At 41.2% G+C, this 72,089-nt stretch overlaps 2 protein-coding genes across 3 annotated transcripts; one reads left to right on the forward strand and one right to left on the reverse strand.

The window, feature by feature from the left end:
- The first annotated feature begins 1,019 nt into the window (after nt 1-1,019).
- Nucleotides 1,020-24,452, forward strand: LOC133460475 (trafficking kinesin-binding protein 1-like). 2 transcript variants are annotated; one of them, XM_061741044.1, is made up of 18 exons: nt 1,020-1,173; nt 2,103-2,294; nt 8,633-8,709; nt 8,858-8,974; nt 10,406-10,506; nt 10,646-10,745; nt 10,823-10,901; nt 12,724-12,854; nt 12,961-13,035; nt 13,131-13,268; nt 13,348-13,424; nt 13,529-13,762; nt 15,097-15,371; nt 16,992-17,110; nt 17,609-17,816; nt 20,359-20,464; nt 20,835-20,960; nt 22,249-24,452. In XM_061741044.1, exons 3-18 carry the CDS (start codon nt 8,659-8,661, stop codon nt 22,829-22,831), a joined length of 2,520 nt encoding a protein of 839 aa, XP_061597028.1. In that variant the 5' UTR covers nt 1,020-1,173; nt 2,103-2,294; nt 8,633-8,658; the 3' UTR covers nt 22,832-24,452. The 2 variants fall into 2 exon arrangements, with proteins under 2 accessions (XP_061597028.1, XP_061597027.1); XM_061741043.1 differs by lacking the exons at nt 1,020-1,173; nt 2,103-2,294 and adding an exon at nt 6,230-6,369.
- Nucleotides 24,453-33,889: 9,437 nt separating this feature from the next.
- On the reverse strand, nt 33,890-37,036 carry LOC133461154 (cholecystokinin-like). Its single transcript, XM_061741941.1, has 4 exons — nt 36,995-37,036; nt 36,310-36,430; nt 36,025-36,180; nt 33,890-34,306 (listed from the first exon to the last, which is right to left on the reverse strand). The coding sequence occupies exons 2-4, from the start codon at nt 36,428-36,430 to the stop codon at nt 34,170-34,172; spliced, it is 414 nt and encodes a 137-aa protein (XP_061597925.1). The 5' UTR covers nt 36,995-37,036; the 3' UTR covers nt 33,890-34,169.
- Nucleotides 37,037-72,089: the final 35,053 nt, after the last annotated feature.

The raw sequence follows: 72,089 nt of genomic DNA on the forward strand, positions 1-72,089 counted from the left end.
CAGATAAAATTGCAAAGTATAAAAATAGATGTATACTTTGTGGCACATGCATTCCTCCTTTGCTCATGCAACCACTGACCGTCCATACAACCAGCTGCAGCGGCAGATTTAGGATTTTTCTGTGTCGAGGGGCCGCATCTCTAACAAAGTTGCCAAGTATTTGTTATAAAACAGCAAAGCTCTTTACTAGTTTTACTTTTTTTCCACTGCTTTCAAGCAGACTGCACAGCATAAGAAACACATAAATTAGCATTAGATTGATTAGCAACAGCTGGATGGAAAGATATGAAGAAGGTGTATGTTACTGAAATTGATAGTAAGCCCCAGCTGCTGCTTCTTCATTTAATGATTGCCAGGTTCAGGAAATCTTCTTTCACACATTAATGACTACCAACATGGTGATAAACTCCTCAAAACCTGGACACTTGCATTAATGGGTCTTCAGTGTTTGTCAAATGTTGGCTAGCCTCCAGGTCTCCTTTTGCCTTCCTCTGTAAGTTTCATTGATAGTGGACATTCCTGTTGGCCCTGTTTGTTCTGGGAATCGCATCCACCTAAAACTGATCGTTGCTCGTTACAAAGGACAGAGGACAGACAGGACAGGGGCACTTCAGGGGGCCAATCACATTTCAGATTGGCCCCCCACCTTTGTTCTGCCTCTGCCCTTGAAGCTGCTGCACTTGCAGTTTGATGAGGCACACCGGCAGCTGTCAATGATCCCCCACTCACACACACCAAAACAACACTTCCTACGTCGTGCCACGATCTCGCCCTGTTCGTAGCTGCAAGCCATCTACATGAGATCACAGCAGAGTGACTATGGAGTCAGCAGAAGAGTGAAATATTGATTGGTATGGATCTGGAGTCACTGATACCCCTTGTGTTAAAGTCTCTGCTCCTCTTCGGCCCAGGCGTTCTTCAGTCTCCTCGTCCGTGGGTTGGACCTGCTCGTTCGGAGGAGCTCCAGCTCCAGCGGCTCATGGCCCTTGCTTCTCTCCGGCAGTGAGAGGTGAGCCAAGCTGGCCTCCCCAGCCCTAGACCTGGATCCCGACCCGGACCCTGAGCCTAATCAGGATCCCTCTCACGAAGAGCATTATGTGAGCGAGGGGGAGTGCAGCCAGCTTGACTCACACCTGGCACCGCCCTTCCGCAGGGACGCCGAAACCATCACAGGTACAGCCAACACGGCTTTAGGAAACACAGATTGTGTTATGGGTTTGAAATTAATATTAAACGTGAGAAAAGTGGAACTCTGGAGCAGCGTTCAGCTCTAGAAAAACAGTTGTTGAAGCCCAACAGGCTGGAAAAGATTGTAAAATGCACCTTAGAAAGTTCACAGGCCAAGTTACTACTTTCAACAAGAGTCTTTTGCAAGCCAACTTTTGAGGATGACAAGCTGTTGTTCACTTTGGCCAATGTTAACATCAGGAAACATTTAATAATAAGTACATTCAGACCTCCAAGGAGAACATTGCTGCTCTCTGAGACTGCTGTTCATCTGCAGTTTCCAAATCATCACATGGATGAGCTATAATGCATTTGTAAACCTGTTTGATGCTGTTGGGGAGCTTTTTGGCTTAAGTGAGAATTTATAAATGCAAAACATGCCTTCAGGCTTCAAAACTTGATTACATCTGTGATCCACGGTGGTGGTACTATCATGGTTTGAGTCTGGTTTCTGTTTTCTACCCTTGCTTTATTGCAGATATCGCTGCAAAAGTGGGTCAAACCACAGGCTGCAGGCAAACGCTCAGAGATGCGTGATATAATATTTTGTCCCTCCATAAAGATATATTTATTTTTTAAACAAGTATTTATTTAGAAGTCAAGAAAACTCAAAAGAGTTCACAAAATGTTCAAGTATCCCTGTAAAAGGATTGCCATGGTATGCAGTTATTGAGCTTTCAGTGTAAATAATTAACACTTCAAAGCTCAACTCTGATATAGGATATAGGAGGATTTTACTGTTAACTGTAGTAAAAATACTATTAGATCACATTCTTCAAGTGAATCATATTTTGTATGACTCATATCATAGGAAGTTATCAAGAACTGATTATTTGTCTCCTCTGCACCTTTGTTCTCCGGCCGGTGGTGCTCAGATGTGTGCAACAGTACCGACCTGCCCGAGTTTGAGATCATCAGCCTTCTGGAGGAGCAGCTGCCGGTGTACCGGCTCCGGGCTGACACCGTCTACGGCTACGACAGCGATGACTGGCTCCACACTCCTCTGGTCACGGACGCCAGGCTCGACCTGACCACGGAGCAGATCGAAGAGACGCTCAAATACTTCTGTAAGTCACCAGGCGATGGCTGCGTAGGGGGTTGGTTTTTTTTGTATTCGGTTGTACAGGAAAAGGGGAGGCTGCAGATCCGGTGACAGGATTTTATCTTTACTTTACTGTAGGCTTTATTAAAACACAGGATGATTCTGTAGTAAACCAGTGTCGTGCTACAGTATGCACTAAAATCAGGAAAGCACAAGCTTGCACGAGTACATGCAAGCATCACTACTCAGCAGCACAGTAAGTAGCCATGGATCATTCATAATTTACTTTTAGAGCCTATAGCTGTTTTAAAAGTCATCACATCATTTTCTTATTGCTCTTGAAACCTGTTGAGTTACATAAACTGCTGGTTTGGAAAATGTACAGCAAACATCTCAACTTGGCTAATAATTAATTTACATTGAGAGAAATGTCATCAAACTTGAAACAGTGAATGCAGCACGTATCAATCATTTCTGTGTTCCACGGATTTATTTTTCTTTTAATTTGACTCCATCATCTCTTTAAGATACTTTGTATCGTGGGATTGAATCATTTTAATCTGTGTTGGCCATTAAAACAGATAGCAATTGTGCTTCTCTAGCTTGAAGCATCAGTACGTCTTCTCCTTCTTCTTTAACTGAGAGTTTTGCTCTTCCTGTATAACATCAACCCTCCACCCGATACGTTTGGCTTTTCTCAGATGTGTGTATTTGTAATGAAGCAGTTTTCATTCTTTCCACTGTGGCATTAGAAAGATTTGGATTAGTTTGGTCTAGAAGGCAGTTGAGTGATTGGGATGCAGAGGCGGTGGGAGGACGTGGAGAGTCCACTAGACAGGCCTTCACGTCAAGTATCCCAAGCAACTTCTGAATGGTTCAGCATGCTATTTGACTTGTCAATAAAAATGGAACATTGTGATTTGTGTTAACAGACGTAAAAGCCGTATGGACAGAAACAATGTTTGCTTCGTGATGCTTCTCTTTTATCAACAATCTGCACGTACACCATGTGTGCCGTCACTGCTGCCGGCTTTGAAGTGCTGGCTGCTAACGAGCAGGATGGTTCCTCTCCGCTTTGGGCTGCAGGACATAGTCATGATTTTATAAAAGAAAGAAATACAAAGAAAATCATTTTGGTTTGTATAATTTGAGCTTGAACTCATTATTGCTTTTTGACCTGGTCCTCTCATGTGCAAAGATTTCTCCTGACAGATTCTCCAAAAATGGTTAAGATTTTAAGCACTGGTGAAAAAAGATACATCTTTTTTTTCTGTTGTTTTACTTTGAGAAAGTCTTTAACTGGTGAACTATAGCAGAAAAACCATAGCTGTGTGTTATAGTTTTACATATTCTCAGTTCAGTGATTTTGTTTTCTGAACCAGATTGGTTCTCACTTTTGATCTAAACTTGTGTAAAGTTTGTTATTATGGTTCAGTTTGTGTTTAAACACTCAGTGTTAAGGATTTGCAGTGTGGGAGAAGGAACTAGAGCATTTGTTTCCAGTCTGTAAAGTTAGAGGGGAAGCCCAATCTGGCTCTGTTTGCTGCTCAGTCATAGTTAAAGAGTCAGTGTGTCCGTCGGGGTTTTTGTTTTTGGATGATGGTTGCTATGGCAACAGCTGGGCACAGCAGATCTATGTTTAGGAGTTGTGTGCAACATGGAAAAGAGAGAAAGTGAGGAGGAGAAGAATGTGAAAAAGAAGTCGTGGAATTTTGTAAAAACTGAAAAACGGAACGGTCTACGCTAAAACATGTAGAGGAGTTTTTAATCTTTTTTTTTAAATCTTGAAAAACAACTTTACCACAAAAGTATGTGTCCAATGAGAACTGATTATCTTGGGTGTTCAGCGTCAAAGTTAATAAAAGTCTCTAAATAACACAAAAGTGCTTTGAATCCATTAAGTAAAATATGATTATTTAATTTCATGCAATTTTGAAATAGATTATCTGTAAAGGGAGCAGATTGAATAAATTAAAGGCCCTTTTCCACAATAGGCCCCAGGGGCTGAAAGCAAGAATGAAAAAAGGTCCTTAAATATAGACATAGCCTTATGAAAAACACATTTTCTCATTCTTTAACATATATAAAGTTACGTAACGACGGAGCGATTTACATAGGTTGGCCTCCGATGCGTGAAACCACGCCCACAACTAACCCACAATTAACTCTGGCCGGAACAACAACAACAACAACTCCGCCGGACGGAGCTTCTGCCATTTTCTATGCGTCATTCAGGCAACCAATCAGCACAGTGCCTCATTATCATAGCCCCACCCACTCAGAATCCCCCATAGATAATGAGGTTAGAGAATGGGAAGATAAAGACATCAGAGGATTAATTTCTAATTTATTTAGCAAAAAAAATCAAAAGCTTGTTTTGAAGACATTCGTTTAAAATAGGTATTAGATGCCATAATAGGTCTCCTTTAAGATTTAGGAATCAGCTTCAAGGCTTCGTGGTGGATTATAAAGTACCTTCTTTTTGTAGGACTGCAAGGATGCATATCAGTAACATCCCCGTGATCCAGCACAGACATTAACGTGGCTGCTACGAGCCTTTATTTGTCTTTGACTGAAAGACATGATACTGAAATAAAAACTTAATTTAAACTGAAGTTTTGGTACTAGTGACCTGATATGATTTGATAACAGAGCCTTTAAAACGTGCTATGAGATTGATATATATATATATATATATATATATATATATATATATATATATATATATATATATATATATATATATATATGTATATATATATATTTATTTTTTTTCCATTGTAATAAATCTGTTTTTGTTTTGTGAGCATTTGAAACACGTCATGTTTCTGAAATCGCATTGAAGAACACTGAATGCAGCTTGTAGTCCATTGAAGGTCTGATCAGTGTATCACAGTGTCATCTGCATTAAAGTAAATTTTTCATAAAAAAAATCTTGTCCTCAAGACCACTGATACACACTGATTGAGCTTTACATTGTAAACACACCCACCTAATATTGAGTAGTTTCCCCTTTTGGTGCCAAAAACGCCTTAATTAGTCAGGTAATGAGCAACGTGTGAGGGCATCATAAACCGCTACCAGGAGGTAAAACGTAGATCCTTTGGGCCCTTGGACTTGTGCCGTGGAGTTTGATTGGTATCGGGAGAGTTTGGAGGCGAGAGGAACACCTCCGAGTATTTGGTTGTGGAAAACTTCACCAGTTGAAGGAATCCAACAAAGAACCAGATGCACTGAAATGCCTTTTAAAACACCAAAGCTTTTCAAATTTTCAAATATTTTAATGAACCTTTGACAACGTATTGGACGAGTAAGATGTGTTTTTTTGTTTGTTTTACCAGCACTTTTCCCGATGTATATTCTTTGTTTCTTTAATCATGTAAACAATTTGGGTTTATAGTCAGCTAATCATGCAAAGATTTCTGATTCAAGTTGTTTTTATGGGCCAGTTCACAGTGAAAGTCATCTTGAGGCTCTTTATAGAAAACACGTTCAGAACAGTCCAATTAAAAGTGAAATGATTTATATTCCGATTTAGTCCAAGTCATTGCTTTTCAGTAGATCCGGTTCTTTCCAGTAGACTCCAGACTTACCAGACTAGTCTAACGAGGGAATCCAACAGACTACTGAAGCTTCAAGGCGACAGCGCAGGAATAGCAGCGTATTCTGACTAGTCCAGTCTGAGTACAGGTTTAGTTCCCAATCCTTTGCTGAGGCTAAATTACATTAATTTCTTCATTCAATTCCACATTCTCCAAAGATGGCTTGTTAGTCAACCACGGTACTTAAAACGTTGTTAAAAAAAACATACAAATACACAAAATAAAGAGGTGTGAGCTCCCTGTCATCTCTGTCACATTCACGCAGAAGCGTCCTCGTGGGTGGAGGGTAATTCAATCTCTGAGCCTGCCGTGCAGCAGCAGTGCAGCTGAGCAGCAGAGCTGGTTTAGAAAGTGAGTGGATCAGTACTCGGACCCGTAGTTGTCTCTGCACTCTGATCGCGGTGAAGCTGCTGCAAAATATGGACAATGAGAGCAGAATGGGGGGACAAGTGAGCGATGAGTTTGAACTGAAGGACTGGTACTGTGATGAAGACAAAGGTAAATTACACAAGAAAAAAGTAGATAACAGGGTTGTTTTTTCCTTAAAAAACTGAAAGTGATATGTACATTTGATATGTTTTTATCAGTCTTTCTAATCTTATGTGTCCTCTTTTACAACTTTTATAAAAGCAGCCTTCCAAGCATCTTTAACAGTTTCCATGGGGATAAATGTTCATGTTTTGTGTCTGTCATTTCATGTTTCTAAGTAATGCAGTGCTTACTGTACATCAGAAAGGTTTTCATGCTTTTTGCGGGAGGCGGTTTGTGCTTTTTTTCTCATTACAGTTTTTCTCAGTCGCTTTGGTACATTTCTCAGATCATCCTCGACTCGATTTGCAAAACAGTAAGTGCATTTCTCAAAACAGTTCGTACAAATAGCAAAACACCATGGATTACCTGCAAAAACCAGTCTCTTGCTCAAAATCCTTAGTTCATCTCTCAAAATTTAATATCTGTGTCAATGAACGTGTCAGTGCATCAGAATCACAAGTGCTTGTGTCATTGTGTACGGATAAGACAGTCAAATTGCTTAGTCATGTTTGCAAAGATGTTCATACATGTTTTACCTGTACATACTGGTAGCACAGCTCCTTCACTCTTTCACCATTTCTTTCAAAAGGAACAGTGTACAGCTGCTTCATATTCATTTGATGTCTTTTCAGCACCCTGTCAATAGTTGAGATGCTTACTGTTTGGATGTTTGCAAAGATGTTGTTGTCCTCTATAATGGCAATCTATCTCCCTTAGTCTTATGGCATTGTTTTGTACAACCATGGTGCAAATAGCCTCCTCCTGTTCAGGTGTGAAAAGGGGCCCTCTGCCACCCCTGTGAAGTTGTCTTGCAGTCCTATGTGGAAAAAATATAGTAATGCAAAACACAAAATTGAGTAAGATAAAATGTCACTGTATATAGTATACTTACTGTATATTGTAAAATGAAAGTAGAATACTTTCATATTGTATGAAGCATTACAGAAAGTATACAGTATTACAGTACAGTGCCTATTGTTAGATTACATACCTGTTCTGTCGACGAAAAGTCTGAACGATTGAGGACACAGTTGTTCTCCCAACATTTGGCTGCACCCTTCGACCAGCCTCGGCCATTGTAAGCCCATGATTGAGAACATGGTCTACAAGTGTAGCTCTTATCTCATCAGGAACGCGCATATGTCCTCGGCCTCTTCTGCCTCTTCCTCTGTTTTGCCTCCCAACTCCTCCGCCACGCAGCCTCACTCCTCTTCCTCTTCTTCTTCTCTCTGGCTGTTGACCCCGTCCAATTCCTTGTCCTTCCATTGTCAGACATTGTAACATTGTGTTGTGCTCCGGCTATATGTATACTTGCCAGCTGATAGTTCATGAGATGCACCTTTGAGCTATTTCAGAAAACTGGTTGATCATTGGTTGATCTAATGCTTGACATATTTCCCTTCATTACAGAAAGTCAAGATTCACCTGGGATCAATTTACCAATTCAGGCCAGATTTAGAAACAAAGTCTAATGGAAATGTATAGAAATATGCTGACATATTATGACAACTTGTTCAACCATTTTGCATGTAAAGACTTATGCGATGAACTAATGCCTAAATGTTGTGGGGGGTGAGACTATTCAACAGAGACCCATTATAATACATTTTGATCAACATGACATAAACAACTGATAATGTAGGAAACAGCAGAAAATTGTAAAATATCATTTGCATGGATGACAAATGCATTTGCAACTTGTTCAAAGAAATGAGAAACTGCCTTTTTGATGTGCACAAGTGACACAATGATGTGAAGATTGAACAAGTAGTTTTGAGAATTTCAATTCTGATCTGAGAAATGTACCAAAGCGACTGAGAAAAACTGTAAGAGAGACTAATATTTGAATCAGCTGTGTTGTGACTCATCACCCCAGATCGGTGCTGGCTCACACACACCTGCCCCTTGGAAAGCCTTATCAAATGATTTTCTGCTTGTTTTAGTGCTGACAGCATTACATAAGCTTACCATAACACAGTCAATAACTTTGTACAGCATGGTATCGATGAGAGCTCTGAGGTCACTAACAGCCGCCGCCCCGGGGCAAACAGAACCAGCTGAAGTGCGCCATGGAAAACAACATCTCCCCCTCTCTGCACGTTGATGTGCAACCATCACATCAGTGCTGGTGGACGTGTACGCGACCTGTCCACCGCAACCTGTGTTACAGAGTTGTGTGACAAGGATGTTTCAGTTTCACGCCGGTTTCACGTGTTTTTCGTTTCCACAGTGCTATGTGCGGACAGAGTGGGCCAGATGACGAAGACCTACAATGACATTGACGCTGTCACACGGTTGTTGGAGGAGGTGAGATGCTCTATTTCTGTCTCTTCTGCCATCATTATTCATGATCGTTTGTTTTTCACATTAAATGAAATCAGAACCTGAGATTGTACCAGAAAGGATGTGGCTCTGTTACTGAAGGCAGTTTGGTTTTCTTCCCTTTGACCAATAGAAAGAGAGAGATCTGGAGTTGGCTGCAAAGATCGGCCAGTCACTTCTCAAGAAGAACCGAACTCTCACTGAACAAAATGACTATCTGGAGGAGCAAGTGGGGCAGATCGCAGAGGAGGTGTGTGTGCAGACTAAAGTTGCTTTCGTCAACGAACATTACGACTAAATATCATCTACAACAAACCTTTATCACCTGAGGAAAACGAAACGAGATGCAATGAAAATGCTGGTCATGTGACGATAACGATAATTAAATATATAATGCAATATCGTAGACGAATAAAAACGAGACTAAAATGTAGATTACAAAATAAAAACTCTGCTAAAATGTGTCTTCATTTTCGTTGACCAAAACGAGACGAAATGTTTTAACAAAGATCCTTAATATACATTTTTAAATTGTTTCCTCTGGTTTAGTCTTTAAACTAGTTTAGTCATTAGATCGTTGGATACACTCTTGCTACATATGGCGCTTTTACATTAGTACCTACTCAGCGCGCCTCGACTCGTCACTTGGTCGGGGGGCGGGGCCGTCAGACGTCTGAGTCAGGAGGCGGAAATCAACGCAAGAGCGACTCGCGGCTTCTTCATTTTATCCGACAGGCAATGGCAGCGCAAAAGTCTGTTTGGTGATCCAACTCTGAGGTGCAGATGTTCATAAACCTGGTGCTGAGAAGAGAATTAAAAAGGGATCTAGATGGGCGATAAGGAACGACCAGATCTACCAGGCACTCGGTCACTTCATAGCTGCTCGCGGCTCCAGCTGACTTTTGAACAGCGCCGAGACAATCAAAAAAAAAAAAGCGGCGCCGCTTGATTCTTCTTTCACTCTCATTTTTTAACTTGATATCGAACACAAGTCACAGACCCAGCAGCACATATATCATCTCCTCCATGTTCTACATCTTTAATGTTGTTGTCTTCTCCGTTTTAATCAAACAAATACGTCACAGCAGCTTCGCTCCAATCCACCCACTTCTCATCTGGGTGTCTAAAAACAAACGAGGACAAGGCGAGTGGAGGCGAGTCGAGTCGCGCTGAGTAGGTACTAGTATAAAAGCGCCAATAGACGTGCAAAAAAAAAACGAATGTGTCGTCGAAAAAGAAAAAGATGGGGAGAAATGCGGAAAAATAAATATGTTGTAAACTCAAATTAAAGTGTCTTCTGTATCTGGAATGAATGTATTCTTGAGTCTATAAGGTAACAATAATAATAAGATAACCTTGTTTGAATTGTAAAATGGGTTTGACTAAGTACAATCTTTGACTAAAACGAGACTAAAATGGTCCTGCACAATTCTGACTAAAATAAGACTAACATGCTCAGACTTTTAGTCGACTGAAACTTGACACGACTAAAAGGAGAATGAACATGACAAACTAATAAAAACTAAAATGATAGCTTGACCCAAAGACTAGACTAAAACTGAAATTGAAACAGGCTGCCAGAAACAACACTAGTGCACACACACATCCAGATGCTTCATCTTGTATTGACCTGTGACACTTGTGTGACACTTGTGTTGACCGGAGGGTTTTCTTCGTCCAGGTGGCCCAGCTTCACCATGAGCTGAACCTGAAGGATGAGCTGCTGCAGTTTTACACCAACGCAACTGAGGAGAGTGAGGATGAGTCCACCGGCTCCCCGACGTCAGCTTCCTCTCTTTGCTTTTTTAAAATGAATTTGACATTTTTAGAGGTGTATAAATGTAGAAAAAAAAGTCTCATGACTCAGTGGGTGCAGAGAATGGCTCTGTTTCATGCTGGCCTTGTGCTCGTATTTCATTAGAGGTAAGAAGTGTAAAGAAGCTTCGGGAGGCTTTGTGGGCAACACGCTGCAGAGGAAACTCAAAGAGCTCGAAGAGGAGAACCTGTCGCTCCGTTCAGAGGTATAATCACGCAATAGCGGCATACCACACGCATGCGTGAAGTGTGAGAAATAGTTTGATCTTGGCTCTCTGTGCAGGCTAACCATCTGAAGTCAGAGACTGAAACGTATGAAGAAAAAGAGCAGCAGCTGGTCAATGACTGTGTGAAAGAGCTTCGTAAGTTTTCTGTTTCTCCTTTTTTCTCTTTTATCAGTTTTTCTTGATTTAACTTTCACCCAAAAAAACCCACCCAAAATAAATCTGGGCTCCCGTCCTGGTCGACTCTTGGACATCACAACAGAGGTTACTAGAGACTAAAGACAGTAATTATAGAGGAGAAAGTGAAAGACTGACCTTGAGGTCCTTGAGCTTGAGGAGGAAGACACAGGACCTGGTGTTGCTTTTATTGGCAAATTTGCATAAGAATTGGCAAAGTAAGGTGTAGTTTATGATCAACAAGGGAGCAGGCAGCTGACTTTACAACAACACAGATAGAAGAAGAAAAGAAAAGTTCTCCACATGAATGCCGGTAGTTCAGGAATGAAACATACAGAAATAACCTGCTAAGCTGATACATATATAGACTAGATTGCAGGAATCAGTTTATATGCATGAAAAGAAGTGACTACAGAGTTGATTGTTGAGTTTCTGTTTTCATGCATCAGCTTTGGACTGCAGATGTTCTGGTTACAAGCTGGAAAGAAGTCTGCTGATCTTTTTTTCTGTTTTTAGATTAGAAATCTCCAGACTAATGGGAATGAAATGAAACTGTAATAAGCTAAACATAGTCTAAGCTTACTAAATAGTCCACTATTCAGAGGTGGGTGAATATTTAAAAATTTTGAACACAATGTTGAATTGTCAGCGTCAAAACATTTGTCAGTATCATTGTTAGAGTGCTAGAAATGTGTGTAACCGAGTTGTATGTTGATTGAATGTGTCTCTACATTGTAATTAGGAGCTGCAAGGCTCCTCGTAAAACAACGTTATTTAATTCTTTTGTTTTAAATTCTCCACATATTCTTGACTGGGAACGGTTCAGGCCGGTGCAGTACCCGTATCCTGTTGTTCATCTGACGTTTCTTTGTAATGTGTGCAGAATTAGGTCTGCAGATGAAGATGACGTGTTGAAGGCATCATATGTTGCTCTAAAATATTGTTTTCTTCAGTAATGCTGCTACCGTTGAGGCGTAAATTATTTCTGGGAAGGAAACTGATACGACCCCGGCCTGTATCATCACTGAGCACGGTTTATAGAGTTGGACAGCTGGGACGGTCCTCTTTGATTTCCGGAGTATTACATGTTTCCACTGTGTGATGGTCCATTTCTGATGCCTCTGGGCTCAAAGACAATCACAGAACATCTGGACAACATTAATGTTAGTCTTAGTTTTTGCAAAGTAAAGTTTTAAATTGCATTTTTGAATATACAATCACACTGAGTTGCTTGATAAATGTTTCCCAACATAATCTATAGTTCACAAGGTTACAGTATATCAGCGGGACAGCGGCAGATGAATGACAGCTTTTGATGGAGTGGAGAGCAGAGGTTCTGCTTTTTTACCAGATCATCGCTACAATAGTTTGTTGACGTCACCACTTCGAAATATCATCATCATTTTAGTCATTTTGCCTCCTGAATTATCTTTTAATTTAATCATTATACAAAAACAATAAGTTAAAGTACTTTGAGCATTTTCCATAACATCAACTTCTGCTGATGTAACTGTGATAAAGCAAACAAAATCGAGGTTTCGATGACCGAAACGTTGGCCCAATAAAACACTAGCCTGGAGAGAAGAAGGTGTGCGGGAGTTTTCTTTTTTAAATTGGCTGCAGCTTTCCTCCTCCGAAGCACCTTTCTGCATATCCGGTGTGCAAAAAGTTTTCTACTTTGGACAAAAACTGGTTTTGTGTTTTGCTCGTCTGGGCCACCGTAACCTCTCATGTTTCTCCCTTTTTCCTCAAAACTTAACGTTCTCTTCGCCCACCCGTCCAGGCTTGTCGAGTCTCCAGATCTCTGCCATAGCGGAGGAGCTGGCCCGTAAGACGGAGGATGCCGCCCGGCAGCAGGAGGAGATCACACACCTCCTCTCTCAGATAGTGGACCTGCAGAAGAAGGCCAAATCGGTGGGTACACACATGCAAACACCTCCCAGCTTGAGACCTTATTTGTTTAAATTTGATATTTTACTGTTGCTAACTTGCATTGTCACATCTGTAAATATGTGTCCAGTATGCAGTAGAAAATGAGGAGCTCTCTCAACATCTGATAGCAGCTAAAGATGCCCAAAGGCAGCTTACAACAGAGGTACGTTTCCATGTTTATCAAGGTTGTTCCCTAATTCTAGTTAATTCACTTTAAACACCATTTCTAACATGTCACTGATATTTGAAAACCCACAGCTGCAGGAGCTGGAGGAGAAGTACCTGGAGTGTATAGAGATGCTGCATGAAGCTCAGGAGGAGCTGAAGAACCTGAGGAACAGAAATTACTCTGGCGGACCGCCCCGGCGCTATCATCCCCTGGGACTGTACCCAATGGTGCGGGAGTGTGTTCATGCATGTCAGGGTGTGTGTGCATCATCATCCTGCCTTCCTTGAAGAGTTTCTGGTGTTGCAGGATTCCCTGGCCGCTGAGATCGAGGGAACGATGAGGAAGGAGATGAGTTTGGACGACCCCGAGTGTGAGGAACAGAAGTATGTGTGATTTCAGTGCTCCGTGCGGCACCTCAAAGTGACACCATGTGTATCAGAGCATTGAACCGTGGTTGTAGCGCAGGCTAAAGGTGTTCTGTTCGCAGGATCCATCAGAAGCGCGTGTTTGAAACAGTGAAGAACATTAACCAGACCGTCCGACAGCGCTCACTGACGCCAACTAGCGCCAACATCCCAGGCTCCAACCAGTCACTGTCTGCTCGGACGTCCCCCCAGTCCAGCGGCCTCTCCACGCCCCACTCCACTCTGTACGGAGACAATGTTGCCCTGGACAACCGGGCACAGAGCATCCTTATGGAGACAGCATCCAATCAGGACAGGTGAGGGGATGCAGACTGAAATTCACAAGAGAGGAAGTTGTGAGAGAAAGTTGCTTTTGTCAAAGAAAATTATGACTTAATATCGTCGTCAACAAACCTTTATCACCTGAGGAAAACGAGACGCAGCGAAAATGCTGGTCATGTGATAACGATAATTAGATATATAATGCAATATCGTAGACGAATAAAAACCAGACTAAAATGTAGATTACAAAATAAAAACTCTGCTAAAATGTGTCTTCATTTCCGTTAACCAAAACGAGACAAGACGAAATGTTCTAACAAAGATCCTTAATATACATTTTTCAGTAGTTTCTCTGGTTTAGTTCTGCTGCTGGGTGACGTCACGTCCTCAATCCAGTCACGGCCCGCGGGGAATCAGATCCAGAAGATGCAGCTGCAGGTTAGAGGCTGATGCCGTTAACGCAGAGCTCTATCCAATCCAATCCAATCCACTTTATTTATATAGCACATTTTAAAAAACAACAAGGTTACCAAAGTGCTGCACAATGAGTAAAACAAGACATAATAAAATAGTAAAAAACTAAAAACAAAGTAAAATAGATAAGAGCACATAAAAGCACGAAATAAAAACCAAACAGACAACAACCAGTGATTCAGAAACATAAAAGACAGGACAGAGACCACACAACTCTCATGCTGGATTAAAAACCAAAGAATAAAAATATGTTTTAAGACGAGATTTAAACATTTCGAGTGTGAGGGCCATTTTGATGTGGGGAGGAAGCTCGTTCCAAAGTTTAGGGGCTATTGCTGAAAAGGCTCTAGGTTCACGTCATCTAAAAACAAAGTTACATAGAGAAACGCGGGGATCTTCTCTGGGGCTGGAGAAGAAGAAGAGACCATCTTTGGATACACTTTCCTACATAGACGTGGAAAAGAAAACCCAATGTGTTGTTGAAAAAGAAAAAGATGGGGAGAAATACAGAAAAATAAATATGTTGTAAACTCATATTAGAGTCTTCTTTATCTGGAATGAATATATTATTGAGTCTATAAGGTAACAATAATATAATAATAAGATAACCTTGTTTGAAATGTGAAATGGGTTTGGCTAAATACAATCTTTGACTGAAACGAGACTAAAATGGTCCTGGACTAAAATAAGACTAAAAATGCTCAGACTTTTAGTCGACTGAAAATGGACACGACTAAAAGGAGAATGAACGTGACTAAAACTAATAAAAACTAAAATGATAGCTGGACCTAAATACTAGACTAAAACTAAAATTGAAACAGGCTGACAGAAACAACACTATGAGAGAGCAGCTGTTTTCATATTCGTCCTTCCATCTCTCCATCTCTGTCTACAGTACTGAATGTCACAAGAAGGCGGGTGGGGCCGAGGACCTGCGGCTGGCCCTACGCCGTCTCTCTCTGCGTCGGCAGAACAACCTCAGCGAGAGGCGTTACTTTGAAGAGGAGAGGGAGCGGCGGCGGGGAGGACACGCTGGGCTGGACGACGGCCTCGGCCACGAGGGCCTCCTGACCCCGTCCGACAGCATCATGTCCCTCGGGAACCTCCACCTGTGGGCCTCACGTGGGCCCTACCTCCCCGATAAGCTCCAGATCGTCAAGCCGCTTGAAGGTGAGGGAGAACGGGAGCGTGGGGCCGGCTGCAAGACGGGGAGGAGCTGGGAAAGTGAGCGGCACCGAGGGGTTGGGACGAAGAAAGTGGCCAAGCGGGGACGGGGGACTGAGGGGGAGAGGAGGCTGGAGGGGCGGCCGGGGGGGCGGGAGAGGGACTGGGCCAGGAGAACAGGAGCCGGGATAGAGAGGGAGAGAGGGAGGAGGTGGGCCAGGGACAGAGCTGGCACCAGGAAGAGGAGGAGTGCAAGAGAGAGGCAGGAGAGGCCGCTGTCCCTCATGCTCTTCAACTCCCTCTGGTCGCTGATGCATCATCACAAGTCAGGCAGCTACTACAGGGACACACAGCCCAGAGAGTGGCTGTAGACACACACACACACACGCACACACACACACACACACACACACACACACGCACGCACGCACGCACGCACACACACACACACACACACACACACACACACACACACACAAGATGAAACAGAGCTGATGACACACTCTTTATGCAATAACTCCAGACAACTCACTTTCTGCTGCTCATTACCTAATTTTGATCTGTAGAGAAACTGACTACAGAGGAATCTGCATGATTTACTTTAATGGTTCTGTGGCTAATTATAAAATATGTGTCGCTACTCTTCTGGTGTTTTTACTTTGACAACTCATTCTGGGAAGTTTAACCTACAAAACTCGTGGCAGTATTTTCTCCTTGTGATTCAGTGATGAGTTTACCTTCAGTCCAATGCTGCCCCCTGATGGTTGTCTCTCATATTACACACATTTAAAATAAACGATAGATAGATAGATAGATAGATAGATAGATAGATAGATAGATAGATAGATAGATAGATAGATAGATAGATAGATAGATAGATAGATAGATAGATAGATAGATAGATAGATAGATAGATAGATAGATAGATAGATAGATAGATAGATAGATAGATAGATAGATAGATAGATAGATAGATAGATACTTTTGAACAGTCGTTCCTTATATTTTTGTGTTTTGTTTCCTTCTAGTCACTTGTCATCTATACCCTGTATAAATGTATTTTAAGATCAATTCCTTTCCATGTGTCATTATTCTGTCACTTTTTTCTGTTTGTTTATTTTCTCTCAATAACACATGGCTGACTAATAAAATCATTTCTTCATCCTAGTTTATTCCTCCTTTTCATTTCATTTTCATTTGGTCTTCTTTCCATCACTGCTTAGTGTGTCTTTGTTCATTTCAGTTTTGCATCACACTCGCTCAGACTGACGCTGTCTTCTTCCTCTTCATTTTTTGTCTTTTTTCCCATCAATGCAGATCTTTGACCGTACGTTATTGCCATTAAAAACATTCATTTATTGGGTGTTTTCGATGGTCCCATCACCTGCGGCGGTCAAGTCAGTTTAATTATCTTCTGTGGTACAATGGGATGATTTTCCAGTTTTAATGTTGTAATGTAATGTAATAACGTTGTGTAAGCCTGTTCAGTCTATAAACACATGACACCTGCAGCATTAAAAACCATTTAAACAATGCTAAATTAATGTAGACAAAAAAGACTGAATGTTCCTGCAGCTGCATGTGTGTGTCTGTGTTTGAAGGCTGGTATTTTGGTCTGTCCACCAGGCTCAGCCACTCTGCACCACTGGCAGCAGCTGGCGCAGCCTCACCTGGGTGTGATCCTGGACGCCAGGCCGGGAGTCGTGCCGAAGGGCTACAGGCCGCTGGAGCTGGAGCTGGAGCAGGTCTGTGTGTCAGAGCAGCACTGGCCCTCACGTGGCCCTCACGTAGATGCCTGTGTGACTTCAGCTGTGTTGGCTGAACATACAGGACTGTCTCAGAAAATTAGAATATTGTGATAAAGTTCTTTATTTTCTGTAATGCAATTAAAAAAACAAAAATGTCATACATTCTGGATTCATTACAAATCAACTTAAATATTGCAAGCCTTTTATTATTTTAATATTGCTAATTATGGCTTAAAGTTTATTCAAATCTTTTGAAATAGGATATTTGATTTTTCTTAAGCTGTAAGCCATGATCAGCAATATTAAAATAATAAAGGCTTGCAATATTTCAGTTGATTTGTAATGAATCCAGAATGTATGACATTTTTGCAGTACAGAAAATAAAGGACTTTATCACAATATTCTAATTTTCTGAGACAGTCCTGTATTACTGCAGCGATGTGGTGATCAACTCCATCGTAGGATGGTGATAGTTTTCTCTTCGGTGCTGTCCAGGTGTACCCCTGGGGCGGTTTCGAGGAGGACGAACCAGGAGAGCAATACTTCCAGAACCTGCCCACCTCCACGGCATCCGCCTCTCCGGCCGTGCCCCCCGTCTCCAGCACGGCTGACCCCAACCCCGGGCAGCCGCCACCTAGTCAAGCTCCCCCGTCTCCGCCGTCTTCATCCCCGTCTCCGCATCTTAGCAACACCGATGCACTGGGTGAGGACGTGCACTACATTTACAGTTACTTTTACAATTCAATGAATAGGGGTGTCAAGTGTATGCAGAGGTGTCAAAAGTATTCACATTCATTACTCAGGTAGAAGTATAGATACTAGAGTTTAAAAATACTCCTGTAGAAGTTGAAGTGTCAACTCAAGTTTTTTACTCAAGTAAAAGTATAAAAGTACTGGTTTCAAAACTACTTAAAGTATAAAAGTAAAAGTAATGTAAGGGGGAAAAAAGCCATTAAGGACAAAAGCCATTGAAAATGAATGTATCTTAGTATAATGCAAATATATTAGAGAACCATATATGTGTACTATTGAGCATTAACATGTGTTTCAGAGAGCAGAAGATATGATGACTAGTTGCCTATAAGTATTGTAATGGTGCAAAAACATACTTCAGAGGCATGTTATCATTTATCCTAACCTTTATTGGAATGTACATCCAAGTTTAGTTGCAGGAATCTGAGGGAACGGATGTAAGAACAAAACTGGACAAGAACATCTGAAACAACCACAACCAAATTCACTCTATCCGGATGGAGCAATTTAACTGGATAGTTTTCTTTTAAAGGCCGAAATGAAATAGAGTAACGAGGCTGTTTTTAAAATGTAAGGAGTAAAAAGTACAGATAATTGGTGAAAATGTAAGGAGTAAAAGTAAAAAGTCATCTGAAAAATAATTACCGGTACTACAGTGAAGTTTAGATAACCAAAATTTCTACTTAAGTAAGGTAACAAAGTATTTGTACTTTGTTACTTGACACCTCTGAGCAGGGCCGCCGCAAGGGGTGTGCGAACCCGCCTCGCGCCCCAAGGGGCCTCGCGCTATGGGCCGTTTTTTTTTTTTTTGTTCCAATTTTTTCCAATTTTTTTTTTCAATTTTTTTTTTTTTCTTTTTTTTTTTTCGTTTTTTCCCTTATAAATATCAACAATCACGTTCCATTACAGACCTAAATGTGTACTAGTCTGTGCATATCAATAAATATATGTGCAATGATGACGCGTGTCTGTTGTTCAATACAACTCATCAGACCAAGCGCATTGACACAAGCTGCTCTGATCAAGACGGGTGAAGTTGGAACAAACTGTCACACAATGTCGAGAGAACGATATAAATTCAGGAAATTTCCATCAGGGGATGAAAAAAGAAAAAAACTAAAGAAAATGGAAGAGTTTAATGCCTCTCTGAAAGCCTCGTTAGATAAATTTGTTACAAAAATCACAGATCCGACCAGGTCTAAAGCAGCTGCGGGGCCCCGCGTCGAGGCAGTCGAGATGATGATGAGGCAGGGGAAGGTATCCAGTATTTTGCTAATTGGAGAGTTAAAATTGCGCATATAGACACCCAATCCGACCCGAAAAACCCAAAAATTCTGCGCGCGTGAGCCCCCCCCGGCCATTTCGCACAGGGCCTCGCAAATCTCCCAGTCGGCTCTGCCTCTGAGTGTATGCTCTCCGCTGGAATTGCAAAGTTTTTCCAACTAAGGGAAGAATTTGTGAACTCGAGCTCGTTTTAGAAATGGTTTCCTAGACCAGAGTGTGATTACAGTTCATCATGTTGTCAACAGAGCAAGTAAAAGCTCTGGCGTTTATTCAAAATGTGTCTTTTGTGTTTGAAAGTGGCTGCTGTCAGAGCAGAAGATGAAGTCAAAGGAGTTCAAATGAATTAGAAATGAAACGGGCCATCATCAGGCTGCGGAAACAGAACAAATCAATCAACTGCGCTACGTAAAGTAGCTCAGATTTCCATGGAAGACAGTGGAGATGGATCTTGGCAGAATCCTTTCAGTGGAAAATATAAAACCGCTTCACGATATCCGACAAAGTTAAGAATGCTGTCCAGACGGAAGATATTGAAAGAACCATAAACCAGACGTTTCCTGAAAGAAAATGCAGATGGTTCACAGCAAGCTGCGAACTATGAATCAAGAAAATGGGAAGATGACATGAGATTTTCCATAAAGACCTTCAACATCTTAAAAAGCCATTGCAAATTAAATCAATCAGCTGTCTTTGCTCGGAAAGAACCAAGACCAACCTGTAAAAGAGAGACATGATGAAAAAAGTGCAGAGAAGGCTTATAAAAGCTGACGGTCAGAATCTGTAACATCATGTTGATGCAGTTAGGGCAGATATGTTCAGGCTGGTGCTGATTGGTGATGATGCGTTCGCCTTGCGATGACTCAAAATCTGTTGATGGTTAAAAAGTGGAAGGTGCAGCATGTTCTCATGATGGGGCTGCATTTCTCTTAATCGGGACAAAACGGAAAGGTGTGGATACTCATAAACAAACTGAAGATGAAAACGCGTCAAAAAGGTGGGGGGAAAATGCATATTTAATATGTCCAATCATGTTTAAGCTCATGAGAAAAGAGTGCTGCTTCTCCCCTAAATTTGCAGATGAACGTGAGAGTAGTTTAAGCCCATATTCCAGCCAGTATATTATATTTCTTATTGCAACTGCTTTAAATTCTTGAATTGTATCATGAAGTCCTAGAATATTCACCTGTCCTTGCTTGTGTGACCTCCAGCTGCATACTACCCAGGGAAGTGCATGGCCCACACCAGCTCCACCTACACCTTTACAACCTGCCGGATCCTCCATCCAACAGACGAGCTGACGCGGGTCACACCGAGGTAAACCTACGCTCTCTGATCAGCCAGGATTCAAAAGTCTCCGCTGATAAAACCAGCATCCATCTTGTTACAATACTAATAACAAGCCAGTTTTTGACTTCCTGAGATGACTCGTTGTTTACCATCTTGAATGATGCATGCATTTAAAAAACGCCTCCTTATACATTCTATAAAAATGGACATACATACATACAGCATTCTTTTGAGCTTAATATGTTTAAGCCTACAGGAAACTCTGTGTCCGTCAGTGAGACATGTCCAGGTGACATCACAAAGTCTGTTTTCTTCTTTGAAAGTTTTAAATTGCATTTAAAAGATGCAGAAATCATCCAGATGTGGTAAAATGCCTTCTTGTTCTCATTTCTCCCAGTCTGAATCCGACCCCGGCGTCATCCTCCTGTGTGATGACCAGCACCCTGCTGGCTACTCCTGCTGCTACTCCCTGCACGCCGCGCAGACTCGGCCTGCGGCCCTCTGAATCCTCAACTAACCTCAGGCAAGACACCAAACACGCTGACAACGTTGGCTCTTCTTCTCCAATGATTTTCTTTTTTTTTTTCCTCGATGAAGAAGCTTTGTTGCATGAGTTTTGCCGCAAGCTACTTCTTCTTGTATACTGGCCACTTTATTAGGTACAGATGTTCGACTGCTGACTGACAGAGATGGGTAGAGTAGCCAAAAATTGTACTCAAATAAAAGTACTGTTACTTCAGAATAATGTGACTCCAGTAGAAGTAAAAAGTAGTCATCCAAATAATTACTTGAGTAAAAGTAAAAAAGTACTTGGTGAAAAAACTACTCAAGTACTGAGTAACTGTTGAGTAACGTCTGTTTTATTTTTTTAACACAGCCATTCAACAGACAAAAGTACAAAATAATCATCTTCAGGCAAATTAAATCAATAAAATACATTAAAATTAATACAAAATAGCTTAAATTAAAATAATCTTAAAGTAAATTCAAGTACTTTAATAAATTATAAAATAAATAAAATAATAACAGAATAAAAAAATTTATTAAGCACAAAATTTCAAGCCTTTGTACTTTTCTTTTTTAACCAGGCTCTGCAGGCAGAACTAGAACAAGCCCATGAAGTCATAGAAACTCTGTGTGTGTGTGTGTGTGTGTGTGTGTGTGTGTGTGTGTGTGTGTGTGTGTGTGTGTGTGTGTGTGTGTGTGTGTGTGTGTGTGTGTGTGTGTGTGTGTGTGTGTGTGTGTGTGTTTGAGTCTGTAAATGTGACAAACATGTTTAAACAAACATTTTTCCCAAAGGATCACCCAGTGATGTCATGAGATTGACGCGTACGCGGATAAAAGGGATAAAAGATAAAAAGTAACAGCTCAATGTAGCCTAATGTAGCGGAGTAAGAGTAACAGTTTCTCCTTCACAAATCTACTCAAGTAAAAGTAAAAAGTATAGTGATTCAAAACTACTCCTAAAAGTACAAAATTTCCCAAAACTTACTCAAGTAAATGTAACGGAGTAAATGTAACTCGTTACTACCACCTCTACTGACTGATGCCAACATCTAAGCAGCCGCAGCAGCAGCTCAGAGTGGGGAAGAAAGTTTCAGAGCAATGTTTCATTCAGCATATTGCTGAATGAAAGGCCACTAAAGGCCACAAAGATTTGAGGGGCTTATAAGGGAAAAAGTGGGTTCCACTCTGTTCTAGTAGGCTGTAACTAATAAAATGTCAGAAAGTGTCAGCAGCTCACGGAATTATGAAATAAGATGCATAAAAATGAAGTGTATTAAAGTCATTATTGGCTTGTGTCTGTGCAGAGATGCAACACGTACCACCAGCACCTCTCTGGGGTTAGTGCGCCTCCTCCAGGAAAGAGGCATCTCAGCTGCCATGTATCACCAGAGCCAGGGCCTGGAGCACGGCCAGGCCAGCGGCGTCCTGCTCAGCACCTCCATAGCTCCCAACCGAGCACCCACTCATTACCCGCTGCGCCCGTCTACGCCTCCAAACTCCCCCACAAGGCCTAGCGCCTCAGCTCTGCCCACCTCCGCGGGCTTCGACTTCAAGAGCCCGTCTTACGACAACTTCCTGGCCTCCAAACCGGCGCACTCCATCCTGAAGGAGGTGACCCGCGGGATGAGAGGCCGGCAGAGGGGGAGGGACTGCGAAAGCCAGACGGACGTTAGCGTGACCGTCCATAACCTCAACTTGTTGGACAAGGTGAAGCGCCTAGGTGTGGCCGGCAGCAGGGCGGGGAGCCCGGGTCCCATCCTCGGGCCTCTGGGGGGGCTGCGCAGGTCCGGCTCCCCTTTCGGCCCGGATGGAATGAGGAGGAACCGGAGTTATCCAGGCATGGTTGGAGCCAGCATGGTCATGAAAGCCCCGGGACCCCAGGAGTAGCCCGGAGCTCTTCGGGGAGCCAAGTAGGAGCCAGGAAGGGTGGAGAACCGGCTGCTGAATGACAACGTTTGAACTCAATGACCCTGCTGGTTTCCAATCTCTCCTGTGGTTCTTCATGAACACCAAACACTCTAGTGCTTTTAAGTTATGACTGATGCTTGAATTCTAAAGAGAAAATAAACAAACTTAAGGGGTTAGTTCACCCAAATCAGAAAAAACAACATCATCTGACACATTTTTCAATATATGAGAAATAATATGCCCAAGTTTTGTGTTTTTGTGCCCAGATTTGGACAAATCTCTGAATAAGACGATTTCAGAAATTCAGCAACTGCAGTATAGCCCTGCTCGTGAGTCAGTCTTCTGCTTTGGCTGATATATTTAGCTGATATAGCACCGGAAGCAGCTTTGGCACCGACTGACGATTAGCTCCTTTTAGCATGCAAACAGTGTAAATTAAAAAGAGGTGGCACTGTAATGTCCGTCCCAAAGCACTGCTTCATCTTGTGATAGTTTGGGCACAGATGTTTTAAAATCTGGAAACAAAACATTTTAAATGTAATTTCATTGTCAATCACTGGGTGAAGTGACCCATTAAAACATGCCGGTAGTGTAGCCACTAACACCCCTGCTCCGGAGACTGACTCTGCTGGCTAGATGTTGTACTCCCACGCCCTCCTTTTCTAAAGGTCCCACTCACATCCAGACGCACCGCGCCGACACCGTCTCTGCAGCTGCTGTAGCACTAACTCTCCCACTTCCTCTTCGATGCCACTGGACAAAGATCCACATTTTATGAATGCAATTTCTTTTGCTTGTTTTACATAAAATGTGTGTCACATTTATTCTTATTCAAAGGAATTGGTGTGATTCTGACAAGTCAGATTTCCTGGTAGTATTAAAGATGGTTTGGTGTTTCTTTGCCAACTGGAAATTTAGGGAGTGTCCATCAAGCTGCACGGATCGATGCACTGAAACCACGGATTAACAAAGAGGGCAGAGAGCAGGATGGGGGGAATTGATTGGGGCTAATAAACCCGTGTGGTCGGAGGCTTTGGGGCATTTTCCTGAATCTTTCCGTCCCCAAGAAGGAAGCAATATAGTGTCTCGGTCTCTTCTTGTCACTGTGCTCTTTATTTAAGTGTGGAGCAGCTCAAAGCCACAGCTGGAGTTGCATTTACTTATTTTAATTTAATCAATTTTTCATTAAAAAAGAACATTGTTGTCAAACTCTATAAACTGGTCAGTGTCACTGAAATCGATTACACGCTCAAAAGCAAATTGTTATGTGACGTGCGTAACCAAGGAACCACATAAGTAGTGGGGTGAGTGTGTAATCTTTTTTTTTTTTCTTTTTTTTTCCAAATAAACATCATCACATGAAAAACTAATCTTACAATTTGTCCTCTCTCCGGGACGGTGGTTATTTCCGTCTTAATGAAAACATGACTCATCCCCGGCCGAGGTAATCACGACAAGAAAAAGAGGCCCGAACCTGAGATTATTACTTATCCCCCTCCAGCAGATGGTGCTCACAAATAACTCTACACGTAGAAAGTATGTGAAGTATTGTTCATCTGTCTGCCCACATTTGGGCTGTCATAAATCCATTTCCCATTCCCTATCTGTGCTGCGCTGTGAGGGATATGAAGAGGGAAGGGTGAACCAGAGGTGAGCAATAACCTAAAAAATGCCACTATGTCTGGCGGAGAGTTTAATTGGATGAAATAAACCCATTTCAAATGTCACAGATGTCTCTCAAGCTGGATATTTGTCATCGTACAATAACATTTTGATAATCATATTTATCCTAAGACCAACTCTGACACCTCAGAGATGAGAGAGAATATCTAGCCGTGGGTGCAAAGCCGTCGCTGTGTCGGTGTCCTGCAGCCCAAATGCATATGTTTAAAGTGCCTTAGGTAAAATGTCTGTTTTACTTAAAACTATGCTTCACAAACTTTGACACTGCCTTTGGGATTCGGATTGAATGGGATTTTTAAAGGATTTCTGCCCTGACAGGAGACTGGAATGTAAAGTGGTGGAAGAGAAGAGATGGGTGTTGTCATACGTGGACGTGGTGTTTGACACAGAATCAATACAAAACGTTTTTATGCTCCATTCTTCCATTATACATATGTTTACTATGGCAACGATAATCAAAGACCATAGCAGTAGAAGTTACTAAAAATAAAGATGCTAAAGATACCGAGATTAAATGCAACTAAACAAGATTAATATCAGTACAATACTGAAAGATGCTATCAGTTAGAAAGTCTCCAATAACACATGTGATATTGTTGTCAGATCTCCAATTGGTGCGTGTTTTATTATGTCCTGTAATTCAATCATACACATTTGTTTGAAGTGTGTAGCACCCGGTGCCACTGGTGGACAGCGAGATGGATGCTCTGTGTTTACTGTTGCTGGTTCCAGCATCCTTTTGATTGTAAAACAGGTCTTAGTCTTCTGTGGCACATGGTTGTGTCATGTGCAAACAGATAAAGATTAGTGATTTAATAAAGTTCATTTTGTCTATGGCTTTACAATTTAACTAATATTTAGGTTAAAAAAACCTAAATATTGTTGTCCAATGAAAAGAATCAGCAAGGTCAAAAGATAAAGATTAGATTAGATTAGATTAGAGATTTATTAATCATTATTATATAACAACAAAATTAAAAGTGCCATCAGTCCGTGCTAAAAAACAAACAGATAAATACCATAGCATACAAAACACTTACACACAACAAAATAAAACAAATAACTGATTAAAACCAATAAATAATTAAAAAATAGCCTACACATGCACACAATCCCTCATATCAGTTTACAGTTTGTTTTTGAGTAGTTGGAGTTTTGTTACAGCTGTAGGATAAAAACTGTCTCTGAATCGGGTTGTTCTTGTTTTTATTGCTCTGTACCGTCTACCTGAGGGCAACGGTGCAAACAGAGAGTGTCCAGGGTGAGAAGTGTCCTTTGTGACCTGTTTTGCCTTTTTAATACAGCGGTAGCTGTGTAAGTCCTCCACTGAGAGCAGAGGGCAGCCCATGTTTTTTTGGGCTGTATTCACAACCCTTTGAGAGCCTTCCTTTGCGCCACAGTGCTGCTGGTATACCACACACAGATGCAGTACATCAGTATGCTCTCTATGGAGCATACTGCACAGTATCTGGACTTGTAGGCAAATAGGAATTAATATCAATAAAACCTTGAATAATATAATTTCTTCAGGCTGGGGTTTACTATGCAAAAAAAGACAACCAGCTAGCTTGCAGCAAAAGGCTGAAGGTTTGGGAGTGGGGAAGGTCCCACAGACCATTCATCGACCTTATCCTGCAGCAGGTAAGACCAAATCCAATGTCTGCACATTTCATCATATTAAGAATGAATTCATGCCAGTGAGGGATGATTGGCTTTTTTAATTTACAAGGTTCCAGAAACTGTAATCCAGTGCCTTACAATGCTGAAAACATGGCTCTACACTTTGACCCCAATAAAATGTTGATGGTGTTGTAGTGACCTGTCATGGCTATTGAAGGGCAGATAAGAAGATCTTTGGCCACTCCAGCATGCCCATCAGAAACCACGTGTTAATTTACACACCTGCTCCCAAAGAAAGTCACACACTCCAATATTTAGTTGAACCTGCTTTAGCTTTGATTACAGCATGAATTCACTGTTGCATCGTTTCAGTATGTTTCTGCAATGTCATCACCCTGATGCCCCCATCCCTCTGGAACTCTGGGTAACTCTGGACTCATCAGGTCACATGACCTTCGGGACCTTGACAGCTGTTTCGTTCCAATCTCTTTGCCTTTCTCCCTTTGCATTGTTTGTGCGGAAAGTATCTTACTTTCACCAATAAGTATAGCTGTGACTTCCGAACTGATTTTACCAAACGTTTAAATACTTGCCTTTCACGGCCTTTCAAGATTTATTCCTGACCACATTTGTCATTTGTCCCTCAAAGATGATGGTCACCCACTATCCTTCCAGGTTTTCATGATGAATTGGACGGTTATAAAGTAGTTTAATTTTAGTTTTCTAAACCTGTTTTAGTAGTTTCAGCAATCTCTTCAGATGTTTTATTTGTTTAAAAAAGTTTGTGTCTCTAGTGAACCTTATTGACATTGTGGAGATAGAAAAGGGGGGCAGAGAGAGTGTGGGGGAAGCCACGGGCCAGGGGTTGAACTTGGACTGCCTGCAGACTCTGTAGCTATATGGGGCACCTGCTTATTGTGCTGAGCTAAATAGCCTCCCAAGATGGGTGTTTTTATGGTTCATGCACACCAATAACTGGACCCTTATGAAACCGATAAACATTTTTTTCATGACCACAGGATGTGTTACTCCCTCTATCAGTTAGGGTTTAATAACTTTATAATTATACAATGGGAGGCTCATTTGATTTTTTAAATCCAGGTGGTCACTTTATTATGATGAAGTAAACAAGGCAGGATAAACCCTCCTTGGCTGGCTGCAGGCCAGCAGTGGTCCGCCCTGCAGAAGTTAGACACCTGGGTTATATTGTCTGTCATTTCTTCATCAGTACTAGAAATTATTCAACAAAGGAGTGAAACCCTTTTCTCCACATTGACTCTAGCTTCATCTCATTTTACTTTGCAGAGGTCTTGATCTCGGCCCTGACGGGAACTCTCCACCGAGACATACATCTTTCTAGAATTTAGTTTCCAGTAGTGGGGAGCTAACAGTTCACTGGTGCATATTAAAAACAACATTAACCTTAATTCAAAATTATAAACTGCGAGCAAACATTAGTTCATATTACATCTTGTGCTTTCTGAGTCTATAATCTCATTCTCCTGAGACTCAGTGAGGGTGATTGCATCATCAGTGCCAAGCGTATCTTTCACTTTGGCTGGGATGCCTCGGACCGCGGCCTCAGCCCCGCTGAATCTAATCATGACTGTGTGTGAGCTTGTCAGCCGGTGGCCGACCACAGCAAGGTGTATTGACCTGAGGAGAAGACAGACACATGCACATATATGTATCTGATCTTTCAGCTGCAGAGGTTAAGCTGCTTTGGACAAGTTTTATTATTATATGAATTACTGGAGGACATTACTGGAGTCTGAGACGCTTTGCTCCTGGTCTCCGTGCAGCTCTCTAGACTCACCGGGGAGAAATATTCACTGCCTCTGGGTAAAAATTGGTATCATCAGTGGAGATTCAGGGAATCACCACAAAACCGTGGAGTTGAATTTAATGAAAAGCAATAAAAACGATTGTATTGAAACAGTTTCTGTAAATAGTAGAGAGAATAATGTTATATACCTTACAGTAACTCTGCACTCATATTTTTACAAATAGTAAATTAGAAATTAGTATTTATAGTCCATACACATTCAATATTTTCAAGATGAAGAGATATGTTGCACTAGACACCAAAGCAGGTGATATACTTTGATCATGAAAAAAAGCCTTTTTATTATATTGCATTGTGTTTTTTTTAAGTAGACCAAATACAATTAGAATAGAATAGAATAAAGTGCAAGATAGAAAATAAATACAACATAAGAGACTTTATATTTAAATGAAGACACAAAAAAATGAAAATTAAACCAATAAAAACAGTTTAAAAAGGTATTGCACAGAATCCATCCATCCATCCATTTTTTTTCCCCGCTTCATCAGGGTCACGAGGGTCAATAAGGGTCTATCCCAGCTCGTCACAGGCGACAGGCAGGGGGAAACCTGGACAGGTCGCCAGTCCAGCACAGAATCTTTGGCAGACTTATATTACAGGGTGAGATAATGCACATTTTAAGTTATGTTGATGGTTCAGGGTCGTGATGGCTTCGATGCACCTGCAACGACTGCCAGAACTGTGACCTGAACTCTCCTTGATGATGTTCTGAGCTCCTCTGAGGGACCAGGAGGTGTAGATGCCCATCAGGGAGAGGAAAGAGCAGCTGACAATCGTCTGTGCTACTTTGATTGTCCTCTGAAGCTTCGCTCTGTCAAAAAACTTTTTTTTTATTTCACACTACTTTTTAAAATATTATTTGAAGCTAAATGAAACACAATGCTGCTGTAATTTTCAGCCACATTAATAAAGGCTGACTATTTATCAAAATACATTTCCTTCTTCCTCACGGCAAAACGTCTTCCAGGGTCATTAAAAAAACACCTACAGCAAAGTTAAGAATGAGAAGGGACGCTATTTTCCCATTTCTAAACTTCTAAACCTGAAATCATTTAAACAATACTTTCCCATTTTTTATGTTTCAATTTTAGGAAGAAGAATGGGATACAAGTCCTTTTCTGTTGACCGATTGTGGAACAATAGGGGTCATTTTCTGATTTTCCTTTTTTTTCTGTTAAAACAGAAATGAGATGGATTGATTCTCCCGTGGTCTATTTTTTTTTCCTTTTTTGTGTTTTTATTATGAGCCTAAAATTGAAAACATGCATTATAAGCCCCTTTGTTAATTTTGTTAACATTTATCTGATTCAAAGACAAGCAAGTAACCAGTCTTTTAAAAATAAATGTTATAGTCAATTGAAAATGGAAGGAACGAATGGTGCAGGGATTGAAAATGGAAATAATAAACAGAAGACCTGGATGAAATTCCTTCTTACCATCTGCATGACACTCCCGGACCCCCATTAAAAAAATAAAAGATAAAAGTTGTTGTTTGTCTGTCTTATTATTACCCATTACAATGAGGCTATTTTGGGGTTTTTACACAAAACATAGGGGCTACTAACTTTTGCACGTCTGTATATGTCTTGAGCCTGAAACTCTGAAGTGTTTTGGTGCCTGGAAAATGCATTTGAATTGACTCATCTGATGTCAAAGGAAAAACTGTTTTGGGAACAGAGAGGGGACAATTAAAACAGGATGTTCAGCCAGAGTGAGAAATAGCTCTTGGGCCTTCTGCCCATCACTGTTGCTGGATCTTCATGACAGCAACAACATTGGAGCACATGCTGCTTTCATGGGTGTGTGATTCTGTCCACTGTGACAGAAAAATAAGAGAAATTATTTATCACTGCCTGTTTGAATGACTCCATTTTAGATGCAAAATAATTCGTACACATTTATCTTTGACTATCTTGCTTTATTTATTTATCATTATTTTTGAATCTTCACAAAACAACGCACACACAGCAGAGACATTTACTGGCAGTTCCAGTGAAGCCTTCATATCTTTGTTGTGCCTTTAACTCTGAAGTCCTCCTTTCCCAGACCTTTAAACAAAGTTTGATCCAATCCCATGGACCGCCATTAATCCCGAGCCTCTGTAAATTTTTGCTTCAAGTGTGTCCTCAGTCCAATCCAATGGCTTTAATGTCCAATACACACGAAAACATGGCAAACACTCTCCTTCCCTCAGGGGGCCTGAACGCAACCCCCTGAATAATTTACCCGGCTTGTTCACTGATCCCCCTCACTCACACAGACACTGCTTTCACTTGGCCATTATGCCGCCAGGAGCAGCATAATAGGCATCGCTCATCACCCACAAGTCAAGTGTGGACTTTTCTCTGTCCGTTACTAACACCTTCAGCAGGCTGAAGCATTGCCGTTTACAGAGATCAGTGTATTAAAAGAAGAAATATTACGTTTTTTCAGGTCTCAGCCGTCCCAAAAGCAAATCTTTACACACATGTCTGAGCTTGTTTTAATAATAATCAATCAATATCATCTCCTCTAGACAAAAGAAGTTATGTCTCAAAGTTATTTACATTCTTTTGAAGATATTTTTGAACATTGCACAGCCTTCTCTCTCAGCGAAGCTTCCACCCACTTTCATCTCCTCTGCTTATTTCTACCTTATTTCTTGACATCAGACGTATCCTAAGAGTCATCATTTTTCTCTAAATCTAGCATCATTACAGATGGTCCAGTATCACGTTTTTTTAAGCACACGATTTGGCTGTTATCCTTGCACATCAAGGGAAGACAGTAGCTATTTTGAAAATATATTTTTATACCACTGACATGTACTGAAAAAATGTAAGTAATGGTATACGAACAATTTACAATCTCCAGCACGCTGCTGTTGTTTATGCACCCCATAATACAATGAGCCACTGCAACAAAACCCCGTTAAAGCAGTCATGTGATTGTCTTCCAGCTATTCAAGTATAACACGTGCTATGACCACCACCCCAGGGTGCAATACATTCCATGCAGTGAATTTATTTGCACTATGCTGTTTAAGAAAATGGAAAAATTGACTTTTGCCGCTGGAAACAAACAAAAAAATATCTCTTTCTAGTGATCCACAGTGTCCTCACAGGAAAAGAGGCTTCTGTGTTCAGGCCTGGGGCTTCGGTTCTCCGCGGTGTAGTTTACAGTCTCTGTCTAAACTGCTCCAGCCTCCCTTCACCCTCGACAATAAAGCAAGCTAAAGCATGAAACGAGGTCCAATGCCTTTCAAAGGGAGTGGACTTGAGAGTTCAACAGTGAGCAGAAGTTAGAAGGAGTGAAGAGAGGAAACGATGCACACCACAACCCGGAAAAAAGCTTTACATCCATACTGAGGATTTTAATTGACCAACCAGTGGAAAAGATGGGCAACTGGTCATGTCACGCACTGTAATTCCTTGTTGGTTCGGCCTTCCTGCGTGCTCACTTAAAACTTTGCAGATGATCCAGAACGCAGCAGCACGTCTGGTCTTCAACCAACCCAAGAGAGAAAAGAGAGAGAAGATGAAGAAACAATTACCCAAACGGCTCCTGCATACCTTCACTGCTTCATGCAGAGTTACACTCCCTCTCCACAGCTCTCAGTCAGGGAAAGACGCCTGGTGCTTCCAACACAACGGTGGCGAGAAATCAGTAACTAGATTATTCTCCTCCATTGTTCCCCGATGGTGGAACGACCTACCAAACTCTGTCTGATCTGCAGGGTCTGTACCTACTTTTAAGAGCAAGCTAAAGATTCGGCACATGATGGTGCTTTTTTAGACCTTGCTTTCTTGTATAAAGGGACTTTGTATCAAGGGCGGGAAGGGAACACAAAAATATAGATAAAAAAACAATTGGACTCTCAACAGTCTGACCAGCACTGATCCAGCTGGACCCTATGTGATTTTGTGCTTGTGTTGTTCTCTCAGTTGTAAGTTGCTTTGGATAAAAGCGTCTGTTGAATGAAAGTAGTAGTAGTAGTAGTAGAGATGTTAATGATGATCCTGAGTAACATTTCAACGTGATTAACATGATTAAACTGAGGATTTCCTTAATAATATGCATAAACCACTGTAAAAAATAGTTCACTTGTGCTCAAACATATTCCTTATAATTATCTCAAACATCATCTTAAACACTACAACATAGATAGTTTGTAATTTTCATTAAGAGGAAAAAGATATTTTGTTTACTTCTGAAAAATAATTTTCCTCCTCCATCGGGCCAGTCCAAGCACAACCAGTTCAACTTCTGAGTTGAGGCCGATGTGGAGCTAAGATGCAGTTCCTCGTCTGGCCACTAGAGGCTGGCTACAAAAGTGAGTCGATCTCCATTGACTTCCATGTTAAAACCTCAGAAGTAACCGCAGAAATAAATACATTTGTTTGATTTCACATACATGACAACTTTGACGGGGGTGAATTTTTTTAACACACCAGGGGAATTTATATAAAACAATGAATGAATGATTGAACGCCAACTCACCCAATGGCTAGCCACTATCACATCCTCATGTGCAATAGTCATGCTACCAGGTTTAGTGAGACAACCAGCCGTGTTTACCGCCCCAGTCAGCTAAATGCGATGGTAATATTGGATTTTGACTGTCAAGTCAACATGTATATTCTGCTGTAAACATTTACCACCAGATCCGCTGAAGAAGCTGCTAGCCACAGCTACCTTTGATTGACATACGGTGGCCGTGTTCCCGCCAGCTTCCTGGGAAACATGGCGGCGCTCAGTACCAAGAAGAAGAGGCTGATGCTTCATCTGTCTTATTTACAGCCTGTGAGGAAGACCAACGTTCTTTTGTGGCCAGCCCCTAGTGGTAATTTGAGTAACTGCTAGTTTGGGGCTTAAGTGTCAATGACAGATGAGCAAACCATATGCAGCCCCTTCGCCTGAAACACATCTCTACAGAGCCGGGGGACTCATGCCGCAGCACTGCATCTCCCAAAAAGAAAAATGTTTTCAAACAAGAAAAGAAAGACAAGAAAAAAGCAAGAACAAAGCATCAAACAACTTTTTCCCAAAACAAAAAGTGAACAGAGCAACAAGCCAGACGATTTAAGTTATCCATTCAGTATCTATACCCAGCTATTCATATTTAGAGTGTCAGGGATCTGTTGAGATGCCAGTCCTCTTCAGGTGAAAGGCGGGTACACGCTGGTCCCCGACCTGATGTGCTCACACCATTTAACCTGACACAAAGTGTTTTTGGATTGTAGGAGGAAGCCGGGGTTTAAGGTAATGGCAGTGAATTTGGTTTAAAACAGTCATCCAAGTGTCCAACGTAGGTTCAAGTTGTGTTTTAAAAACATCTAGGGAAAGAAGTACACCTGCCCCTGTGAGAAACGGACATCTCATGTCTGGTCTCATGTCATATGAATTAGTTAGTGAGGCACATGTGGTAATAACTGATTAAATACTATCCTTGGTTTCTTATATTTCAAGCATCTCTAATGCAACTTTAATTGCACATGGGTTTAATGTAATTTGTTAGTGTATATTTAAAGGGCACTACTGCACATGAGTGGATATGTTAATCTCTGAGTAAATTATAGTGTGTAATGCCCTATAAAACTATTTAAAAGCATTGAAGGCATGTCACTCAGGTACTAACACTGGGCTCTGTGAAATGTCTAATGAGCTCAACAAAACTAAGCAAACTAGGAAATTTTCATTAAGGATTGCATTTCGGAGAGGAGGGGGCATTCATTTAATTGGAAATTCTAACATTCAAGTGTTTATGGTTGGATCTGTATGTGATGCATGCATTATTAATGCAAATTTCAGTGTATGTGCCGGTTTAATGGACCTAGAGTGGCGATAGATTTGAATTGAGTAGCCTGCACTGTATTGGAAAAATGAATATGCAGAAGGACATTTTCAGTCTTTATTCAGTCCAGTCGGTCTCAGCACACCAAAATCTTCTCCTTCCCAAATGACAAAGAAACAAGAGAAACAAACCAGAAACAAACAGTGAGGGTTTTTCTTCAGAATGTGGCATATCGTATGAATATTGCATTATTACAGTTTTACAAACAAATGTACAACAAATACATCATAAATAGACTTTTTATTGTGAGACAGTGAGGAGCCAGCCAGCGTGGGTTTTTCTGGCTGCTGATCGTCGTGTGCCTGCGTGGAGGAGGCAGGAGCTGCAGCTTCCCTTTACGAGGAGTACTCGTACTCCTCCGCGCTGCGCCGGCCAAAATCCATCCAGCCCAAGTAGTCCCTGTCTGCTATCCTGTGGTTGGCGCTCAGGCCAGCTCCTCTGATGTTTGCTGTGGAGTTTCTGCGCACAGATCCTGGTAGGAGGACAAAGAGGAGGAGGGATGGGAGGCGACTTCAACACTGGTTGAAATAGAGAAAAACCAAGCACCTCACAGATGAAACAACATGCACTTCAGGTCATGTCACATTGTTATTGTGGTCAGAGTTTCTACATTATGGCTTAGAACGATGGGAGTTAATCGGGTTAATCTGCACATTCCAGCTTTCACAGTTTGGGAATTTACAGAATCTTGGCAGCTGTCGGATGCTGATGTTGGGTTTCTGGATTTGGGCCTCAGATTCTCTCAGGAAGACGCTGGGAGAGTTTTGGGCTATTTAAGTTACCATGTTATGGTTCTGTGCTTCCTTTCTCATTAACTCTCGTACAGACACACACACGCAGATCGAAGTCACACTTGCACATGCTGCGCAGCACAGAGGAGGGGATGCAGCATCTACAGCTGGACTTCAGCGCCTGACATCGTGTCATTAGCCTCTCCCTTTCAGTGCACACATGACTGCCCTGTTGGTCTACACAAATCTGTGCATCTGTTGCCTATAAATAATTATGGCACAAATTACACACTCACACACACGCACACATCTTCATCTCTGAGCTCCAAAAACAAGATTTTATTTTACGTTTTTATTCATTATTCCAACTTTAATAAAGTGGAGCTGCTATCCATTTGGTAACCAATCCCACACTCACAGAGATGCATTTTTTTTCCACCCACATCCTCCTACACAACACACACACCTATACACACATGCACACATCCATGCATACACAGACATGAACGCGGGGTTTCAGTTCCCTGCTGTGCGCTGAGGATTGGCTGCAGAAGGCTCGACAACGACACCTCCTACACCGACCCATGCAAAGTGAACAAGCATGAACATGAGCACACACACCCACCAACACACACACACCATTAAACCGATGCACGCTGTCCCAGAAGCATCGATTTCAGTGTGCCCTTTGACATTACATTGATTTTTCTGTCTGACTAAACGGCAGCCAAGTATGTTTTTCCTCTTCCTAAACCTCGAGTCCTGTTCTGGATATTACACAATCACAAAGTAGAAACTTTAGAGCTTTTAAAGTTGTAACTTTGGGCTAAAGTTTAGTCTCATCTTTGTGTTAGCATGCCATAAGTATTTCTGTTTTTTTGGCTCTCTGTATCTCATAAATCCTGATAATTACCCCATGTGAGGCATAAATTGCTCAGTAACGATGCAGAAAATGTATTACTGTTAAAACGTGTAGTTAGTAGCGTTCAGTATCTGCAGGCAGAGTGGACCTGAGCATGTGTGTGTGCAGTGTAGTTGAGAACAAGGAACTATAACAGGCTTGTGTTTTGTTTTATATGAGATAAAAGAAAAGAAAAAAAGCAAGTGATTGCAAGTGATTTGCAATAAGATGACAAGATTGTATGAGGGGGAACGGCCGGAAGACTGCACAGACTAATACACGCTCTTTCAAACCACAAAAGCTTTTCAGAGCCACTAATTTGTTTTACAAAGCTGGATTAGCACTGATTCCAGTAATTAGCTACGACAGACGGGCGGGGTGGCAGGAATAAGCTCTTGTCTCAGAAAATCAACCTTTGTTGCAGATACTGATGCTGTTTGATGTTCTTTTTGGTGCATTATATCCTCACACACATTCACAACCATGTCTACCTTCTGCATCCCTCCAGACTGCAGATGCAAACAGACAAAAGCAGAAATCAATCCCTTTTCCTCACACCTTTCCTGGAGGAGATGAGTCTTGCAAGCAGCTCGCTGAGGTTTGCACGGGAGTCTGGATCTTCCTCAGCCAGAGGAAGAGCTTTCAGCTGGGGGCTGGAGCGACTGTGCCGGCGGTGGTGCTCTCCCAAACTGTAGGTGCCTGCCTCCAGGAGAGCTGTTGCAAACACAGAACGCAAACACACACACACATATGGGAGCGTATAGCAGCAGCTGGGAGAATTCAGAGTGGCATCAAAGATGGTTCTTCAGAGGTTTAGTTCTGCCTGAGGGGACCGGCTCGTACCTGCAGACGGAGCCGAGATGGAGCGCTGGCCTTCATCTGAGGGATGGGAGGAGAACGGGAGTCCCAAACAGCTTGTACACAGGACCGCCAGCAGGAAACACACACAGAGCCCTGCAGTCATCTGAAACACGGAGAGAGAAGAGCACATACGGCACTTTAATGAGGAGGAGGGAAGTCCAGTTTGGGTTTACAGCAGAGGTTTTCTATGGTGAGAAACTCCGACCATCTGCCACACAACTACTCTTCTGCAGCAAATGATCAGTCTGTCTCCGGCAGAGGTTTAACAAATCAGGACAGCGCGTTCAAACTGTTTTCCAGGGGCAGAGGGTCCGATTATCTAGTGTAGTTTCAGCAGGTCAAACTGACCTGACAGTCGATGCAGAGAGGATTTCTCATTTCCACTTTACCCTTATGAAACATCTCAAGAAATTATTTTACAAATTAGGATCATCCTTCCAGTTTCAGTTAGAAAAGTACGAAGTACAATAGCCGGTATTCTTTTTTTCACATAAATTACCATGTGTCTCATTTCAAGATTGAAAAAAGGAAAACAAACTGTAATATCTTCAGGTTTGGAGAAACCACCAGGTGAATATACTTGAAGTTTAAAAAAAGGAACAAAAAAGATTAACAAAACACTGAAATCTCAGTCTTGTAACAAACAAGAGAAAGAGGCTTTTCTTACCTTGAGAGAAGAAGTTCGGCGTGTTGGAGGAGTGTGTGAGACTGAGGAGAGCACTTCTCTGATGAGTGGGAAGGATGCCCCTTTTATACTCCCCGCTCAGCTCCCTCTCAGTGTGTGTTTCTGTGTGTGTGTGTGTGTTTTGCCTCCATGTGCGTCCCAAACCTTCCACGGCGTGTTTGCTAACGTAATCTGAGCACATTAGTTTCTTCCTCATTGACACAGCAGAGTGTTTCAGATTTATTGTCTGTTTGTTTGTCATAAAATTGCAGCTGAGGAGCTGCCTGGTTGACACGCTGACATTTGCATTGCCAGCTGTCAATACTGTATGTGTGTGTGTGTGTGTGTGTGTGATGTTGGTGGTGGTCAGGCATGTGTGGGTGTTAACATTTGTACACACCCACGTGTGTAATCGATGTCAGTGGGTGCTTGTGTGTTAAAAGTGGGCGGAAGCACAGATGAGAATCTTTAGTTTTGAAGTGAGACATCTCCACGTTCCCCCCACCGTCTCCCACCCTGCTCTCACGCTTTGATCACGCAGGATTAACGCTGTCCATCGATCTCAGCCGTGCGGCAAATCAGTCAGCCGGAGTCAATGGCTATCGATCAGCCGTTGTGAGTCAATGTTTTTTATTAATGAGGCTGATGCTCCGCTGATGCGTGACAGGAACAAGTCTGGACAAAAGGGGCTGTTCTGAGACACCGTGGAGAAAACAAAAAAACAAAACAAGTTCCATCAGTGAGGTTGTTTACTAAAGTAAAATCTACTGGCTGTTAACTAAAGGTGACATGCTTGGGAGAATAAAATTAAAATAGCCTCGTGAGGAGAGAAATATGAGTGACGGATTTAAAACAGACAGGATGAAGCTGTTCCTCAGTCACCACACACACACACACACACACACACACACACACACACACACACACACACACACACACACACACACACACACACACACACACACAGTGATCTTAAAACGATCAGTAATGTGTGCTGACACAATGAAATAGAAATGAATCACTTGTTTGCTGTCAAATAAAAAGACAATCACACGACTTTGCACTATTCTATACACTGAATCACTTACCGTGTATATATATTTATAGTAACTCATATACTGCTAATCCCATTACTTGGTTTTATATTGTTTATACTGCTAAAAATATCACTGTTACATATCTCAAATTCTTTGTATGTTCAGTAACGTACTTGCCAATAAACCGATTTCTGATTTCTGATTATTACTCTGTTAATATCAGCAACTTCTTTGTTCACTCTCACGCTAACTTTTATTGGTGTTTGTTTGTTTTGCACGAGTTCTGCTGAATCTGAGTCACCAAAAGTTAAATGCTACGACAACACGACTTGTGTCATATGCCACAACCGGAGCAGGAGAGCTTCAGTTTACGCCTTTCACAGGTTTTAGAGAGGTTGTTTTTTGTCAGCTCCCATCCCACAAAACCAGATATAGACAGAAGGCTTGATGAGACACAGGTGCACGCAATCAGGGCAGATGGGAACCAGGGAAGTCAAGACGAAACTTATACACAAAGACGTGGGGTTTCAAAATAAAACAGGAAGCTAATCCCAAAACTGTAAAAAAAATCGTAAGATTAAGCCAAAAAACATGACATCATGTCTAATCAAAACCTTTCAGTTTTGTTAGTTTGGCTTACTTATTTTGTAAAAAAAAAAAAACATTTCTGTTGTTTCGTCAGCAGTGTGTTTACTTCCTTGTTCTCTATGCTTGGTTGCTCCATTTGTGTTTTATTGTGTTATTTTCTTCTCATTTTGGTGCATGTTTTGTTTAGTGTTGCTCCTAGTTTGTGTTTTCTACATAAATCTGTATCATGTTAGTTGTTACTTCCATCCTACATTTAATTTCTTCTGCCAAAGACTTATTTGTCTATGATATTAAACCCTTCTAATCTGACATTATCCCAGTCAGCCATCAATAGTATTATTAGTTATCAATAATACTGAAGTGGGTCTCTCAGACACAGGCGCTGAAAAGATGCAGCTTTTTATACTGGAGAAGACTGCCTGATTTAAAAAAATATTTGTTAAACACTAAAAAATAAAGGGATCCATAGTAACCTGACTGTGTGCTGCCAGACAGTGATCGGTTTCACACTTCTGAGGATGATAGATGGATAAAGTCGAATATTTGTTCAAATTCAACTTTCAACATTCATTTCAAAGGTACTGCAAGAACATTTCATTCTCTAGGTGGCAGAAAACTCTGCTGATAGAGGTTTTAGATAAAGTATATACGAGTGACATCCCAGAGGTCCATGTATGAGGGGGACCAAGAGAACATAAGGCAGCCACTTTTAATGTTATCACTCATAAATCTCAAATACATGGTTAGAAAATAAAAATCAATATTTTCATCATTTGTTTTATTAAAACTTGTTTATACGCCTGGTTTGATAAAGGTTTTAAGTAACCATCATTCTACAAGCAACTCAACTCAACAATAAGACTGTCCAGATTAAACCCTTTAGCCCAGTTAAATGGGAGTACAATCATGTTTTAACTTCGTCAAGATTACAGTATTTTTATTGTTTTTCTGCCATTTCTTGCACTTGCGTCAAATATTGTTCTTGATAACTCACAAAAGAAGCGCCATAGATGCAGAGTTTGCTGTGAAAATGGTGATGGATGGAGAGGAACGGTAAGGGAAGAAGTACTTTAGAAAAAGTGTGGGACAGAGAGCCCAAGGAGGCCTTGTGGAAGTGTGGAATGGTAGAAAAGTATATTGGGGTGGGAGAGGAGGTGTATGAGTGCAGTTGGAGTACCTGAGCACCTTCCCAGTTGTCATGGTGATGGAAAGGTTCACATATAAGGTCAGACGTGCTTTGTGTATAACTTTGGGATCTGTTGTGCCAGCGGAAAGCAGGCGGAGGATAATCTGGAGTGGAGATATGTGCCACAGGGAAGAGAAACAAAGGTCAGTCGGGACAAGACGGTGTATTTGAAAGGAAAGCAGAAGGAACGATGAGGACACAAGGAGTAGAGGTGAAGAAGGTGCAGGAGTTTGAATACTTGAGCTCAAGTTTTCAGAGCAGTGGTGAGCGTGAACTGAGAGCTGGCAGGGTGGAGTGGGTGGAGAAGATGGTTCAACTTTAGTCCCTAGATGTAACTCTGGAATAAACAGTCTCTGCATCCCCTCTCTGTCCAACCACGGAGCTTTTAAACCTTTTAAATTTACATTAAACATACCAGCTTTAGGTTGCAAAGAAAACAACTGCCATCTCCTTAAACTACACCCACAGTTTTGGTTCCTAATCCTAACCAAGAAGACCTGTCCAACTTATGTTCTAATCGGATAGCATGTGAAATAAAAAAGTACATTTTTCTTAAGAAACACTCTAAAATGACTTCACTCTCAGAGTCCACTTTTCCCCCTGCGGGTGCTTCAAAGCAGATGCCAGTGGACATCTTGTATGTCTCTCAGATATCTTTAAAATAAAAAACCCATCAACATTTGACACCCTAGGCGGACGGTTTTCACCAAAACATTAACTTTCTCCCTTTTTTTCCTTTCGCATTCATGCTTTTGCTTCACCCTGCCCATCTTGTTCGCACTCTGAAAAAGCTGTAACGTTTTCTCCAGACACCGAACGAAGGCAGGAGTGTGGGAGGTGAGGCCGCAGCCAGTCAAATTAGAATTAATTAACCATGCGGTGTGGGAGGCATGCGTGTGAAACGCGTGTGCGTTAGTGTACGGCTGGGGAATGAAGTTTGAGGTGTGTGCGTCTGACTTTGAGAAGCGGCTGGGTAGCAGAGCAGCCTGAAGGCAACCTGTTGAACATGATCATTTCTCTCACCTTTCAGTGTGGGCGAGCACAGCTTCACCCCTCCTGTGAGGTCTGTCTATTTGAATTCAGGCCACAAGCATTTGATCAGAGAGGTCTAGTTTAAATGCATGTTAAAGCATCTCATTTATGCTGGCAAAGAATACAAATCTGGAGTATGCTAGTATAAATAGAAATAAGAGACCCCTAGCAGAGGACATTTGCTGCAGCTTTGGTACACAGTTAGTAAACACACTAAATAATTCACAACTCTATTAATGCATCAGTCTCTGTTTTATTGTCTCGCACTTAAACGTGTATCTTAGAAATGTATCAGAGGACGTTTTACCAACAAGCTACATGTCTTTAAGTTATTGTGCAACCCACTAATCAGACTGTTTTCATTTTAGCTTCAAGACATTAAATCTTAGCATTAAATCTAAACATTACCTAAGTGCAAAAGTGGCTGAAATCACTGCTACCTCACATGTAGGGGTTTTTCTAAAGCAGGGATTGAGCATGGTTTTGAGGGGCTGGAATACTGATCCTCTCCTAATCCTAACCAAACAGTTTTGGTGCATAGGTCTATTCATAAATTAAGGGATAAAAATGATCTTAAAAAAGACTAGAATCTAATGTCCAAAGCAAACATGAAGTGGTCTCACTCTCCAGATGATGATACGGTGGATCTGGATCTCTAACACCACAAGGTTAATTCAATCTATCAATCAAGCTGCTTCATGATGGTTAAATTCAACAAGAATATTCCATTCAATCATAAAACGATACATCCATCCATCAATCTGTTATCTCTATCCAGGGGTGCACATAGTTGGTCCTGCAGGTTTGAGATGTTTTCCTGCTTCAACGCACCCTGATTGACGTGGCTGTGTCATTAACAGACTTTGATGAGGTGCTGATGATGACCCTTGATTAGAATCAGGTGTGAAATCCAACCTGGATGGGAATTGATGAGACTTTTTCGATTCCAATTCCATTTTTCATTTCTGCTCAACGATTCGGTTCTCTATCGATTCCCTTATTGATTCTCATTTGGAATAAAAGGACAACAATGAGGCAAATGGTGCTAATATGATAGGCAGCGTTGGTTAGTTAAATAGTACATGCTCACGTTGCTGCTGCTGGGTTGAGAATTACTGACGTTGGTCCAGAGCGGATCGGAAACGCAACATTCATTGGTTGTTATTCCATGCTGTGTGCGTAAATGTTTGTGCATGTTGGTAGTATTTCCTCCCCTTTGACGAAATATTCACTTGGAAAGTATTGCCATTTGTCGTTTTCTTTATCGAAATGTAACCAGACTTTCGAGCATTTGTATCGCTTGGGTGCCGTGTTTACTATTGACTGCTGCCTTGATGACTTCATTCGTGCCCGCTGGAATTAAGAAAGGGAATTGTTTGCAAAATTTGCAAACGATTCCAAGAAATTATCACTGGTAACCGGTTCCGAACAAGAAGCGGTTCTCGGTTCCAATCCCTACTCATTAGACTCTTAATTTCTGCCTTATTCCTGTTTGGTTTTCAGCATTGAAGCCCTTTGCCCTTTGGCTTTTGTTAAAAGGACCAATATCTTTCTGCACCTGTTAATTAATGAATTCAGCTGTTTCAGCCATGCAGTCTCCATTTAAAACTAGGGATAAAAAACAGGTCGCTGTGAAGAGCTTAATGACGTTCAGTCTGATACTGTGATACAAGGCCACCTTTGCAATAAGACGGTTTATGAAATTTCATCCCTGATGGATTTTCTGTAGCATTATTAGAAAGTGGAAAAACAGCAACTCAGCCATAAAGGCATGGAACATAAAAGTCACAGAAAACTGTGCTGTTGGAGCTTCATGGTATGGGTTTCTTTGCCTGAACAGCTGAATTCAAGCCTCACATCACCTAGTTCAAGGTCAAGTGCCTGATGGAGCAGTGTAAAGCTCACCATAACTGGACTGAGTCTGGGTTTGGGACTCCATTGTCCCATTGTTTTCTGGAGAAAGTATACGGGTATGTGGCTGCATTTCAGGGTTTGAGCTAATCCTCTTATCTCCAGCAAAGGACAATCCTAATGTGTAAGAAGACATTCTGAACAAAGCTATGTTTCCAACTTTTGGCAACAGTTTCTTTTTCTGATATGACTTTGCTCCAGAGCGAAAGGTAAAGGACTATTAAGATGTGTTTCATGAGTCGGGGTGGAAAAACTTGACTGGCTTGAACAAAGCCCTAACCTCAAACCCATCGAGCACCATTGGCCTGGACTGGAACAGAGATTGCAAGCCAGCTTTTCTCATCCAATAGGAATGAGTGGGCAGAGTTTCCTATAAACACCCTAAAATCGTGCAGAAAGCCTTCAGAGAAGCCTAGAAGCAGTTACAGCTGCAAAAGAGAGACTTTTTGTATTGATTATGTAATTATTGATCATGTCACTGTCGCTGTAATTGTCAGGCAGCTGACTGCTTTTGTCCATATGGAATATATTAAGGAAACTATAGCTACAGAAATAACCAATCATTAAAAGACATGCTGCAAGGTAACACATTATAATAGTTATCATTATACACTGCATTTAAGTAGATCTGTAACCTTTTTCATCCCTGCCATCTTCAAATTAGCCATTTATATCTGTACAAGCTTCAATTCCATGTAGGGATGGCCTTAAGAAGTTAGAACAAGAAGTTAAAGTTCTTAACACACTGATTTTCTTTATATATCTCTGTGTGCGAATCATTTCCACATATGAGGCTTTTCCATTTTCTTCCCCAGGCTCCAGGCGACATTTCTGTGTCGTGTGAATGAATCTCCTTGGAGATCAAGCACCAGTGCGGACAGGACAAGAAGACCTATTACATCCTGTGCTTCCCATCAATTGCTCTGACACACGAGTTGATGAGTCTGGTGTCATCACAGAGCGGCGATGGGGCCATTATGATGGAGATGCTCACACGTATTATGATGTGCAAATTGTTCAAATCTTTTTGTTCTGGAGGACTTTGCAGTGTTACTCCTCCCACTGCTGGGGCAGTCTTACAAATATGGAAGGCGGAAGATAAGAGCGACCAACGAATAAATATTTCACTCATGTGCCCAATTCACATCTGTGTGTTATGTTACCTCAGGCAGAAGCCTATTTAATTGTTCAGTGAGGGTGTGTGATGCTCAAGGGTGAAAAGAAGGGGAATGATGGGGATTAGAGGAATTAGGAGAGACTGAAAGGTGCCTCAGATAAGAGAGGGGGGGAAGCAGTGACTGTGTAGCCGCTGATCATTTAGTAATTAACAGCAAATTAAGTTGAGCTGTAATTCTCAGGGTGGTGGTCGATATTATTGATTAGAGTTAATGAAAACATTGTTTCACTTGCTTTTTAGAGTCATTCTGCAGCTGAACGTTGAGCTGCCTTGTGCTTTCTTTTGCAGTCAAGTCTTTGATTTTTTTTCTTTTTGTCAGAAGTATGTTATCAATCTTCTAAAGTTTATATTATAAGGGGTTGGTTTTTGGTTTATCTGGCTGTGAAAAACACCTCCATTCAAATAACTGAATGGCTGAGCAGCAACCGCAACTTGCATGGGTTTCATGTTACGTTTCATGGCATTTTTGATTAGATGTGACAGTTTTAATTGTCCAGTCACTATCCTGCTTCATCAGAGTCCCTCAACAAACAATATTAAAAGTGTCTTTGCGACCTGCTGGAGACCGTTTCTCCTTATAGCTGTGATGCAATGAAGGTAGATGAAAATGTTTATTTTAAATGCTTCTGAGCTGCAACAAGCAGTATTAAGATCCTTTTTCTTTCTGTGTAATTTAGCTCTGAATAAAAGTTTAGGTACACCAACCAACCTGGATTTCATTTCGTTTTATATTTGTACTGACAAGCCAGGCTTTTGCTGTCAGCAACATGCATACAAACTCCTGCTTGTTGTGACCTTTGACATGTTCTCTGTTATATAACAGCACTGCTTTCTTAGTTGGAGAAGGTTTGTATCAGGAGACCTCCTTGTTCTGTCGGTCTCCCATCCAAAGAAAAATGAGCATCACCATTTTTAGATAAAGAATAGCTCCTAGTGAAACATCCTGATCAATACTTGTCCGACGGGCAGTTAGGCAAGGTGCCCAGCCAAGGAGGGCTGAAGTTCTGCCTGCTATTTCAAACATTGTTAATTTTAAATGAGGGACTCAGTGGGCGTGTCACCAAAATATATGATCTCTGTTGCTCCTCTGTGAAAGCCTGATTCAGCAAGGAAGTTTGTTCTTGTGCACATTTGCATTAGTCGGACATAGTGTGCATGCTTGTGTGTTTATCTGTATGCGTGCAGTCAGCTGCCATATTAACTCTGCATGGATATTTAGCATCCAATTAAATTGATGAGTGTTCATTAAAGACTGCCACGTTCTCTAAACTCAAAGCAATTAAAAAAGCTTTTGAGTAAAAGGCGGCTTGAGTCACAAAGAAACGAAAGGCTTGTGGTAGGAGATTCAGGAGGAATTGCGATTTTTTTGCGCTGACACATTATTAGCCCTGTGATGGAGCTTGTGTCTGTTCATGCACATTGGACAAGAAAACAGAAAACCGTTTCCGCCACAGATTCTTTTTCATATCTCAGCCCTTAAATGAAAGCTGAAGACATTTACAGATAGACATACATGAAGTGAAGCCTAAGAGGCTGGTTATTGTTCAGCGCTCCTGCTTCCACTTGGACGATGTACTAAATTATTAATGGTCCTGTGTGTCGCCACAGACAGAGGAAAGTGGATATGGCTTACTCCTGCTGAGCAAACACAGGCACCGCACAGTGAAAAGACATCCCTGATGACTTTTTTTCTATTACAAAAAAAAACACTGTGTTGCAAGAATTGCATCACAGTGTGTCTTTTTTCTTTCACAACAAAGGCATAATTGAAACAGTCTCTTTGCAAATGCCTCTTTTCATCTAATGCATATGCTGAAATCTGACTCATAGAAGATGCAATCAGCTAACCGTATTTGAACTGAAGTTGACTAAAAGAGCACCTGATGCATTTCACTTGTGTTCACATATGCAACACAGCAGCTGTAAGTGCAGTACCAAAGTTATGGGTTTGTGCTTTCAGGTACTGATGCTGCCTAATGTAACAGAATCTAACAGGGTTTTTATTTTTTTTCCCCCACATTAAATGTAGAAGGTCCTGGTGTTTCAGGTTTGCAAACTTTTACGTATGTCTATCCAACATCACGTCAGTCGCTTCATGAATCCTGCTTCTTTTACCTGTCTTTGTTTGCATCTGTCGTATATATGAAGAGTTTGCCAAAATGCAGCTGTTAACTCATATATATATATACATGTCCTGTAATACCATTGTTGTAGAAACAAGACTGACCCGGTGACTGATGTCCTGCTGGGTCCCTGCATCTTGTTGAGTGTGATGATGCTACATGTTTATAGCAGAGACGTGGGATCTGATCACATGTGGTCAAAGGGGAGGCATTTGGAGAATTATTATGTTGCAGTACATTTCCCAAACTGTGTTGGGTGTTAATACATTAGTGGAGCTGTCTGTGGTGCTGAAATGCATTCAATTTTGTACCTTTGCTAAACCCGTCAGTTTTGGTTGGGATCTATGATTTGTATGCCACAGATGTTTAGTTTTATACTACACACTGGCTTATATCTTCTCAAATATAGTTTTTTTTAGATCAGCAGTCAACACTCAATTATTCAATTCATCAATGAAACTAACATTCTTTTTCAGAAGTGAAAAAAGACATAATGTAAACAATTCATAGCATATCACTACATAATAATAGATATTACTACATATTGCTATATGTTATGAAGAAGACTGCTGCTGTATTTGTCATTTTCAAAAATGATTAGATACATGGATGATTGTGTTCATGTTGCTTTAGATATAGTTGTGGGTTGGCAACAGGTCTATGAATTCTGCAACTATGTCCTTGATATGTCATAGAAACAATATTATATAGTGAACAATATTATATAGTGAATGCCTTTTTTGGGATACCTGGTCATCACAAGCCCTGTTACCTCCCATGTTAAAACTCATTTATAAAATATGGGCCATATCTGGTACATACAACACAGAAAAACAAACTCTTGTCGCCTGATCTGTACTTCCTGGACACAACAATTTCAAAAAAAGGCATTGTGTGCATGCTGGGAGACGGGCTTTGCTCAAGTGAACTCAATCATAGCTTTGCCAACCTTGAACTTCCGGTTGAACGATGTAGTGGAAGGACGTGTGGTGTAAGCCTCTGCATCTTTTCGACTTTTTTTGTGTTAATTACGTTAACTTTTCATCTATCTTTAGTATAACAGTTTGCTTTAATCATTGGCAAGTCAACTCTGTGCGGGAATGAAAAAATCCACACGAGCAGGCGGAAAGATTCAAGAACAGCGACTTTCTTTTCCCTCCGCGAAAGACGACAGCAAGATGGCTACCGGACCTGCTCCGCTCACGCTGGAAACGCTCGTCATTGAGCTGGAAAAATCAAGGAAGAGCATGACTGCGGAGCTCACCGCCTCTCTTAGCGAGGCCCTCGCCCCGATTCATTCATCCCTTGAATCTATCACCACCACCGTGGCCAGCCACACTTCTACTATTACGGGGATGGAAACGGCTCTGTCGTCTCATTCGGACAGCATTACGAGCCTGGAGCGGGAAGTCGTGGAGCTGCGGGCCAAGCTGGCTTCACTAACGGAGGGAAACGGTGCGCTTCAGACCGCTGTGGATGACCTGATTTCTCGCTCAAAGCGCCAGAACTTGAGAGTGATTGGCCTGCCCGAGGATGCTGAGGGCACTAACCCAAGGCAGTTTATGGCGGATTTGTTCAAAGAAGTAGCCGGGGATGCGCTGGATAACACCTGCCCGGAGCTGGACCGCGCTCATCGGAGCCTCCGTCCCAAGCCCCGCCAAGGATCCCGCCCGGTGATTGTGCGTTTTCACCGCTACATCGAGAAGGAGAAGGTGCTGCAGTGGGCGAAGGAGCACCGCGACATGACCTATCGGGGCCACAGGATTAAGTTTTGCGAGGATTTCAGCGCTAATGTGGCAAAGAGACGGGCTGCTTTCAACCAGGTGAAATCTGCGCTGTTTCAGAAGGGGATACGGTTCGGCATGATTTATCCTGCCCGGCTGAGAATCACCTTCAACGGCGTGAACCGTGTCTTCGACTCCTCGGAGCAGGCTGAATTGTTTTATCGGGAAAACATTCAGGATTCGTAAAAAGAGAGCCTGAGTGGGGGATTTCGCGACCACTTCATGGGACTTTGCGCACGGGAGGTTTTTTCCTTTTTTCTTTTTCTCTCTCCCTCGCCCTTTGCCCGTTTGTGTGTGTGTGCTGAACTCATTTAAGGTAAGATATACCTTCAATATTTGGGCGGACTAAAGACTGAGTTTATTACTCTGTTTACCTCAAGTTAAAGGGGACTTGCTTATGTTGTTTGAATAACGACATAATTAACGGTGTGTGCGCGCTCGTGTGCGCGCCAGCCCCGGTTCTTGTCAGGACACACACATACCTGTTTTTCTAACTGAAGTCGGACGCGGAACTTCTTTCTCTCTCAATTTAAAATGTTTTTATTTTTTATTGTACTTTTTAAAAAATATATAAATCTGGCGTTTGTTCACTGTTTATGATGTTCATGTGACGTAAACTTTGGATTGTTTGGAGGCGGAATCCACTGCAAAGTGAATCGGTTGTGTGCAATCCAATCCTGCAACTCGTCTTGCGTTTTATGACGAGCTTAGGAAACACTTTGACAAGTTTTGAGTTATATCATTTTCAACATTTTTGTTTTTTGGGGGTATGTGTCTGTTTTTCTTTATTTTCTCCATTTTATTTATTTTTCTTTAAATCCAACTTTATTATCATCTGGATGCTGCTGGGTGCTCACTTCTTTTTTGCTCATACTATTGGGTTTTTTTCCACTTTCAATGTGATCAATGGTTAACCCAAATATGTCCCAGGGAAGGAAAGATAGGCCCTCTGTCAGGCTGGTGAGTTGGAATGTTCGGGGTCTCGGGGGCCCGGTAAAGCGGTCCAGGGTGTTTTCGCACCTTAAGGGTCTTAACACTGATGTAGCTTTTCTTCAAGAGACCCACCTTCGTTCCTCTGATCATAATAGACTGCGCAAATCTTGGGTTGGGCAAATATTTCACTCATCTTTCAACAGTAAATCTAGGGGTGCTGCTATTCTGATTAACAAACGTATCCAATTCTCTCCTGCACAGGTCATATCTGACCCTGGGGGGCGCTATGTCTTGGTGAGTGGGACATTGTTCCAGACTTCAGTGGTATTGGTGTGTGTTTATGCCCCTAATTGGGACAACCCAAATTTTATGACCTCCCTTTTTTCCAATATTCCAAACCTGGATACCCACCATCTTATTTTCGGTGGTGACCTGAATCTGGTGATAGACCCTAAGCTTGACCGCTCACACCCTAAGACGTTTGCACCCACCTCCATGTCCAAAACACTGTCTTCTCTCACAAACCAGTTAGGCTGCATTGATCCTTGGCGCTTTCTCCACCCTGTTGCGAAAGAATTCTCCTTTTTTTCTAAAGTCCACCAAGTCTACTCGCGCATAGATTATTTTTTTATAGATAGAGCCCTCCTTTCGTCTGTAAAATCCACTGAATACTCTGCCATTGTTATTTCCGATCATGCACCACATATTTTAGATTTGTCACTTTCGCCTGTAACTAAGAACCACTGGAGACTCAACACAGCGCTATTAGCCAGTGATGGGTTTTGTGATTTTATCTCTAAACGAATTAATTTTTTCATTGAGACAAATAGATCTGAGTCGACCTCTCCTTCTCTTCTTTGGGAAACCTTAAAAGCTGTAATACGTGGTGATATTATTTCATATAGCTCTCACTTGGCCCATAAAAATAAACAAAAACAGCAGGAGCTGATCGACGCAATTCTCAGCGTAGATAGGGAATATTCCGGTTCCCCCAGTCCAGATCTATATGCCAAAAGGATCAAACTACAGTCTGAATATGACTTGCTTACCATAAGCAAAGCTGATTATCTCTTGAGACGAACTAAGGGCACATACTATGAATACGGCGATAAGGCCAGCCGCCTGTTGGCCCTCCAACTTAAACGTCAGTCAGCCTCTCGTTTTATAACTGAAATTTATGACTCGTCTCACTCCATAATCACCGATCCAGCCAAAATAAATTCTACCTTTGCGTCTTTTTACTCTGACCTTTATAAATCCGAACACCCTGATAACAGGGTGACGATGGATAATTTTTTAGATAGCCTAGCTATCCCCATTATAGACCCTAACATCAAAAGTAAACTGGATGAACCCATACGGTTGGAAGAAGTTTCCTCTTGTCTTAAATTAATGCAAAACAACAAAGCGCCTGGTCCTGACGGTTTTCCGGCTGATTTTTATAAAAAATTCTCTCATCTACTTACCCCCCTACTCTTAAATATGTTCAATGATTCTTTAAAACAAGGCTCCCTTCCCCCAACTCTAAATCAGGCTTCAATTTCGCTCATTCTTAAGAAAGATAAGGACCCAAAAGAATGTGGCAGCTGGAGGCCAATAAGTTTGCTGAATTCGGATGTAAAGCTCCTGGCTAAAGTCTTAGCATGTCGGTTAGACCCTTGTGTACCGGACATAATCTCAGAGAGCCAGACAGGGTTCGTCAGAGGACGGCAACTGTCGTCTAACATCAGGCGGCTGTTAAATGCTGTGCTTTCTCCCAATGTTGCTCAAGCGGCTGAAATGGTTATATCGTTAGATGCGGAGAAAGCGTTTGATCGGGTTGAATGGGACTATTTGTTTTCTGTTTTGGGGAAATTCGGTTTTGGGGCTAAATTTATTTCTTGGATACAACTTTTATATTCTGCTCCGACAGCTTGCGTAACAACTAATTCCCACAGGTCTGATTATTTCTCGTTAACGAGAGGAACCCGTCAAGGCTGCCCAATGTCCCCCTTACTCTTCGCTATAGCAATTGAGCCTCTCTCTATAGCACTCAAATCATCCCCTCTCTTCACCGGTATTTATAGATCTGGACTGGAACACCGGGTATCTCTTTATGCTGATGATCTTTTGCTGTATGTCACAGATCCGGTTAATTGTGTTGATAATATTTTACAAATTTTGAAAACCTTTGGGTCGTTTTCTGGTTACAAGTTAAATGTCGGAAAAAGTGAGTGCTTCCCTATTAATGAAGCGGCAAAACAAATCCCGTCAGGCACCTTACCATTTCGCCTGGCCCGCACTAGTTTTCGTTATTTAGGTGTCAACATTGCTCACTCCTTCCCTTCTATTCATAAATATAATTTTGCTAAGTTGGTTATGGAAATTAAGTCTGATCTGAAGCGCTGGAATTCTCTTCCTCTTTCTGTGATGGGTAGAATTAGTTCAATTAAAATGAACATTCTGCCTAGACTCTTATTTCTTTTCCAATGTCTTCCTATATTTTTACCAAAATCCTTTTTTCGTATGGTAGACCAAGTAATCTCGGACTTTATTTGGGCTGGTAAACACCCGAGAGCACGCAGGGCTATATTGCAGAGAAGTCAACGTATGGGAGGCCTTGCATTACCCAATTTTCTATTTTATTATTGGGCAGCCAATCTACAAAAAATTCATGCTTGGTGCAACTCTCCTAGTCTGGATTGGTGCATACTAGAGGAGAACACTTCTCGCCCGTCCTCTCTGGCGGCTCTAGTTGGTGCCCCTTTGACATCTTCTTATCCTAGTTACATTAAAAACCCAGTTGTGCTTTCTTCTTTGAAAATTTTGAAACAATTTAGACAACATTTCAAGCTTTCTGCTCCCACTTTATGCAGCCCGATTTGCAATAATCATTTGTTCCCTCCCTCTAATTTGGATGTGACGTTTGCCTTGTGGAGGGAGAGAGGCTTGACTCACTTCTCAGATTTATATTTAAAAGGCTCATTTGCCGCTTTTAACGATCTTCAAGTCAAGTATAATTTACCCCAGTCTCATAGGTTCCGTTTCTTTCAGGTTCGTGATTATGCCCGAACACACTTTGATTCTTACCCTCAACGTCCATCAAGTTCACTTCTTACTGAGGTGCTTTCACTTCCCAAGGCCCAGGGCAGGATTTCGATTTTGTATGATCTCATATCTTCCTCAGGGCTGGCCTCTCTTGTGGGGCTCAGGGATAAATGGGAAAGGGAACTTGAACTAAACATGTCAGATGAATGGTGGGAGGAGGCTCTAATCAGGGTTAATTCTACTTCTTCATGTGCCCGTCTAAATCTGATTCAGTTTAAGGTCTTACATAGGATCCACTTTACAAAGGCTAAGCTCAACAGGTTGTTTCCGGATAAGAGTGACACTTGCGATAGATGTGGCGGGTCTCCAGCGGACCATACTCATACTTTCTTTTCTTGTCCAAAACTAGCCGAATTCTGGTCCTGTTTCTTCAAAAGATTAGGCGAAGCTCTCAATATTACATTGGAACCCTGTCCTTTGATAGCTATTTTTGGAGTGCCCTCTGTACCAACCAGCCTGACCAAGAAACATTCTGATGTTGTGGCTTTTGCCTCGCTCATAGCTCGCAGACGTATTCTGCTACAGTGGAAGGACCCCAATCCGCCTTCTCCTACTTCCTGGTTGAGTGATTTGATGTCCTTCTTGTCCTTGGAGAAGGTGAAATACTCTATTAGAGGCTCAACTGCTAACTTTTACATAAGATGGCAGCCTGTCATCACCTATGTGAATACTCTTACCTCTCTGGATCCTAGCTGATTCTATGTTCTCATGCTGTGAGGTGGGCACCCAGGGCATCCCTCGTATTTATTTAATTTTTTTTTTTTTTTTTTTTTTTGTATAATTAATTTGTTTTTTGTATGTTCGGTTTATTTCATTTATCTGATTTTATATAGTCTCTTTTTCATCCTTTTTATGTACTCTTGTTATCACTTACAGGTTTTGTTTTGTTTGTTTTATTCTGTTTATTTACTAATTAATTAATTTTCTTTTTACATTGTTTTTCTAAAGTCGAGGGGGGTGGGGGGGTTGTTGGAAAGTGCTGCTCTGTTCAGGTTTTAGCACGCCTTTCTCGGAAAATGGGGGAAAGAAAATACGGAGGACCATGTATCTTGTGTTGGATTTCTGTATGTCATTGGTTCCCAATAAAAATATGTGAAAAAAAAAAAAAAAAAAAAAAGCTTTGCCAACCTTAGTGTTCCTCAGTCCAGGTGCTTGACGGTCGCTGACCTACGGTACATGTTTTAGGTGTTTCCACAATCCAACACACTTTATTGAAATTAATGGATCGCCGTCAGCTTGCAATTGAAGTTTACATAATATTCTGTTAATGATACATTTATTGAAAGTGTTTTGGAGCAAAGAAACATATGAAACATAGTGAGCAGTTTCTCTTGCTGACCTGGCCTGAGTCTAGCTTGACCTGTCCAAGTGTCTCTTTGGTTCCTCCCTGCACATGCAAATTAGCTGTAAAGCCTATCGTGAAACACATCCTTTCAATACTTTACCTGTAGTTTACGAGCTGTGTGACCTGCTGCTCTTCAGTGTCAAAACAGAAATCAACAGCTGATTTTGGTTATGTTATGTCTGGTAAGACACATGGGTTATTTTAATTTTTGCTTAAAAGTTTTACTTGAGTTCTTGTTTTAATGAGAACATGTAGATACTGATGTTTCGTTCTTTTCATGCGAATTCTTTGAGGAATTAACACATTACTGCAGCCCTGCTGCAGCTGAATACAAATCCATTTGATAGAATAAATTAGTAATAGACGAGCAATAAAACACAGCCCAACTATCATTTAATCTGAGGAAGTCTACATGAGCATATGAGGTAATGCACGTATAAAGTCGGGGTTATGCGTGTGTGCATAGCTGACAGAGGAAGGAATTGGCCTATAAAAACAAATTAGCAACAATCAATATGTGACATGAAGGGGAACCATTACCCAGATTTAAAACTGCCTCACAGTATATATTGATCTTTGCAGCTGTAACTGTAAAACATCATAATAACCAAATAACCAAACATTTGTCACCAGCAATGATCATTAAATCCACTTTCTGTGACGTCCACTTTTCATAGGGTGAAAAGCTGAGAGATGATCAGTGTGGGCACTTCTCATTATGTAACACGTGCAGCTGAGAGCTTGATCTGAACGCTTTAAATGGTAATTCAGGGGAAGCTTCTTTTATCCTGTTGTCTGCGAGAACCACAACTCACTTCTCTGACCTTTCAACGACCCTTTCTGTCTGAAAATGTTGCCTTTTACGTCATCAAAAAAAAAAACAAACCGAATGTGCAACTTCAGCAGACAGAAGCCGGTACCTGCTGTTATATCACCGCTGCACTGTGTGATCGTGTTTTTCTACCAGTGATGCTGAATCTGAATAAGGGATAGACACACAGTCATTGTTTTTACAAGTGTCACAACTACAGTTTACAAAAAGACTGTCAGTGAAGTAAACTAGTCCGCTTTGCTTGCTGCCTCGCCTGCAGGATCTATACTTCATTAGACATTAGTGGAGTCTGCCAGCTGAGGGCTCAGTGAGGGTTCGGAGCAGTGTTGTGACATGAATTTGGCAAATACATCACGAAAAATGTCTAAGCAAACTCAGAGGACGGGGAACAAGCAATATCCAGAGCAGAGCTGTGAGGAAGCTGATGCTGCAGAGGAACTCAGAATTTGAAACCATTGATGAACAAATTCAAAAGGGATCAAAGACTTGTTAAACCAAGTTCATATTCAGTGCTTGTGTATAATGTTGATTGTTAATATCATTAATAATTATCCTATGAAGTCATTTTTGTCACGGTTGGTTAGATGAGGACCCAAACGCAGGAGAGCAGGAGGCAGGAGTTGACAAAAAGCAGGATTTATTTAATGAAACAAAAACGTTGCAGAGCAGGATCAAAACTCAAAACTAGGCTTCAAAAACTGGAGACACATGGGAACACGGAGGGAGGAAACAGTACGGACCGACAGGGAGAAGGGGAAAGACCAGACCAGATATACACAGGGGATAACGAGACACAGGTGCAGACAATCAGGGCAGATGGAAAACAGGAGGGACAGAACTGAAACTCAAAAACTGGGGGGAAGTGTCAAACCCTGACAATTTTTACATTTATAACTCCCATGGAAACTCAATGAATAATATTGGTAGCTGAATTTCCTGGTTTTCTGCCTTAGAAAGAAAATGTTACTTCTCTGGTAGAGAAATAAAAGAGAAATAAAACTGCCATGTATTACCAACCTGCAGTCATTCCCAGAAGACTCCCACTGGGCCAGACTGGGCCGTGTTGGCCTGACTGACAGATTATCTCTAGAAAATGCATTGCTTCCGCTCTAAAGACGTCTCTGTCTAAAGATAAATAAAGAATTATATTTATTATCTTTTGTATTTGAGGGGGAATCTGGAAAAGTAATGATACTCTGAAAGAAGCATTGCAACACTTTTCTTCACCCTGATCAAACATATGGAGCATGTCCGTCAAAATGTCTTCACACCCAGATCTTTGGTGCACTGTGCCAGCGCTGGACAGTGTTCCAGGTGGACCCACTGTCATTGTGAGTATATCCATGAAAGGTACTCTTGTCTTGTTTGTATCCTAGTCAAGGTCAGCGTGGCCATTGCTAAGAGCAGGATGCAGAGACAGGATCTCTGCTAAACAGCTGTTTGAAAGGTGGGCAACGTTTTCCAACAAGGTGGGGAGAAAAAAAGAAAAGAAAAGAAAATTGGACGGTACATACTACAAACAGATCTTTTCTGGATTTTAGTTCTAGGGGAATTGTCAAAAAAAAGGTCAAACATTACAGAGTGATTTCTTTTGGTATTCCGGTTTACACTCACGATAGAATAGTGAAACATTTCCCCTCTCCTGCATCGATGGGATATTGTTCATATATGAGCAGCGAAATGATGCAAACCAGAACCGTGGTGAAGGAAACCCCCACTGAAATCCATATTTTTACACACACACACACACACACACACACACACACACACACACACACACACAGACACACACACACACACACACACACCAGCTATTATCTTAAAGCACATGGATGAACACAGCTTCAGGCCAAACTACAGGAGTCTTGATGCACCTTTGTGCCTCAGTAAGCCACTTATTAAATAAATATTAAAATAAATCAATATTTTTTTTAATGAAATGAATGTTTCATATTTAGTCTGCCCCATCTGGGGAGGAAGAGGGCACCTATTCAGTCTGCTCCTGCACACCTGGACTCTTTCCTCATGCTAGTATTTTGTATGTCTAATGAGAGGAAAAACTCAAAAATAAACATGGAACATACTTCACAGGAATATTTCAAATGTTCCAAGAATCTCGGTTTGACCACCTGGATCAGCTGTGCAATTACCTCCAAATGTCTTACATATTTTGTTTAATTCAAGTCTCAAATGGGATGAACGTCATGCTGGTGAAGACATTAACCAGGAATGCAACCACAGGTGGCATCAAGAAGAGAGATGAACCCCATCTTCAAAAAAAGAAGAAAGAATGAAAGAAATAACGGTATCACAGTGTGATGAAAGAACGTTTTAAATATATAGCTAAATGGGTTAGTTTATTCAATATTATCTATTAATAGGGAGCAGGTGTTAAGTGGTAATCTCATTCATTCCTATTTTCATTAGTTAATCCATCCTCTCTTAACTGCTCCGTCATCCACATCAGCATGAGACTTCACACGACCAAAGTGATCAAATGCATTGAAAGAGTGGATGTGCCTGAATTTTCTTTAATCAAATGAAGACAAAACAGAAATAATAGTGTTTGGAGCCAAGGAAGAGTGATGCTATACGAATAAACGAGCCTTGACTGGAATGAGATGTGGACCACAGCAGAAATTGTCTACATAGTTAAACAAAAATCTCAGGGTAGAAATTAAAAAGTTACAAAAGTTAAAATCTGACTTTAGCACATTCTTAACTTGTGTTAAGAACGTACTAAAGTATTTCAGTTATAAAAGGGAACAAAATATGATGGAATAAAAATAAATGACTATGCCGGTCTCACCTGTCTTCGCACTCTGACACTTATCAAGTTGCAATGGTAGAAAATGCTTGAAATGAGTGATGCAGTTGTGTTACAAAGACCTTTGATGTGGCAATTACTTCACAAGCCCAAATATTAACTGTCAAGCACAGGAAAAGTAGTTTTTTAATCCATATCATGTCACTTTACTAGCATATCTCAGTCCAAGAGATGTTTGCACGATTGCAGCACATTAGGGCTAAATTAGTTTAACAGTCCTTCATTTTAACTTGTATAAGGTTGAATTAATTCAGTAATCTCTTTATAACTCTATAACTTTATTTCAAAAGGAGGACTCTAGTTTGAGAAGCTGCTTTTATACTGTATCACATGTGGTCCAATGAGAGTGAACAACAGCAGTGTGTGATGCTCCTGCAATTTAACTGAGAAGAAAATGACACTCAAAGAAAAGCAGGTTGTTTGAAGTCCTCGCTGCGTTCCCTCTCTATACGTCTCTGGTGTAAATATGAGGTCAGAAGTAAAACTTCACGGTAAAACTTCTATTTTTGTATTCAGACAAACATGGTGGACACAGAGGGGCTGTTATTTGAGACATGCACGGTTGCCATCATCCATACAGCAGTCAACACAAATAAAGCGAGTGGTAAACAGGTTGCCATGTTAAAAAAAGATAAGAAGAGTAACCTGAAATAGCAGATATTCAGACAGAGATGAGGCCAAATGCGAGAAGCAGCACTGAAGCCTGCTCTCCGAGAAGCCAAGCCGCCAAACCGCCCATCTCCCAGATGGCTCCATCTCCAGCACTTAGGGAGTACACGCTCTGAAGGACTAATGACGTTTCTGTTCCTGCTAGAAAATATCTTTAAAAGTCCCGACCGTTTAGGCAGTGAAAGTGTGTAGAGGCTAAATGAAAATTAAAATGATCTTCTTCTTGTTCTTTTGTGTTCAAATTTTTTATCAAAACTGCTTTTATGAGTTATGCTTCTCCTCAATAAACTGTATACGTAAAATGATTAGCATATGTTGGAGTAACTGATTCTCAGAGCATCTGATCCAAATGATAAGATGCAGTTCCTGCTTCTTAGAAACAAAAAAACAGCTTTTGAAGCATTTTCTGTGATTATTTTAAATGTGAATTAACCCTTTTTATAAAATCAGTACAGAAAGTTGTTCAGCCACCATGAAAGCCTGCTTTCAGATCAAAACAGGTAATTTGAGACTGCACATCTCCAGTGATGGTGATTTGACAATCCTTGACTGATATTCAGCCGAGGACGCGTCTCAAGTTAAAGTAAGACAAGGCAAGTTTATTTGTATAGCACAATTCAACACAAGCAAATTCAAAGTGCTTTACATCAACATTAAAAGCGGCAAGACACAATTAAACAGTAAATAACAAATAAAATGAAATAAAATGATAAGAAGAGGTAAAATAATAAAAAGCACAAGCTGTTAAAAATAAGGGCAGTAGAGTACAGCAGGTAAGTTTAATTTAAGAGTACGCTTCAGTAAACAGTAATGTTTTTAACCCTGATTTAAAGGAGCTGACAGTTGGAGCAGACCTCAGGTCTACAGGAAGTTTGTTCCACCGGTGAGGAGCAGAATAACTGAACGCTGCCTCACCTTGCTTGGTTCTGGTTCTTGGGAACCACAACAAACCAGATCCAGATGAACCTCAGGGGTCTGGGAGCTTCATAGGAACTAACAGATCCAGCATGTATTTTGGTCCAATACCATTCAGGTCTTTGTAGACCAGCAGTAAGATTTTAAACTCTATCCTTGATCTCACTGGAAGCCAGTGTAGTGATTTCATGACCGGTGTAATGTGGTCCAGTTTCCTGGTGTTTGTAAGGACTCTGGTGGCAGCGTTCTGGATCAGCTGCAGCTGCCTGATAGATTTCTTGTTAAGGCCTGTAAAGATGCCATTGCAATAATCCAACCTACTGAAAATGAATGCATGAATAAGTTTTTCCATGTCTTGTTTAGACAGAAACCCCTAGTGCAAAGTGGAGCAAAGGACTTCTTTTTCATAAGATATCAGTTGCAATTTTATATTAATCAATATTTGGTTATATTTATGAAGCTTCATCTCTCATAGTCTCCCATTCATGCCAAAGTAAATCACATACTATACTACCAGTGCTTGATGAATTGGCAAGGATGTAGTATGGAGTATGCAGTATTCTAACGATTGTACAGGCTGTAGTATACGTGAGGTATGAGTATGCAGTATTCTAACGATTGTACAGGCTGTAGTATACGTGAGGTAACCAGATGTTTTGCAACTTGCAGGAACATTTCTAGCATCAATCGCGTTATATATCCCATGATGCATTGTGCCTCTGCAAAGCTGTTTATACAGTACCATAATGCACATATACAATGACTGGAGGACAGTATCCAGTACATACTGAAAACAACAGTGTAAATTCAATATGTAGTATGTGGTATGAAAAATCTCTGGTCTCTTCTCTGGTTTCATCTCTGGTTTCATCTCTGGTCCCATGTCTGGTTTCATCTCTGGTTTCATCTCTGGTTTCATCTCTGGTCCCATCTCTGGTTTCATCTCTGGTCTCATCTTGATCATCTCTTCCAACTGCCTTCCTCTGGCAGCTCTACATTACAAATGAAAGGATTGAAATCCTGCTACTATATCTGATCAGGATACATCTCCGGTTGTCCTTTTGTTCCTCTCCTGAGTCTCTATACTGGTTCGTAAACACATATGTATGTATATAGCAGATGTAAAGCAACTTAAAAGTGGCTCCCCTGCATCGCCATAGGGAGGGATAATCTAAGTTAAAATCTACAAAAATACCTTTGTGTTACTTAATCGCTTCAAGTTGTTTTATGGTCCATTTGTGGCAGTAGTTTCATGCAGACTTTCTGAGTAATGCTGCCAACAAACAAATCAAACCAACAACAACATGGTAATCGTTTGGCAGCGGTGAAAAAGTGACCACCTATTGATTATGCAGACGTGCTGACGAGCAGCGTGTTTACCATGTGAATATTTTGCATATAGCATTGTAGCACATTTGATCGCTCTTAAGTCATTAGACCATTCCTCTCGTCTCATTTCATTCCAACGAGGACCAACCATAAGCCAACCCAAGGAACTAGCGGACAATTACACACAGGTCCCTTTTTTCTTTGACATTTTTGCTTAGATGAGCTCCACAAACAACTGTTGGCTGGGATCCAAGGATGAAAATGTTCGACGCCATCCTCAGTGATAAAAATATTTGTTAGTTATTGGATAAATATCACGTGTTGTACATTCAATCCTAATCTTGCTAAACTGTCATAAAAACGACACAGTTGTCGAGGTTAAACCTATAGCATCAAATGTCACAGTCAGTCGACAGCAGTAAAGATTTTAGTCGGCAGTGAATTACACAGAACACTTTTCACATCACGCTCTTTTGGTCCATTTAGTCGACTCATATTGCAGTAATGGATCAGGACGAGAACAAGTTCAGGAAATGCAATCACTTGTGAAGACAGTAGATATGAGCTCCAAAAATTTATGAAATTCATTTCTTTTTACAGATCCTAATGATGTGAGGGGACAGCTGGGGTCTTCCAGTGATCAACGTCTCCGCTCTGATTGGATCATTCATTTCCTGAAGAAAATAAAAACCTACAGCTTGTCCCCAGATGAATGCTGAAGCTGAAAAAGGACACTGTCCTTTAAATTACATGTATGCATCAACGTGAAATATAACTTCATATTCGGCTCAGAAGACATGTCTTAAAAAGTGTTGAAGCAGTTGACACCACTGAGCCAATTTTTAATATATCTCTTATTAACTCAGATTGATTTAGCAAAAATTGTTTATCTTTATTCACCCCTTGTTATTTCAGCGGACGTTTTGTGTTGCAATGCTGAACATTGATGATCAGCGGTAAAACAAGCGAGAGGAAATTGTTGACAGATCACTGTAGGATAAACATCAGTCATTGATGTCTGTCTGCCGGGCTGTTAATTAGGAGGAAAGCTTCTTTCGAACTGTTTCTATCACACTGTTCCAGCAAACAAACAGCCCTGCAGGAGGCATGTTTTTAGAGCAGTTTCGTACTTTCTCCTTGCAGTAAGTTTATGCAAAAGCCTCAAGGGGGAACTGGTAATGTACCGTAACTGGATGGATAACAAGCATGCAAAGGAAGAACCCTTGAACAACTTGAGATGAGATTCTACAACTAGTGGTAATTCCATATCTGCACAGTCTGGGACTGAACTCTATCCTCCAAGCTGATGATGCTCGCCCCCCACAGAGTGAGACCACCTCCAGAATCTGGGAGTGGAGATGATGGAGACCTGCCAGCAGTCCTGACCTCAACCCCACTGAACACTTGTGGGATCAGTTGGGCGTGTTGTTCACACCAGAGAGACCAACACCCACCATGTTGGCTGACTTGGGACTAATGCTGGTTGAAGGATGGGATCCATCCAACAGAAGTGTGACCAGCATGAGGAGGAGGTGCCAGGCTGTTGTGGTGGATGTGTACAGTTCTTCTACATGTTACTGGGGCTCTTGTTTGTTACATGGATAAATTGTTAAATTGCATGTATGTGTTGTTTCTTTAAACTTCAATCATTCAATCCACCAAACAAAAGTCAAAGCGGTTTGGCATTGGCAGAGAAAATTTGGCAAATTATTCATGGGTGCAAGCCACATACTCAGCACATTCCAGTTTTCATATTTCAAATCAAATCAAACTTTATTTATATAGCACCTTTCATACATAAAATGCAACACAAAGTGCTTTTCATAAAACAAATACAATCATAAAACGTATTAATGCCCCTCCCTCCTCCCCGCACACACACAGACAGACACAAGCACACCACAATTCACCCAAATTACACACACAGACACGCACGCAGACACACGGTGCAGACATGGCTGAGCACTGAGGATCCAGGTGAGGAAACGGTATCAGGGAGCCGTCCACGCCAGGAGGTCTCATAGCCCGCAGCTACAAGGGTTTCCTCCACAGAGACCACCCCGGCCCGGACGGATAGAGGAGTCCACACCACAGCGGTGAAGCCGTGGTGCAGAGCTCAACCATCCAGGCCAGAACCACCCCCAGGACGACCCCCTGCAGGCCAGAGTCACTCCCAGCATGGAGGCTCCCCATGAGGAAACACTGGAGCTAAAAGCTAAAAGAAAGCAGGATAAGAACCCAAAATGGAAGTGCAGTTCCTTGAGTGACCACTAGGAGCTGGGTCGAAATTGACCTTTTACATTAATGTTAAAATGTCCTACTTTACAGCAGAACTGAAAAATACTTAAAGACCAGTACAAAAAATGGTTTTGGTCTCTATAGCTAGATTCTGTCTCCATGATAACTGTACAAGGGACACATTTTTATCAGTTAAAATTTTCCTTCAGTCCAAAAGTCCTGGTTTCTAACTGTTGCATCAGTTGGAGCAGCTCAGTGCCAGTCCCAGGGAAAGTGTACACAACCAGCTAATTGTCAGACATGCCATGTTGCTCACTGAGTCACCTCACAGCGTAGGCTGCAACCATGGGACCTTGCAGAGATCCTCCGGTCATCGTTTCAGCTCATTTCAGATGTTGTTTCTGCAACGACATCTGCAGATACAGGAAGAATAAATTTTAGGCAAAGGTCGTTAGCACTAGAGCTTTACATTCAGTATCCCATTCAAATTTGTAAAGTACTGTGGTGCCACAGTCTTGGATCAAAGTAGAGCGATCCATCCTTCCCATCGTCATCGCCACCAAATTTCTTCAGAGCCTGTCGCCCGTAGAGTCGTTTTGACGCTTTTTTCTATGAACCTGTGAATGCCACCATTTTGGCATGAGATATATATCTGGCCAACCTAAGACTGTTATACGCACCTTAACTCAGTTACCACAAGCTAGCTGTCTTAACTTGCTTAAACTCTTACTAACTTATGATGCTAAAGTTCCATTCATTCTGATCAAATCTGTTAATCCATCCTCATTTCAGGTGACGCTACTGAAACAACAGCCAAGATCAATTCTGCTGGAGCTCAAACTCCGGCAGACTACATTTAAATTTGAATTAAAAGGATTTGAAACAAGTATTGGTTTAGCTTTGATTGCCCACCACCGGGCAGCACAGGCCAAGCTTCAAGCTTCAAGCTTCAAGCGAGCTACAGGCCAGCCGTTGGCTATTGTAGCAAGTCCCCTGTGGTTATTTGAGGAACAGCTGTTATCTGAACTTCCAGGTTGGTTTAGCGAGCCGGATGTAGGCCCCTCGTAAGCAGTGTTGGGACTAACGCGTTATTTAGTAACGCGTTAAAGTAATGCCGTTAGTTTTGCGGGTAACTAATACTAACGCATTACTTTTTAAATTCAGTAACGCAGTTACCGTTGCCAAACGGGGCGTTACTCCGTTATTTCTGGCTACAGTGAAGCTTTTTTTCCCCGCACGCGGAGACCGGAGGAAATGTAGTGTGTGTGCATTCAAAAACATGACGGTCATGGCGAGACCGCGGTGAAGTTAGTTTTACGTTGGATATTCGTTGGATATTCGACAGAAATGCCGCCCCGAGAGCGAATGTCTGTCGAATATCCAACATAAAACTAACTTCACCGCGGTCATGGAGAACCGAGAGAAGGTGAGTTTCACAACGTGGAGATATTGTCATTACAGTAATCCCTCGTTTTTCGCAGCGGTTATGTTCCAAAAAGAACCTGTGGTAAGTGAAATTCTTTTTACAATTAAAAAGGCTTCAAATTGCGGACATCATCACGGCCTCGCACGTATTACACTACTCTTCTGATGCTGCTGCATCCTGACTCTGTAGCGTCTTTTTCTCCTAAAGCCATCGGTGCAGCTGTGTTTTTTCGAGAGAAGAAAATAGTTATAGGTCGTTTTGTCGCTGTTTTTTCTTCTGGGCAAAAAGATTCTTATAAACCGACATGCTACCATTGGTTATTTGAGACTGTAATGAACGATTCATCAAAGGCTCCTGTTCCTGAGCTGCTGCTGAAGCTCATTGGCCGTTCTAAGCTCTTTGCTAAGCGACCAACGTTATTGATACAGGAAGTGAAGAAGCAGGGAGATGGTTTAGCCAATTCGAACGCAGAACACAAGGCACAATGCAAATCCATACAGAACCTGCTGAAATGAAGGCTAGAGGGGCATTAATGGGAGCATTTAAAAAAATGTTTTTAATTTAAAGTAACTCAATAGTTACTTTTCATAGTAACGCATTACTTTTTGGTCTAAGTAACTGAGTTACTAACTGAGTTACTTTTTTAATGAAGTGACTATTAACGGTAACTAGTTACTATTTTTCAGTAACTAGCACAACACTGCTCGTAAGTAGACTCCACAACAAAGCTGAATACCAGGTGAAAAATTATCATAGGTTTGTAATGTAAAAGAAAATATGAAGTGTGTGAATGGTTACAAGAACAAACAACTTTAAAACTATCAACGAGTTGCTTCAGGAGTGAGAAGAAACAAATCACCGGTTTGGCTATAAGACACAGACACAAGCCCAATCTGTGCTTTCCATTAACTTAAAGTCAACATATTAAATTTTTAACGTCCCCCGGGAGCATTTCCATGCCGTTAATGTTGCCCCACCATCGCTGATCATTAGTGTCAGCGTGAGTTTCCTCTCTCGGAGCCACAGAAAGTGTTAGTGTGTGTTCAAGAATTCATACGATGCACACAGCCATTCATAACAGGCTCTTTAAAAATGTACAACAGTTTAGACAGCAGCGTCTCATCACTTGTTCTCCCGGGTTTTCCACAGTTAACACATGTGGAACTACAGCAGCGTAGAGACACATCACGACAGCGAGCTGTAAGAAGCTGAGAAGTGATGAATATGATGGAGACGTGTGTCGTTAGGCTGTCCCTCTGTTAGGTGATTCCCACCAGTTATTTGTCATCATGTATCATAAAACACACTTCCGCCCCTGATTGATACAGATTTATCATCTTCCTGATGATAAATGTTCCCATCTCAATTATAAAGAATAATTTCTTTATTTCTCGCTGTGGACCTTGATTCTGATGTGCAAATATGAAATCTCACAGGTCTTCATTAAAAGGTTTTATTCACAACTTTTGTTACAGAGAGAGAGAGAGAGAGAGAGAGAGAGAGAGAGAGAGAGAGAGAGAGAGAGAGAGAGAGAGAGAGAGAGAGAGAGATGAATAAAAGAGCAAACATTTGACTGAAGTGAAAAAGACAGGTGGGGACATGATAGGATGAGATTAAATTAGAAGTGAAAGTAGACCACATTTGCACTTCAAATGAATTTCTGTCATTCTGCTCAACTCTTAACATTCAGTATTTAGCTGTGTTAAACTTGTAGCACATTCAACAGAGGAAAACTGCAGCTTCTGCGTAAATGTAATGAGGTGTAATGTCTGAATATGCATGAAGTCCGTGGTGTATAATTACAGCCGCCTGAACGGATAATCAAAGAGAAATGGTCACGATGTCAGCTGCTTCAAGGATGTAGCAGAAGTGGGGAAAGTTTCAAACACACGGAACTGCCTCCAATATTAAGTCAACGTATTTATTTAATTTTTTTCAGTCACTAACTATACAAGCTGTTGTTTTCTCTTTATGTTGTGAATGCAGTTATCAGGAGGACAGAACTGTGATGCTGATGGAGGTCTGTGGCCGGCTGCTCTGGGGATGATCAGTAGGAGAAGGATCAGGGAAATAACACACTATTGTTAAACCTCCTGCATTTTTAATGCAGCACATCAATATTTGATAAGCCAGGGGGGCTTCACAGATATTGTGACCTCAGCCGACAGATATTGACTTTACACATCTTTGGGAAAATCTCTGAGAATCCGAAAGCTTTTATTTCAATATCAAAATAGCACTCGTGCATTTATTAGGCTTAATGTTCTACAAGTGGGCTGATGGGGGGTTAAAATGACTTGACAACTCATTGCGTCCTGCCTGACTTGAATAAAGAGGATAAAGACGTACATCGATTTAAAATTAAGGTAGAAAATAGAAATTAAGGTAGAAAATAGTGGGCTCGTTTAGATATTGAGCAGCAAAGGAACAATATTATCAGTCACTCTTGCATGTCAAAAGTATCTGCCTTCAAAATCATTTTAAAATCATAAATGCTTAATGAGTCTGGTAAAATGGCATGTTTTTATTCAGTTTTGTTCATAACAAACCACTGAAAGCTACTCTCACACATCTTTTATTTAAAATGGCTAACTGGTGGCCACGAAATCGATCAGCGGTCTATTACGCCAATAGTGCCATGTTTGCTGTGCTCTATTGATATCGACAGAATCATTATCCCAGATTAAGCAGTGAAGCTGCCCCTGCTTTATCACTTTGTCGGATGACTCTTAGATGTTGAGCATATATCATTTAGCTGTTTGTTTGCTTCGTGACTGGAACTTTACCCACATGTGCTCTGTAGATTATTAACACACCTGGTCCAAGCAAGCATTTCCTGATCCGGGATCAATTAGCTTTGAGCTGTGCTTAATAATTCATCAGTGACACGACTGATTTGAGATAGAGAGCTATTTTGATGCACCATTTATTAACCATATTGTTTTGCTTATTTCAGTAAGTTGAGTTAGACTCATGTTCTGCATGTTTTGAAAACCCCTGGTTGTAATTAAAGCGTCACCATGAACTGCCCCATCCACCCATCCTCGTATTCATCCATCCATCCATCCATCCTCGTATTCATCCATCCATCCATCCATCCATCCATCCATCCTCGTATTCATCCATCCATCCATCCATCCATCCTGAGGTAAAGAGTTACAGAGCTCTACTGGAGATCATCCCAGCAGTGTTTGTGTGAACGTTGAAAGTTTAATATTTTGGTATAAATAGAGTTAAAACAACAGATGATAGGTAGTAAAGGTTTGTTTTTTTTCTAATAAAATTGACCAGACTGCTCCTGCAATAAACAAAACTTGATTTTTAAGCCGTGAGCTCCCCTCAAAAGACGGGTTTCCCTTAAATACCGGCTGTTACTCAGTGACTCATACCACATTTTCAAACGCGGTCTTTCTGAGTCAATCTTCCAAATACCAAGTGTATTACTTTAAAGCGAGTCAGAACACAGACTAAAAACAACCCAAGTGTTTGTGAACGACATGAAACGACCTTTGATGAAATTCAGTCCCTGGGTCTCGGATGTCGTCATAGAGGAAGAAATCTTTTCTTTAAAGCTGAAGATTCAATGAATAACGATTTGATGAAGAAAATAGGTACTTGTAACAACCTTTGCATGAAGGAACAGTTTTGAAAACATTTAGGTGAGAGAATTAGGAAAAGGTTTGGTCAATATTATTATGTCAATCATCTGCAGATCTGTCAGCACTTTGGCAACGCTGGAAAGCAGCTTTTAATACGTGAAGACGGGTCCATCTTCCTCTAAGTAGCCTTTTCTAACACAGCAGCTAAAACCTGGACCAAAGGAGATGAGCAGACTTACTGATTTAAGTAATCGCATTATCATACTGATGTTTGGACAACTATTCATGCATGAAGAGAAGCTGCAAACCTGACTGGGTGAATGATAAAAAAACAGACACAGTACAATTAAAAAGCCCCCCAGGGAAACTTTTATAAAACACACATTGATATTTGAATATTTATACAACAACTAGGAGTATTTCTCAGCAAGACGCTGTGCCTGTTTTTCCATCTTTTCGCCACATCATGCTGAGACTCTAAACCAGCAGCGTCCTGAAACTGCAGTCACTCTGCAAATTATTCACAAAGTTCCTGTGAAACGACACCTGTAAAACTGCACAAGACCGGATAAAAGATTCACACCTGAGCATGAGCTCCGGTTCTTATCTGAGTCGGGTCAACAAGCAAAGCAAAATAAGAAGCTCACAAAGTCAGCTTCCTGGCGTTATCAAGTAAACATTCAAATCTAAGCCAAGTGAAATGAATTATAAAATATTCTAAGTATTGTGGCCTTTGATGAAGAGCAGAAACATAGAAGTTAAGATACGAGCGTAATTCTAACTTTTTGGTCTGATGAGTTTGCAGAGACGCTATCGTTTACAATGAGTCAAATAGCTACTTTTACAATGTGAAACGAGTAAAGCAACATTGCTAGTAACACTTGAAAGAAAGTAATATCAATATATCTGAACCCCCTTGAAATAATTTTGCCAAAACTGGTATTAAGTATTTATTTGATAAATTCACCTCATAAAAAGTGGTTTGAGCCATAATGCCTTCTTAGATAACAATCAATAAACACCTACCAGGAAAAATAAAGAGACAGCTTTTTTTTATGTCCTTAAGATCAACTTAACTGGGAAATTAAGTCATTAAACAAAACAATGTTCTTGTTATTTTAACATGGTATTGGGAGCGTATCTTATTCATCAACATTTAAATTCCTTTGGATATGGCAGCAACAGCCAAAGATGATCGCAGATGAGAAAAGCAACGACGGTGCAACCATGAAAGTGACTTGAAAGTTGAATGAAGTCGGATAAGGACTGGATGACATTTTTCAGATGTGAAGGAATATGTCATAAAACACAAAACAAAAGCCTTGTATGCTTCATAATTCACGTAAGAAATTTGTTACGTTGATTTAATAAAGTTAATTTTGTCCATGGCTTTACAATTTAACTTGCTGATTATTTTCATCGGACAAGAATATTTAGGTTTTTAAATATCTGACATGTTCCGCCTTCATCAGCCACAAGATGGTGTGTGTCAGCATTTTTTATTTTTTTTGCAATATTTCAGTCAAATATGTAATAATTTTTTGACAAAAAACTATATATATATATATATATATATATATATATATATATATATATATATATATATATATATATATATATATATATATATATACGGAGAAGTTGAAAGTTGAGTTTTCTTTAGTATTTTGGTTTCTGCTAGATTTGTCTTGTGACATTTTTTGAGTTGATGCATCCTCAACAAAGAACACTGATATTTAAAAGAAAACCTCAACGGGAATTCAGTGTATTCCATCTATGTAAAGATAAATATTCTTGTCCAACGAAAAGAATCAGCAAGTTTAATGTGTTAACTTGTCAATGAATGTCCTTTGGGGATAAAAATAGTCTTTTTTAATTGAAATGAATTTAACTGAATTTTGTCCAGGCAGCAAAACTCTCGCCGCTGCGCAACACGACACACATCTGTCATTTATAAGACTTAAATCATATTTTTCTCCACTGTTTTTCTTTGATTCACGCTGGGAGAGAGGAGCAGGCAATATCTGTGCCGACAAATCCAGGATGGTCTGTCTTATTTTGGAGGAGGTTTAGGATGGACGGATGGGTAATTTGCGCTGGCGAATGCAGCGCCCCAAATGGAGCAGAGGTCAATGAGCTCCTACATGGTTCCGTCTAACGTCTGTCGCTTTGAATGGTTATCAGCTACCGTCTGCTGTAATGGCCTCCTCAGATCTGAGTGTACATGCAGGCACAGGAGCGGCCTGATAAACTTCTCTCATGCATGATATTGGGCAGAGTAGTCTTCAGCCAAAACAAAACTGGAGGTTACAAGGCCGCAGCATTTTTCTAACATCGGTTTATGTTCCCTTCTGCCTGAGGAGGCTGCCGTACCGGGGTTGCCATGACTCCCTGACACAGGAGGAGGAAGATGAAGATGTCATGATTCAGTTTATCTGCAGAAGAAATTAATCAGAGGACATCATGGGATAATAGGACGGCTGTAAATAACCACGTGTCCAACAGCTGCTACGTCAACATACTGTCATCCACGCTCATCCATCCCCTCTTCCTCAGATGGGACAGATGTTGGGGGGGGGTTGTATCATTATCATTGGCTGCTGTCGGTGGAGGAAAATGAACCGTATGACTCAACATGTCAACTCGATCTGCCTCGCTGAGAACGTGGCATCATCGTCTATGTTCAGCCTTCGTTGAGCATCCTTGTCTTTGGCTCAGAGAAGTGTGTGCACGCTTATTTCAGTACATGATGGATGCGTGGTGTGCAAAGTGTGTAACTGTGTCTCTGAAAGTCTGACAGAAAACACATTTGCTTTTAACCCTCTTCTCAAAAGGAGCTTTTATCTTGAAATAAACCTGAAGCATTCCAACATTGGAAAAGTCAGAGGTAGAACAGAAAAGGTGACGAGCACAGTGACATGTGTGAGAAGAGCAGATGAGGTCCTCTTTGGGACTGGAGCTGTGCGAGCAGCAGGGACGGAGATAAACAACGGACACCACGAGACATAAGGGGGGTTTTAACACCTTACTCTTAGCTCCCTGCCGAGCTAAATCTGTCTGCATGTTTCTGTCCTCAGCTCCGTTTGTGGTGTGACAACAGGCATGAAAAAGGCACCGCACATGTCTCAGGCCGCTAAACAGGCTACAGGGGAAGAAAACCACACAATTATTATCTTTTCTCTCAAATCCAGTTGATACAAGAAAAAAAGTCAAGCGTTTTTTTGGGTGAATAAGCTCATATTTGAAAGAGTTGAAGAGTTTCTTTTAGTTGTCTCATGTTGAAGGAAAGTGTGCATGTGTCGAGGCTGCGGCGGTGTGTTTGAAAAGTGTTTAGAAAGTGGGGTATACAAGACAAGATCAATGATTGTCTCTCTCTCTGAGACCTTCCCTCACAGTTACCGTCCAACTGGATATGAAGGCATCTCGGGGGCCGGGCTGAAGCTGGAGGAGGGGGTCACGTTCCCCTGACAACGTCACAACCTCCGTCACCTCCACGTCAAGTCAGGGCTACGTCAGCCGCCGGCTCTGATCCGTGCGAGTGGAGTGGGTCAAACCCACCCACGTCTCGGTGTGTGAGGCAGAGGGCTGGAGGAGTAGCTGCGTTCACTCCTCCACTCCATTCACTGTAGAGTGAATGGTTACTATACACTACAGCAGTGAATGGTATAAAAACTCAAACTTTTCTTCTTTGAATTCAACAAATCTTTTCAACTTTCTGAGGCTTCATGGCGAGTTTAATTGTTTAACTTTACATATTTAGTTCACCCTGAGGAAAAATCCTAATGAATCGCTGCTATGCTGCCAGTCTGTCAAACCTGCTAATTAGCAGGCAGTTGTCAGCAGCCCCGTCAGATACCTGAGCAGACTTTTGAGTGATAGAGGAAACTTTGAAGAAGAGCTGCTATCAGGGGGATCATAAAAGTGACAAAGTGTAATTAAATGAGTTTGGAAAAGCTTTTGAAATACTGCTTCATTCTAACAGTTTACCTCATTAACATATATCATTCATTTGTCTTCTCAATATTTGAAATTGGCATTTTGAAATAAAACATTCTAATATAAAGTTGCTTTATTGAGGACTTTGAAAAGAGTTTTAAATAAGAACAGAGTATGGTCGTTTATTGGCTAAAGGAAGCCCAGCCTATTATTAGACGGTAACCAGTGTGAACCTTCGTCAGGGATGCGACTGAGTTGGAAAATGATCTGTGTTGGCAGCAAAACGGAAATCAATGTTGGCACTTTGGGCGATTAACCTATGTTGCAGTAAAATGTTATTTCAAACATATGGAAAGATGTAAAAATCTAATTCCAGTTAAGTGATCATGTGGATAGGTTCAACAAGGCAAAGGGAAGATAACTTTACAAATGCAGAAAGTGTATGAAAAAAGTGCTGTTTGTGCAGACATCTCCTTCCTGGCGCTGCTGTCTTGTCATAAGTCTGGATGAGTGCAAACCGTCCTAGAACTGATCCGGTTCTGGAAGCAGGAACCAAACCTCCTCCTTTTCCATCCAGCAACAGTAGTTTCCACATCATTGGTAGTTGACTTGTGTGGTTTTATAGCAAGGTGGCAGCAACCGGATGGAAATTCCTGCATAATCAGTTCTTTGTCTACACCAGGGGTCAGCAACCCGCGGCTCCAGAGCCACATGCAGCTCTTTAGCGCCGCCCTAGTGGCTCCTGGAGCTTTTTCAAAAATGTTTGACCTTTTTTTTGCTTTTTTTTTTTCCTTCTTTTTTTTCTTTTTTTCCTTTTATTCTCTTTTTTTCTTCCTTTTTCCTCTCCTTTTTAATCTCGACATTTCGACTTTTTCTCGAAATTTTGACTTTTTTCTCAACATTTCAACTTTTTTCTCAAGATTGTACTTCAACATTAATCTCGACATTTCAACTTTTTTTCTCTGAATTTCGACTTTTTTCTCGAAATCTTGACTTCTTTCTCGAAATCTTGACTTCTTTCTTGACATTTCGACTTTTTTCTCTGAATTTCGACTTTTTTCTCGACATTTCGACTTTTTTCAGGATTTTTCAAGATTGTACTTAAACATTAATCTTGACATTTT

This window comes from Cololabis saira, chromosome 15 (assembly GCF_033807715.1).
Source record: "Cololabis saira isolate AMF1-May2022 chromosome 15, fColSai1.1, whole genome shotgun sequence".
In the NCBI taxonomy this organism is placed as follows: domain Eukaryota; kingdom Metazoa; phylum Chordata; class Actinopteri; order Beloniformes; family Belonidae; genus Cololabis; species Cololabis saira.

What these genes read in the sequence shown, in the direction of transcription:
- LOC133460475 (XM_061741043.1), top strand. Translation starts at nt 6,291, where the DNA reads ATGGACAATGAGAGCAGAATGGGGGGACAAGTGAGCGATGAGTTTGAA. An exon ending in GAGTCCACCGGCTCCCCGAC is followed by an intron (nt 10,507 to 10,645) that starts GTCAGCTTCCTC and finishes GTATTTCATTAG; the next exon opens with AGGTAAGAAGTGTAAAGAAG. An exon ending in GATCGTCAAGCCGCTTGAAG is followed by an intron (nt 15,372 to 16,991) that starts GTGAGGGAGAAC and finishes TCTGTCCACCAG; the next exon opens with GCTCAGCCACTCTGCACCAC.
- LOC133461154 (XM_061741941.1), bottom strand. Translation starts at nt 36,430, where the DNA reads ATGACTGCAGGGCTCTGTGTGTGTTTCCTGCTGGCGGTCCTGTGTACA. An exon ending in CATCTCGGCTCCGTCTGCAG is followed by an intron (nt 36,181 to 36,309) that starts GTACGAGCCGGT and finishes TGTTTGCAACAG; the next exon opens with CTCTCCTGGAGGCAGGCACC. An exon ending in ACTCATCTCCTCCAGGAAAG is followed by an intron (nt 34,307 to 36,024) that starts GTGTGAGGAAAA and finishes TCCTCCTACCAG; the next exon opens with GATCTGTGCGCAGAAACTCC.